The 71810-nt window shown below is 34.3% G+C and overlaps 5 protein-coding genes, 2 long non-coding RNA genes and 1 pseudogene across 10 annotated transcripts; 1 reads left to right on the forward strand and 7 right to left on the reverse strand.

The window, feature by feature from the left end:
* Positions 1-4442: 4442 nt before the first annotated feature.
* On the forward strand, positions 4443-8633 carry LOC102629299 (protein CLP1 homolog). The gene is made up of 11 exons (XM_006480384.4): positions 4443-4610; positions 4720-4952; positions 5082-5150; positions 5515-5610; positions 5711-5952; positions 6058-6196; positions 6306-6362; positions 6845-6979; positions 7622-7857; positions 8247-8291; positions 8398-8633. The coding sequence occupies exons 2-11, from the start codon at positions 4734-4736 to the stop codon at positions 8483-8485; spliced, it is 1326 nt and encodes a 441-aa protein (XP_006480447.1). The 5' UTR covers positions 4443-4610; positions 4720-4733; the 3' UTR covers positions 8486-8633.
* Positions 8634-21109: 12476 nt separating this feature from the next.
* LOC102626506 (uncharacterized) lies at positions 21110-28910 on the reverse strand (annotated as a pseudogene).
* A 315-nt stretch (positions 28911-29225) lies between these two features.
* LOC127898641 (uncharacterized) lies at positions 29226-30779 on the reverse strand. The gene is made up of 2 exons (XR_008055657.1): positions 30404-30779; positions 29226-29659 (listed from the first exon to the last, which is right to left on the reverse strand). It is a non-coding gene; the product is annotated as an uncharacterized LOC127898641 (long non-coding RNA).
* Positions 30780-32426: 1647 nt separating this feature from the next.
* On the reverse strand, positions 32427-36454 carry LOC102628343 (biotin carboxyl carrier protein of acetyl-CoA carboxylase, chloroplastic). 2 transcript variants are annotated; one of them, XM_006480382.3, is made up of 7 exons: positions 36064-36454; positions 34152-34229; positions 33913-34058; positions 33498-33825; positions 33320-33391; positions 32838-32903; positions 32427-32738 (listed from the first exon to the last, which is right to left on the reverse strand). In XM_006480382.3, the coding sequence occupies exons 1-7, from the start codon at positions 36205-36207 to the stop codon at positions 32715-32717; spliced, it is 858 nt and encodes a 285-aa protein (XP_006480445.1). In that variant the 5' UTR covers positions 36208-36454; the 3' UTR covers positions 32427-32714. The 2 variants fall into 2 exon arrangements, with proteins under 2 accessions (XP_006480445.1, XP_006480446.1); XM_006480383.3 differs by having other exon boundaries at positions 34152-34205; positions 36064-36452.
* Positions 36455-39000: 2546 nt separating this feature from the next.
* Positions 39001-51559, reverse strand: LOC107177318 (uncharacterized). Of its 3 annotated transcripts, none has more exons than XR_001508435.3 (3): positions 50634-51559; positions 41440-41623; positions 39001-39303 (listed from the first exon to the last, which is right to left on the reverse strand). It is a non-coding gene; the product is annotated as an uncharacterized LOC107177318 (long non-coding RNA). The 3 variants fall into 3 exon arrangements; XR_008055573.1 differs by lacking the exon at positions 39001-39303 and having other exon boundaries at positions 41220-41623; positions 50634-50761; positions 50853-51413; XR_008055572.1 differs by lacking the exon at positions 39001-39303 and having other exon boundaries at positions 41220-41623; positions 50634-51417.
* A 643-nt stretch (positions 51560-52202) lies between these two features.
* LOC102627852 (mediator of RNA polymerase II transcription subunit 20a) lies at positions 52203-54189 on the reverse strand. The gene is made up of 5 exons (XM_006480380.4): positions 53954-54189; positions 53724-53789; positions 53288-53609; positions 53105-53194; positions 52203-52630 (listed from the first exon to the last, which is right to left on the reverse strand). The coding sequence occupies exons 2-5, from the start codon at positions 53735-53737 to the stop codon at positions 52388-52390; spliced, it is 669 nt and encodes a 222-aa protein (XP_006480443.1). The 5' UTR covers positions 53738-53789; positions 53954-54189; the 3' UTR covers positions 52203-52387.
* Positions 54190-59017: 4828 nt separating this feature from the next.
* LOC102627563 (uncharacterized) lies at positions 59018-63150 on the reverse strand. Its single transcript, XM_052443230.1, has 3 exons — positions 62909-63150; positions 60404-62408; positions 59018-59414 (listed from the first exon to the last, which is right to left on the reverse strand). Exons 2-3 carry the CDS (start codon positions 62394-62396, stop codon positions 59404-59406), a joined length of 2004 nt encoding a protein of 667 aa, XP_052299190.1. The 5' UTR covers positions 62397-62408; positions 62909-63150; the 3' UTR covers positions 59018-59403.
* Positions 63151-67209: 4059 nt separating this feature from the next.
* On the reverse strand, positions 67210-68910 carry LOC107177327 (uncharacterized). The gene is made up of 4 exons (XM_015530988.1): positions 68774-68910; positions 67998-68665; positions 67793-67925; positions 67210-67666 (listed from the first exon to the last, which is right to left on the reverse strand). The coding sequence occupies exons 1-4, from the start codon at positions 68908-68910 to the stop codon at positions 67210-67212; spliced, it is 1395 nt and encodes a 464-aa protein (XP_015386474.1).
* Between the last annotated feature and the right edge of the window lie 2900 nt (positions 68911-71810).

Raw genomic sequence — 71810 nt, forward strand, 5'->3', positions numbered from 1 at the left:
GGATTTTAGCAGTTTAAGAAGCTAATCCATATGCTCTTTGTTGAAGGGACATGTCTCGACTTCATTTGCTGATGGAAATCCATGGTTGGATTTGTCACCCATTTTGCTGCCTTGCCAATTTGCTGGTTTACCATGAATCCTCCAGCATGTTTCTTAAGTATGGCGAGGTTTGTTACAATAGTCGCACCACACACGAGGTTTTTCATCAGTCTTCTTTTGATTTGTAGTGCCCCTACTAGCATTTACATCAGAAACAACTAGTGCTGAGTTCTCAATTGAATTTTTCTTTCCAATCATTACATTCCTACGACTTTCCTCTCTTCTAACCTCAAAGAAAGCTTCGCTTATCGAAGAAAGAGGTTTTTTGCCTAATATTCTCCCCTTCACTTCATCAAACGTTATATTGAGACCAACAAGAAATTTGTAGATGCAATCGTTATCTACAATTTTCTTATAGTGATTGAAATCCTCCGGAGATTTCCATTCATAATTGCTGAATAAATCCAGATCTTGCCACAACCGTTTTAGGGAATTGAAGTACTTGGTGACATTGTTTTCTCCCTGCCGTATCTCACTAATTTTCAGCATCAATTAATAAACTTTAGACTAATTTCCTAGTTCAGAGAACATTTCATTAACGTTGTCCCAAAGTTCTTCTCCATTGAGTAGCACAAATAGTTAGAACTTATATCCTCATTCATGGAGTTTACTAACCAAGTCATTACCATCGAATTTTTTGCATCCTAGGTCACATACGTCAGATTTGTGGGGTCTGGTGCCATTGAATCTCCAGTCAAGTAGCCAATCTTCCCACGTCCACGGATATACATCCGAACAAACTAAGACCAGTGCATAAAGTTACCATCATTTAAGCGAATAATGGTGATTTGAACATGATGCAATTCATGGTTGGAGGCTAGGGTTTTCAAAAAAAATTTCTAGGTGTTAGATGAGTTGGACTCATATGAAATATCAGACATGCTTGATCAAAAGTACTTTCTTTAGAGAAAATGCCAGAGATCGTATTTCTGCTATGATACCATATAGTCTTAGAAGAGAAGATGCAAAATAGACTCCTTGTTATTTTTATTCTCTCTTGATTGAATAACTTACACAACTTCCTACTTATAGAAGAATACACAAAATAAACATAGGAATTAATAATTACACCAGCTAGCCTAATATCTTACTTTCCTGATTTATATATATAAATAAACAGCTAGCAAGCCCCCAAAAATATCTCAACCAAATCTCCTAAAATAAGGTCATATCTCAGCCAAATCTTCCATTTTCCAACAGAAGAAATTACCTAAAATGATTGATCTTCCTCTTACAAAAATAGAGAATCCACCTTTTGAAAATAACTTGAAAGTCCAAAAGAGAACTTTGTGTTCATTAAACCATAGAAAACAAAAAATATCTTCTTCTCTTTCTTTCTTTGAAAGTACGATATATGAGTGTTGTTTTCTCTCTTATCAAGAAAAATAAATACCTTAATTAATAATATATAATATTAAAATATTTTAAAATATTAAAATCAAAACATTATCTAGGATATCATAGTTATCTAGATATTCTTAAAAAAAATCAAAACATTATCTCTTTCTTTTAAAACCACACATTTTATCAAGAAAAATCCATACCTTAAATAATAATAGAAACATACCAATGATAAATGATATATCAGAAGATTATTTTTAATGATGGTCATCATCAATTTCATGTCAAAAACAATTATTTTTTATGGAAGAACTGAACATTTGACTCATCCTTATTGCATATTTACTACATGCAACTGAGTCTTTACAAATGACACAATCATTAAATGCGTCATTTTAATAACAATTCATAGTAAGAACCGTCATTAAATGTTTAATACAACATTTAATAATGGTTCTCTTTAAGAATAATCATCTTTGTGGTTGAGCACTACATTTAATTACGGTTCTTTACAAATAACTATTATCTTTCTTGTTGATTATTAAAAAATAAATAATTGGCAAATTTTAAACCATTTCAAGCCCTTGTTTCAATTCCAATTTCAACATTAACTATGAGAATTTTAAACCTTGATTCCGGTCACTAATATATGCAAATGTACTATAACAAGGCACATTTTGGGAAAAATGTCATCACCTCTTCAAACTCCTTACACGATGCACAACACAAGTAAACTTATAATAAAAGGAGAAGTTAAAATCGAGAAACTACTAAGAGATTCTTAAGGAGTGCTCTCATCACAGCAGCAACGAGATTTTCTTCATTGCTCTTGAACATTGAATCTTGTTTGGGTTTGTGCATACAAACTTGGACTTATAAATCCTGAATATGTAGATATGGCCTGAATGTCTTCTATCTACACCAACTCCCCTGTTTCACTAGGGATGGCAAGATAACCCAAACCTAAACAAAATTGGATGATTCGGTCCGGGTTCAACCTACACCAAATGCATATATTATTGCAAAATTTAACATTGTCTTCCTAAACCCGACCTGGTTTAGGTTTGGTTTCAGGTTCATCTGAACTCTAATTTCCGGAACTTAGAATGGATTGTTTTATTTTAAATATTATTATTTAATTATTTAATTATTATTTATAAGTGTTAAAGCAAAAAAAATGAGAAAAACAAAACAAACCCCACATTTTAGTTTTTACACGTCGTTTCTTATAATCTTGTTCATTCCCTAGAATTAAATAAATGAATTCAACATCATCATCATTGCTTGATTCATCAATATCTATGAATCTTCAGCAACTCATCACACAACTGTGGCCGCACTTCTATGCACGTTCCACTTTCTTGCTTATGTGTTAAAATTAGATTTATACTAAGATTTGGGTTCATGGAATCATGGGACTTTATTTTTAGTTTATTTAATTTCTCATCTTACTCATCATCCACTATCAATTCAATATTTCAAGGGATCCCATGAATTTGTTCTATCTACTTCTGTAACAGTCAAAGAGCCAAAAGTGGCATGAGTCTTTTTTTTTTTTTTTAGTGTAATTTCATGTCTTCAATACATCTATCTAAGTTTAAAACCGCAATTTGGAAATTTAGATTTTTTAAAGTTGAACATGAAGCTAAAAACTTTGGTTATGATATATGTTAAATGGAAGCAGGTGCCCTCACTTGTCCCTTAGTTGATCCACCACTATTCATAAGGAACTTTTTCCACTGGATAAAATTAATTCAATCCATTCTAAGTTCAAATATTTTGGTCGTGCCATTATAGAGTCATCAAAATAAGATCTAAGTATTATGCGACTTATATAAGAATTTTAGGTCATGAAGTTCATCTTCAAATTGATTAGGGTAACTTCAACAATAGATGAAATTAATTATCTTCTAATTTGTACTATTACTCAGGAAGTTAAATTTAGTATTAATTCCATTAAAGTAAAAAATGTCGCAGGATGCGACTATACCAACACCAATATAGTGCATCATATTAAAAATTAAAATTGAAAATGATATAGTTAATTTTAAGACTTATGTATATGGGCTATGGATGTGTGGGAAAGAATGGAGATTCTAAGAATGCATTTGGTAGCATTTTCAATATATTGTTTTTCGTTTTGTGAAAAAGGAAAATGCAAAAAACTTCTTTGGTGAGCTTATTTTGGGGGAAAATTGTACAGTGATTAGAAACAAAAGTTTTCCATTTTCCTATGCTTACAAAGAAAATAAGAGAACACTATTTATTAGCGTCTTCCATTTTGTTTCACTTCTTGCTCTATGCTAAGGGTCCACTATCTTAACTTTATAATATAGTGTAATAAATCACCTGGACCCTATGAATAAAGAAATAATTTAGTAAATAAATTATGATAACAAATATTTAATAACAGTAGCAAGAATTTATTTCATACCATACAGCCTAATTACTTAATATATTACATAAATTGTTCTAATAGAAAGTAATATCACATAATTGTTATACTAAATTATTATATTGTTTGACCAATATGCAGGTATTTAAAAATGATCACAAACTTCATATATTGATGAAAATATATCAATAAAGAAGATACACTTCACAACTAATATAAACAAATATATGATAATTATTAAATAGTTATAGATTTTCTCAATTAATATTATCTTATAATTACAATCTGTTTACATAATTAAAGGTTTTTAAGAATATATTCATTGTATTATATTATTCTTTCATAATAGTTTCATTACATAATTTTTTACTTTCTTTTTTTGTCTTCATTTTTCTAGACAAACAATCAAATGCCTTTTTACTTTTTTTTTAAGTATTATTCTTAAAATAAGCTACTAAATACATTTTTATTTATAAAAAAAAAACTAATTATTCTTATTCTATAAAATAAATTTGAAAACACTATCTGAAAAACCATAACAAACGCACCATAAATTTACAATGCAAACCCTACGTGGAAGCCAATATAATTTGCAAATTCATGGACAAATTAGGAAAATGAAAAAAAAAACAAAAAAACAAACGCCCGTTATTTCAGAGACCCAAATATTAAACGACTGTTCGTTTCTTTTCTTCTTCCTCTCTCAATCTAAACCCTAAACCCCATTTAAACCCTAAATCTAATTAGTAACAAATTCAATTCCATCTTTATTCAGGTCAAAGTTTCAAATTTTTTAAATAAACCTCAATTTCAATAGCTGAGTTCTAATTATTTTTATCTGAGAATTTCAATTAACGGGTTTTTGAAAAAATGATAATTTTCAGTGAATTGGCTTGCCATGGCTTACGGCGGCGGCGTACCAGCGGCGATGAGTGGCTTGGCTTCGGCTTCGGCTTCAACAATAAAGCTAGTGAAATTGGAGAGAGAGAGTGAGCTGAGAATTGAAGTGGGTGAAATGCCATTGCGGCTTCGGCTTCTTAATGGTAATGCTGAAATTTATGGCACTGAATTGCCCCCTGAAATCTGGCTCACTTTTCCTCCTCGTCTCAAATTTGCTGTAAGTTGTTTTTTTTTTTAAATTTATTTTGTTTATTTAATGAAGAATTATTATTATTTTAATTGGTTTATTAAGTAGTGTGATTAGGTATTATAATGAAGATGATTAATTGTTGATTTTATGCACTAGGTATTTACTTGGTATGAAGCCACTATTGAAATGGATGGCACTCCTGAAACTGATTATACAGCTGATGAGGTCTGTGTCTGTTCATCTTTTACTCTTATTTTATTATTATTTTTCATGCAAAGTTGAATTGTTTGAAGATTTATTTTATTAATTGTAGTTTTTCGCTTATGGAAATGCTAGAATAGCGGTTGTATACGGCCTGTCAATTTTTAAATGATTAAAATATAATGCATAGTTGGGAAATTTAATGAAGAGTCGAGAAATGTAAAGAAAACTTGTTGTGTCATATGGATAAAAATGCTGTTCTTAAGACTATTCTGCTTGGTTTACTCTTCGTTTTTTTTTTTTTTTCCCTCATTTCTATTTTCAATATTGAACTATAGAAGATTTATTTGAATGATTGATAGTGGTTTTGTTGTTTCTTGATTTTCAGACGCCCATGGTTAGTTATGTAAACGTGAATGCAGTGCTAGAAGGAAGGAGGAACCATGCTAAAGCATCGCCATCGAAGGACTCTGATGCTTCTCAGGTATTTATTTGTTGTATTTAATGTCCATATTGAAAAGCATATTGGTTGCTCTTTTTGCAATTTTATTTACTATTCAGTGAAATACATACGGTTGGTTCAGGGTCCTCGAGTAATTGTTGTAGGACCTACAGATTCGGGTAAAAGCACACTGTCGAGGATGCTTCTTAGTTGGGCAGCAAAACTAGGTTGGAAACCTACTTTTGTTGACTTGGATATTGGCCAAGGAGCAATAACAATTCCTGGATGCATTGCTGCTACTCCAATTGAATTGCCCATTGATCCTGTGGAAGGAATCCCTCTTGAAATGCCTCTTGTTTACTTCTTTGGACACGCAACTCCTAGGTAGGCAATTTGTGCTCTTTCGCGTCAGTAAACCTTTTTGTGACCAAGTATTTTAAGTCAGTTGGCAGATACTTGATGTACTGGTAATTTCATGGTTCTTTGCAGCAACAATGTAGAGTTGTACAAAGTTCTTGTGAAGGAGCTTGCCCAAATGCTGGAAAGGCAGTTTAATGGTAATGCGGAATCTCGAGCAGCTGGCATGGTGATAAACACCATGGGGTGGATAGAAGGTGTAGGGTACGAGGTGACTATATTATGAAGCTTCGTTCGAATAAACTTCAAAATGCATGTGTGGATATCAAATGTTCAGATTATGTTGCCTTTTGGTCATGATGTTTTGTTTCATTTGGCAGTTGCTTCTCCATGCGATTGATACATTCAAAGCCAATGTTGTCTTGGTTTTGGGTCAGGTAAATCATAAAATCCATCACTTTTAACTCATATTTTTAAATACTCATTTCAAACTTGATTCAGGTGCAATCTACAAGAATTATACACGACATCTTCATTTTCAGTTAGCCAATTTCTTTTTATGTAGTGCTTTTGTGGACTTGAAAATCTTATGCTTGCCTGTTTAGATAATAATATCCCATGATTCAAAAGAAATTATTCTTTTTTTTTTTTACTTTTTTTTTCTTTTAACACTTTTGGTCTCAATAATATCTCTTGGTCTACATGTTGGAAGTTTGCTTTGTATTTTCATTTCTTCACATCTTAGTACTTTCTGATAATCAAATTATGTTGTATTGTCTTATGAACGTTGAAGCAGCTATATCATTGATGTTTTTGAATACTCATTCAAGGATTGCCTATGCTTGATTTCTTTATGTTATTTTCTTCATTTTCTAATACACGAGACCTGATTTGATGTGTGCCTTTGAAATCCATGCAGGAAAAACTTTTCAGCATGCTGAGGGATGTATTAAAGAACAGGCCTAATGTGGATGTTGTGAAACTTCAAAAGTCGGGTGGTGTTGTATCCCGAAATTCAAAAGTTCGTCAAAAGGCCAGAAGTTATAGGATAAGGGTAAAGACTTTTTTATTTTCTATTTTTAGTCTTGATTTATTTGTTAAGTTTAAGCCATATAGTACCCCATAACATTTCTGCTTTGTCCAAATTCATATTACAATATTCATGGTTTTGCTTCACTAAGGAATTCAGTTAGAATTAAGGAGAGGCTTTATTTTATAATGCTTTTACACCATGGCTTGTTCTTGAACCATAGCTTAGAATGTACTTGCTGCAGCAACAGTGTCCAAATACTGTATCTTGGATCATTAAAGTAGAATTAAAGATTTAAAATTGCTTAATTTTTTCTATTTGTCATTTCTTGATTTTCTAAGCATGCACTACTCTAATGTTATGACAGCCAAAGATTGCTGCCTATGTGCATGGTATTGTCTCTTTGAATCAGGGATTTCATGTATTGAAACCTGATGCGCATCTTTGTACGAGCACTCATTATCTGTTAATCTACTGGCCAAGTGGAATTTCATTATACTCTGTCTGTTGAATAACATGTTCTCACTGGAATCAATTGTATTCTTGTTTTGTTGACATGGTAATGTTATCATTGGAATCAATATATTTGTGTTTTCTTCCATCCTTAGTTCTTAGCCACATAGATATGTTTCCATTCGTAATGACACGTTAACATTTTTTCACCAGGAATATTTTTACGGCCTCACAAATGATCTTTCCCCGCATGCTAATGTTGCTAATTTCAGCGATTTCCTAGTCTATCGAATTGGAGGAGGACCACAGGCCCCAAGATCAGCTCTGCCAATTGGAGCTGATCCTGTTGCCAACCCTCTAAGAATAGTTCCAGTGAATGTTGACCAGGAGTTGCTCCATCTTGTTCTTGCTGTTTCATATGCAAAAGACGCTGATCAAATTATCTCAAGGTACGCATGACACTGTGCATTGAAATGTCACTCTCTGCTTCTAGGGTGAATTTTGTTTTTGAAAATAGTGTTTTTCAAAAGTAGTTTCTAAACTTAAAAATAGTGAAATTATGTTTGGTATTAGTTTTGAAAACAATGAAAAACAATAAATCTGTAGTTTAATGATGATCTTTTTTGTTTTCGGATGCAAGTTTTGGAGAAGATCTAATCAAACACATCTCCAACAGATTTTCACTCTGGAAAATGAAAACTATTTTGGGAAACATCTCAAATCAATTAGCAATTTAGCAACATACCTAATCTGGACATTGCAAAATGAAATGTTCCGCTACATATTGCCCCCTCATTCTATTTCGAAATTACTGGTGACAAATTCTCTTTTGTTGCAGCAACGTGGCTGGTTTTATATTTGTTACAAACGTCGACACACAAAGGTTTGGAGTTTGAATTTTCATCATCATAAGAATTTGTCATAGTGATGCTTAGTTCTGTTTTTTCGTTCAGTCATAATTAACATTTTCGAACTTCTTACACCTTCAGGAAGACGATTACATATCTCGCACCCTCACCTGGGATGCTCCCAAGCAAATATCTGATCGCAGGAACATTGACATGGCTTGAAACGTGAAGCATTTAGGAAAGAATCCAGTTATTAGTTTAGCATTTAAACTTCAGCATGTAATTGGGATGATTGAATTTTTATTTTTATTTTTATTTTGTATAGTTTTTACTAAATTATGATGCCAATACAAAGACAAAAATGCTTCTTCCTCGAATGGACACCCTTGATATTCAAATTGCTTAATGCTTTTGGCATCGGTAATTTTCTTAGCAAAGTTTAGGTGGTAAACAACAAAAAATTCTTAAAACAATTTTTCATTTACAAATCCAGAATCCAAAATTTTATTTATTTACAAATATATATATATATATAGAGAGAGAGAGAGAGAGAGAGAGAGAGAGAGAGAGAGAGAGAGAGAGAGAGAATAATTCTCTAATAAGGATAGTCTCATTTTAACAATGTGAGGATCCTACTAACAAACAAAAAATATGTTCTCTGATGTATTAAAATATGTGTTATTTGTACTTATGGTAATAAAGTGAGAATGCCCTTATCTAAATACTTTATATATATATCCCTGTTTCCTCTCACTTGTAAAAATTTTCTTTGGCATTATCATATTTTCTCGTGTGAAATCAAATTTGAGTTTTTTTTTCTTTTACAAATAATTTTGTTCAGAGAAAAGAAAGGAGCTAAAACTCTAATTAATTCTATTTAAAAAAAAAACTAAATGATTTTGAATGAATATCAATTAAGCCATATATATATATAGCTTTGCTTTATGTAGTAAGACCAAGAGTTTTATTATCATATTTGGAGAATTTTGATGATCTACTATGGACTGAATAATACTCCAAATATTCAATCTAAACTTAGCTGCAATTTCATGTGGATTTTTTTTATCTGAAAAGAATTCTATATGGATTGAACCAACAATTTTATTACAAACATATTGTTAATCTCATCAAGCTACATGTCATAAGGATTAGTTCCTTCTCGATTGAAATGAGGTTGGGCTTACTTGATAATTCAAGTATAATGGTCTACATATGCTTGATTCTATTGTGTGGTCTGAGAGTAAGACCCAAAAGCGCATTCAGACCAGTATATAGGAATATACGTGATATTACTTGAGAAAGGCAATCAAAAAGAATTATGATTATTTAACTGTCAACATAAATAATAAATTTTTGATAACATAAATGGAGGAATTAAGTTGGAATGCTTATGATGAATTCGATTGTCCTACTATCTTTAATTTCTTAATGATTTTTGTTACTATTTGCATCTTTATTTAATTGGAATTGTTTTATCATCTTTTGGTATAAGGTTAGAAATTCGTTAGCTAATAGAAAAAACAAGTTTTGTGGGACAATACTCTAAGCTACTTGTATTATTTGTGCCGACTATTACACTTATTAGTTCATAAAACATTTTGCATTGCAAATTCCATTACTAATTGACAACATTCATTACAAGAATAATCTATTTTAGATTTGAACAACGTAATCACTATTAAATTGTACTTTTGTGATCACTGTTAAACTATACTTGGTGGCTATAGTTTAACAATTTAAGATGTCAAATCTATTAAATAAATAGATATTTGTTCGGGAGCGAAACAAACACAATAAGATCGTTGAAGCGCGCATGAGTAGAGACCTTTGTTGGTTATGAGGATATATATTCTCTTAGAATGGGTACAATTACATTTCAAATTTTAGGGTGCGTATGAGATTGAAATTGGGCAACTGTAGCTTAAAAGCTAAAGTACTAAAGTGTTTAGTAAACACTAACTGCTATACCTTGGAATGTATATTGATATGATTTTTCACTTATATCATGGAAATCTATTATATTTTTAATAATTTTATATTTATTACATATTATTAACTTTTGTTTCATAGTTACAACTTTTTTTCACAGCAGCTGTAGGTTAAAAGTTGCAGCACCTCAATTTTAAACACGACCTTAATAAATCTGGCAGTTTAAGAAAGACTTAAAATATGTTTTAAAAATATATTAACAATATAATTATGTGGGTCACTTGACACTCATAATTTTTTATAAAAATCATTAAAAGATTCAATATGCCTCAAGCATAAAAACCAAATGATCATAGTTTGTATTTATTCAAGCTAGAAAATCCATGTATGGATTAAAATAAACTAGGTGCACATGGTACATCCATTTTAGTGATTTTTTTTAATAATCCATATGCCCATATCTATCTATTAAAAAGTTAAAATATAAATTTTCCATTGTAGTAGTATATGTAAATGATATATAAATGTATTAGAACTCCAGAAGAGCTTATTGAACTGATTCATTTTAAAGTGAATTTGAAATCAAAGATTTGAGGGAAAAACAAACAAAAAGAAAATTATATTGGCCTACACGTCTAGCAAAAAGGTAATAGGATATTTATCCATCAATACGCCTACATTAAACAAACTTGAATCATATTAACATGGAAAATATGTTCATCCATTCAGTATCACGTGTTTGTTTATTCTTTCGATCCTTAATAGAGTATGTTCTACCCTAAAGATAATACTAAAGAGATTCTTGGTTTAAATGTATCGCATCTAAATGCAGCACATCTCATATGAGATCTAGCAAAGCAAGCAAATTAATATTAAGCAAAGGCGCCCACTAATACCTTTGCAAATTTATTTATCATAGCTTTGACAACATCAATTTTTTGAAAAACTTTTACATAGCATCGGCATGCGTTGGCTCAATAGACTACTAGGTTGATTTTGTCATTTTGAGGGGAGCATTTTATTAAGGGGAGAATATTCATTGAAGTAAACAACTACAGATAGACCAAAGTACAATGTACTCTTTTTCGTTCAATGAAGTCTTTTTCCATTGAGTTTTACTGACGAGGTTTTAATGAAACAATAGTATGTACATTCACAACCATAGAGAAAAATTAAAGTGATTGGCCAAAGGGGAGTATTGCAAATAAATGGTCTCTCATCACTTTAGATATAGATTCTAGAATAGATTATTTCTATCTTCATGGTTAGATAATTAGTAGGTACCTATCAAGAAAAATAATAATAATAATAATTAGGAGGCAATTATCTTTTTTATCTTTATATTTATCTTTGCATTTGTCATAACTAAAGATGGCCAATGGGTCGAGCAGCACGCGGCACGGGACATGTCCGTACAACACGGCACGGCACGAGCACGTTTTGGTAGGGCACATGGCACGACACAACACGTGTGTGGGCTAGGCCGGGCCTAGAATTTTAGGCATGCAGCCCTTAAAAGCACTGCACGATTAGAGATTGGCCAAGGCACGGCACACGAAAAAGACATGTAATAAGCACACTTTATTGGTGGGCTAGCACGCAACCCGTGGGTCAAAATATATCAAAATAAAATTTTTTAATGAAAAGTAAATATAAAATGTTATAATTTTACAAATATGTTGAAATTAAATTTTTTAATATAATTTTTTAGCATAGGCTTTTAAAAATTAATTTAAATGTTAGTTTAAATAAATATTCTAATTATTTTATGTTTATAATTTATTAAATGAATAAATAAATATCCTGATTTTAATAAATAAAATTATAAATATCATGATTTTATGAATGATGAATAAAAAATTTTACGATATTAATATTTCATTTATGAAATCATAACTTAGTTAAAGGAGATATATTTCATTTGTGAATGAAATATTTTTCATATTTATACACAAAAAAATAAAATTACGAACGAACTATTTTTTATGATATTTTAATTTTAATTAATCATTAATATGATTTATGGAATTAAATTTATATATTGTTGTGTTATGATTGGTTGTTGTGAAATTAGATATATAGTTGTAAAATTATAATAAACTGATAATAAAATATTAATTGCTCTCTTAATAAAAATTATTATTGTTGTTGTTGTTATTAGGCTTGTTAGGCCAAAAATAAAATAGGCCTAATAAGGCCCAAATAAATTTAATCTCAATAAGGCTTATCTAATAAATTTCCTCTTAATTAAGCCCACGAAGTGGTGGACAAATCACCTAAAATGATCCTCCTAAGTAATAAGGTTTTCAAAACCCAAAAGGAGCCAAGGTATTAGATTATTATCCTAAGACAAACCACCTAGGATAAATCAACTAGGTGGCAAGGATTCAAAGGCCAAAACGTGCCGAGGTTCTAGGCTCTTATCCTATGATAAACATCCTAAGTTTGAAGGCTTCTATGATCCCAAGGTCTTATTAAAAATAACCTAAGAATAAAATGTTTCTTCTTTTAATATGTAGACAAGTTTGTATATCCATATGTCAATCAACATGGGCACTAAAAGACAAATGTCGCCAAATGTCACAAGAATAAGGACATTTGTCATCAAAATAACTAGGACTCAAGTCAAATCAGTTTAGCCGATAAATATGTCTTTCATTCTCACTAAAAGGTAAGAAAAAAAAGAGACTCAAAAGTAAAAAAAAAGGCTAACTTTCTCCCTCTAATATTTAACTTTCTCCCTCTAATATTTTTCTTTCTAAATTTATATTTCCGGAGCTGACTTAACCGTCGGAGAGTTTACGCCGGTAAAACTGGCCCTCTGATCTTTTTCTTGTGTTTGTAGACTATCACTAGACAAGAACATTCTGATTGTCTAATGAAGTGAACTCAGAAGAGGATATCCTTGTCTCATAACTTTGTTACTCTTCTCCTACCCATCTTAAGGCCAATAGACTAGTTGAAGCTACCAATCGAGTGATTAAGTAAATTCTTAAGGCTAAGTTAGAGAAAGCCAAAGGAGCATGGCCAGATGAATTGCCATTTGTCCTATGGTCTTATTGAACTACACCAAGGACTCCTACAGGAGAATCTCCTTTCTCCTTGGCATTTGGGGCAGAAGCTGTCATCCCTGCTGAAATAGGAACACCGACTTATCGAGTACAATACTTTGATCCTCTCATCAATGATGAACTACAACGCCAAAGTTTAGACCTCCTAGAAGAAAAGAGGAATTAGGGTATGATCAAGGTCGCTGCCTATCAGGGCAAAGTAGCTTGTTACTACAATGCTCGAGTTAAAATTCAGAGGTTCAGAATTGGAGATCTTGTTCTAAAAGGTCTTACTAATGCTCAGGAGCCAGGTGTTGGCACTTTAGGTCTTAATTGAGATGGACCTTACATAAGCAGAGAAGTAGTTAGGCCATGAACTTATGTTTTGTCTACCTTAGGTGGAAAGATCTTGAGGCATGCTTGGAATGCTGAGCATCTCAGGTTTACCATCAATAATATAATTTGTACTTATGATCATATAAGTTTGATCTTCCCTTAATGGTCAGACAAGTTTTGTAAAGACACAATGCGGATGAATAAAAGACTACTTCTCCCAGTCATATAAATTCTCCATCTTGGTTATCCATGAGATATTTTAAATAAACTAGTGACGATGATGAATGTCTTTGGATCAATTCTAAATTTTCATAAACTTAACATATGAAAATTTTGTATCTTTATTCAAGTTCAATAAAACAAAGGAACATGTCATTTCAGGGATAAAAACTTAAAGAAACACATAAAATAAAAATTCAAAGTTCATCTCCTAAGCAATCAACTTACATAAAATGTTCAAAACTCCTAAATTAAGAAAAAAAAACCCTCAGAAAATCCTAGTATGCTGAAAATCATCATTTCGCTGTTCAGGATGCCTCCCGAAGAGATCCTCAAACCCTTCTGGTATAACTGTGGATGTCACCTTGGTCAAATGAGTATCTCTTGTTCCATCCGTACCTCCCCCATCAATGCATGTCTTTGAGCCATTATCCTCATTCGGCTTATTATCATCAAATTTCACACCAAGCTCTTTCAAGTGTTGGTCAACCACTTCTATGTCAGTATCAGCATTGTAGCAAGCAAAGAACATACGACAATCGTTTAGTCCCTTCAGGTATTCTTTGTAGTCTTGGTCAAGTATACCTTCAATTTGCTCCTTAGCTGCAGAAAGTTCTTTCTCGAGCCCCTTTGTTTTTTCCATCTCAGTATTTGCTTTATCTAAAGCTGCTCTTTCCTTAGCCTTAGCATTATCTAATGAACGCTGCATCTCAGAGTTATACTCTATAGTCTTGAAAAGTTGGAGACTCAATTCTTGGACTTTTCTTTCAACCGTCTTAGCCCTCTCCTCAGATGTGGATAAAGAGACCAAGTTCTGTATAAGATAAACTTAAGTTAGCAAGCGAATGACCTTAAAAAATAAATAAATAATGAGGAAAGTTAAATAACTTTACCTTAGAAAGAAGGCTTGAGGCAAGCTTGAGGGATTCAACTGGATCAAGACTCTCAATGTCCTTCGTCAAGGTTGAGGGGTGAGGAGATAAAGATGACTGATGCACCAAAGGATTTTGTGGCGCGGGAATACAAACTCCCTTCTCAGATGGAAGAGGAGGAATAAATGATGTAATCTGCTAAGCTTGGGATACAGACTGAGAAGATGATCCACATTGTTTCTGTTGTTTCTTTTTAGCAACGTCCGGAATCATCAATCTCTTTCGTTTCTCACCTTTGAAAGTTGCATTAGGAGAATTATTTGAAGCCATCACTGAAGCTTCCTTCTCAGAAAATAAGATGCTTGGAATAATACCACGCTCAACTAAGGTTTTTTCAGAACAAGCAGCTGAGATGTTATGCTTACCCAAGCTTAGGCTTAAAGCTTTTGCTATATTTCTTTCCTCATCTGCTGAAAGGTCAGGGCAAGTCCACTCATTTGCAAAACCAAGGAAGAAACTTAGTTTCTGAGTTATAAAAAGAACTCATAATAAGATATAATAAATTATTATAAGAAAATGAGATTCTACTTGGTTGACAAAATTGCGTCTGGATTCTAGCCTCAGGATACTCTGTACTTGTCCCGAACTCCCAATCACCTCTAACAAAAAAAATGGTAAGGTTTCCAAGTCTTATCCTGGCGACTAGGTTCACCATAAAGAAGAATCTTGTCTGAATTAGGATAGGCAGATAAACACCAAAATCCTTCAGCCTTGGGACATCTCTGTGAATGAAAAAGACTTTAAAATTCAGCCACATAAGGATCATTGAATCCTAGGTAATGCCAAAGAGATCACATCCCAACAATACAACACCAAGCTTTAGGAGAAAGCTGAGCTGGAGCAAGTCCTAAGGCATGTAATATCCTTCGAACATAAGGATGAAATGGGAGTCGTACTCCAGAATTCAACATACACCTAGTAATCCCAACAAAGCCCTTAGGAGGGTTGGTAATGCTCCTTTTAAGTGAAGCACAACGAAGTGTTATTGATCTAGGAATGCTATATCTAATCATTAATATCTCAAGGGACATTTCACAAAATCCACATTTAATCATCTTCATTTGCCATGGATATGTATCTTCAACTACAGGCTCATCCTCATCCTTAGAATTTTCTAAGTTAATCACCTTCCTTCTTTTTATAATTTCATCTACATATCCACTGCTATCCTCGTCTATCTCCTCTTTTAACTCACAACTACCTACATCACTCGTAATAGTATGAATGGTAGTAAAGGGAATAGCATCCACCACAATATTTTTGGTCATTTTGATATTAGGTCTTGTTGAACTAAGAAAAACCTACAAAGTGAAAATGACTATGATTACTCTCCTAAGGATAGCAATAATAATAAAAAGTAATGAATAAATAAATACTCACAGAAAGTCGTTGGAAAGTCGCAGGAAAATCACCAGAGAGTCGACAAAAGGCCGCCGAAAATTCGTCACCAACCACTATGAACACCATCGTCGGGCACCTTGAGAACTTTTCTCTCTAACCTCTTCTCTTTTCTCTTGCAAACTATTGCATGAGATAGGATAATGGGAAATGAGGCATTATATAGGAGAGGAAGAGGATCTTAACCAATTAAAGAGGATTTGCAATTAAGACAATTAATGATAGGAATCAAACATTCTTAGGAAGGAATCAAATCCTCCTAAGATAGTTTAAATCTCCAAAAATCATCCTAGGATGGAAATAAAATTATCCAAAGATGGAAACAATAATCCCAGGATGGAAATTAAATCATCAAGGAATCATCCTAGGATGGAAATAAAATTATCATCCTAAGATGGAAATAAAATTATCCAATGATGGAAGGAATCACCCTATAATGGAAATAAAATTATCCAAAGATAGAAAGAATAATCCTAGGATGGAAATTGAATCATCAAGGAATCATCCTAGGATGGAAATAAAATTATCCAAGAATGGAAGGAATCATCCTAGGATGGAAATAAAATTATCCAAAGATGGAAAGAATAATCTTAGGATGGAAATTGAATCAACAAGGAATGATACTAGGATGGAAATAAAATGAAAAATAAAAATAAAAAAATCCTTGGAAAAATCCTCCTAAAGATGAAATTTAAGGAAACATTCCTTAGAGAAAAATCATCCTAGAATCAAATTCTCCTAAGGATAAAATTTAAGGAAAATTCCTTAGAGAAAAATTATCCTAGAATGAAATCCTTCTAAGGATAAAATTTAAGGAAAATTCCTCCTAAGGATGACATCTAAGGAAAATTTCCTTAAAGAAAATCATCTTAGGATGAAATCCTCATAATAATAAAATTTAAGGAAAATTCCTCCTAAGAATGAAATTTAAGGAAATTTTCCTTAAAGAAAATCATCCTAGAATGAAATCCTCCTAAGGATAAAATTTAAGAAAATTTTCCTTAAAGAAATCATCCTATGATGAAATCCTCCTAAGGATTTAAATTTAAGGAAAAATTTCTTAGAGGAAAATCATCCTAGAATCAAATCCTCCTAAAGATGAAATTTAAGAAAAATTCCTTAGAGAAAAATCATCCTAGGATATAATCCTTCTAAGGATAAGATTTAAGGAAAATTCCTCCTAAGGATGAAATTTAAGGAAAATTTCCTTAAAGAAAATCATCCTAGGATAAAATCCTCCTAAGGATAAAATATGAGGAAAATTCCTCCTAAGGATGAAATCTAAGAAAATTTTCCTTAAAGAAAATAATCCTATGATGAAATCCTCCTAAAGATGAAATTTAAGGAAATATTCCTTAGAGAAAAATCATTCTAGGATCAAATCCTCCTAAGGATAAAATTTAAGGAAATTCCTCCTAAGAATGAAATTTAAGGAAAATTTCCTTAAAGAAAATCATCCTAGGATGAAATTATCCTAAGGATTAAATTTAAGGAAAATTCCTTAGAGGAAAATCATCCTAGGATATAATCCTTCTAAGGATAAGATTTAAGGAAAATTCCTTCTAAGGATGAAATTTAAAGAAAATTTCCTTAAAGAAAATCATCCTAGGATAAAATCCTCCTAAAGATAAAATTTGAGGAAAATTCCTCCTAAGGATGAAATCTAAGAAAAATTTCTTTAAAGAAAATTATCCTAGGATGAAATCCTCCTAAGGATGAAATTTAAGGAAATATTTCTTAGAGAAAAATTATCCTAGGATCAAATCCTCCTAAGGATAAAATTTAAGGAAATTCCTCCTAAGAATGAAATTTAAGGTAAATTTCCTTTAAAAAAATCATCCTATGATGAAATCCTCCTAAGGATTAAATTTAAGGAAAATTCCTTAGAGAAAAATTATCCTAGGATAAAATCCTCCTAAGGATAAAATTTAAGGAAAATTCCTTCTAAGGATGACATGTAAGGAAAATTTCCTTAAAGAAAATCATCTTAAGATGAAATTCTCCTAAGGATAAAATTTAAGAAAATTTTCCTTAAAGAAAATCATCCTAGGATGAAATCCTCCTAAGGATAAAATTTAAGGAAAATTCCTCCTAAGGATGAAATTTAAGGAAAATTTCCTTAAAGAAAATCATTCTAGGATGAAATCCTCCTAATGATGAAATTTAAGAAAAATTCCTTAGAGAAAAATCATCCTAGAATATAATCCTTCTAAGGATAAGATTTAAGGAAAATTCCTCTTAAGGATGAAATTTAAGGAAATTTCCTTCAAGAAAATCATCCTAGGATAAAATCCTCCTAAGGATAAAATCTGAGGAAAATTCCTCCTAAGGATGAAATCTAAGAAAAATTTCCTTAAAGAAAATTATCCTAGGATGAAATCCTCCTAATTATGAAATTTAAGGAAATATTCCTTAGAGAAAAATCATCCTAAGATCAAATCCTCCTAAGGATAAAATTTAAGGAAATTCCTCCTAAGAATGAAATCTAAGGAAAATTTCCTTAAAGAAAATCATCTTAGGATGAAATCCTCCTAAGGATTAAATTTAAGGAAAATTCCTTAAAAAAAAATCATCCTAGGATAAAATCCTCCTAAGGATAAAATTTAAGGAAAATTCCTCCTAAGGATGACATGTAAGGAAAATTTTCTTAAAGAAAATCATCTTAGGATGAAATCCTCCTAAGGATAAAATTTAAGGAAAATTCCTCCTAAGGATGAAATTTAAGGAAATTTTCCTTAAAGAAAATCATCTTAGGATGAAATCATTCTAAGGAAAAAATTTAGGAAAAAATTCCTTAAATAAAATCGTCCTAGGATATTAAGAAAATCTTCTTAAGGATGAAATTCTTGGAGAAAATCCTCCTAAAGATATTAAAATAAATAAATAAATAAAAAGTGTAAATTTTTTATTTTAAAAATTTTAGACTTGGGGGGCAACTGTTGAACCAAAAATAAAATAGGCCTAATAAGGCCTAAATAAATTTAATCTCAATAAGGCCCATCTAATAACTTTTCTCCTAATTAAGCCCACGAAGTGGTGGACAAATCACCTAAAATGATCCTCCTAAGTAAAAATATTTCAAAACCCAAAAGGAGACAAGATCTTATATTCTTATCCTAAGACAAACCGCCTAAAATAAATCAACTAGGTGGTAAGAATTCAAAGCCCAAAACATGCCAGTTCTAGGCTCTTATCCTAGGACAAACCTCCTAAGTTTGAAGGCTCCTATGATCCCAATGTCTTATTAAAAATAACCTAAGGATAAAACGTTTCTTCCTTTAATTTGTACACAAGTTTATATATCCACGTGTCAATCAACATGGGCACTAAAAGACAAATGTTGTCAAATGTCACAAGAATAAGGACATTTGTCACCAAAATAATTAAGGACTCAAGTAAAATCAGTTTGGTCGAATAAATATGTCTTTCATTATCACTGGAAGATAAGAAAAAAAGAGACTCAAAAGTAGAAAATGCGAACTTTCTCCCTCTAATTTTTCTCTTTCTAAATTTATATTTTCGGTGACTGACTTGACTGTTGGAGGGTTTACGCCAGTAAAGTCGGCCCTCTGATCTTTTTCTTATGTTTGTAGACTATCACTAGATAAGAACATTCTGATTGCCTAAGAAAGTGAACTCAGAAGAGGATATATAAAGACCCACTAAGATCAGCCCAAATGATAAACCCACCATGATCAAATCCAATAAAGAGGAACCCAAGTTCTAAGGGGGTCGTCTTAAGTTGAAATTTACACATCATAAGTTAGGACAAAATTTGCACCAACAAGGCTGATGGGTTTAAAAAAGCACAGCAGACACATGAGTTTTTTTAAGCACGCTGGACATATGGGTTTGAGGGGAAAAAAAAAGTTGATGAGCCTTTTTTTTAGCGCAGCCCACGGCATGGCTCGAGCATGGCGTGAGTGGGCTTGTGTCGTGGGCCATGGCGGACTCTTATAAAAAAACTTGAGCACGTTGGTGGGCCATGCCATGCCGGCCCATGGGCCCTAGTGGGCTGAGGTTTGACGGCCATCACTGCCTGTTGGCCATCTCTAGTCATAACCCTAATCCCTTCCAACAAATTAAGGAGGCCTCTTGTAGTAATTTCAATTTAATAACAAATTAATAATAATGCATGAAGCCTACATGTTATCACGAGCCGCTCAAATTTGACACCAACAGAGGCTAACTTTACGCGCGCAGGTATGTTTAGTAAAAGTCCGCCTAACAACGAGATGCGTTTAAAGTGAGGTGCATTCCGCTTAACAACGAGATATACTTAGCAACATGATGCGTTCAGCACTAGGCCACCTCATAAAACTAACCAGACATGGTGCACTTAACAACCAACCTAGCCCGGCCGAATTCTCTACAATTTGTAAATAGTTAGAAGTTTCTACAAGATTGCATTCTAGTCCTAGGAAGATATTTAGGCAAGTTGCCAACTTGCATGGTGAGCTCTAGAACTAGCATCCAACACTATAAATACCCCATCACTCTTGCCATTTTTGTTCACCACACTAACACACACCAACACACAACGCACCACGCACACAAGCTCTCAAGCTCTTGTAAAAAACTCTCTTATATTTTCTCTTTGTTAATAATAAAATTATATTTGGCCATATTAGTCTCTTTTCTCTCTAACATTGTCGCAAGCATCCTTACTTGGCTAGTTTGAGAAGATCATTAGACTTATTTAGCAACTTTTGTGCTAGAAATTGCCTAAATACCGCATGAGTTTGTTGTGTGCAATTCTCATCCCATGACAATGTATTTTCGCAAGCACTTTGTTTATTGTTCAAAATATATTTCTTCTTTTACTAATTTCTCTTTATTTCCCGTTTATTTTGGACAATAAATTTATATTAATGCTACGTCATTTGGTTGAGTATATCCTATGGGAACCCATGAAATAGTTACAATTCGATTATTTTACATAAATAGTTTGAAATACTTCTATAATCAGCTAACAATATTAGTATTCAATTGACAGTAAAAAGGTTTATATTTATTAATTTGCGAGGCAATGTTAGTATATGATGAGTAGCCAAAAATTCTCAATCTCGTCAAGAAGGATTGAGAAACCTAAAAGTTTAGAGTATCAATGTATTATATCATTGAAGTAAATGACAGTCACATTCTGGCTTGCAGGTTGAATTACGAAAAACACACCAATACTCTTTGAATGGGATGAACATCCAAGGCATTGTCGAAGGAAGCTTGGTCCCGAAAGTAGATGAAATTCTGAGATTGGGATTGACCAAAGAGACACACACGAGAGAGATTCAATTGAATATCCCAGTTCGAAAGATCCACACTCGCACATACTAATGCACAAATCAGTAAAACATAAAACGTTGAGTACTCGTACTGGGTATGGAAGAAAATTCACCTTTTTCCCGGTAAGAACTCCATAAGCTGACTTGAGTGAAATATGATCTTGAAACCCTAGTAAAAACCTTTATGTAGTGAGGTATGACTATTTGTCCTGCACGATATTTTCTTGATCAAGTTAGGACAAAGTAAAAAAGAAATACATTCCCATAAATGATAAACTGGAACAGCTAACCCTTCTTATGCCCAAGAGTAATCAACACTTTCAGATGTTACTGCAGTGTGTATTTGGAAGAAATCGGATATTTGCACAAGGCCCTCACCTACAGTCAAAAAGTTGCTGTGCAGAATTGCAACCAGAACGTGAGATCTTCCACTTATATTTTCTAGGTGCAGTGAATTTTTAGAAGGTGAACTGATTGTATCAAGGCTAACAATCTCTGGAGGATTATCACTACTACCATGACAAGATACAATTTCAAACCATATTCCAGGTGGAAATCTTCTTCGTCTCACCAACCGAAGTTCAATATTAATATAAGGTGTGGCATGCATGATGGATATAACGACTTCAATTAGCATGCAAACAAGGCTGATGCTTGAGTTCATCATAGTGAAGAAAATATAGAAAACAGAAGTTGGTAACAGAAGAAGCAGCGGCGTAAAAATAAGAGATCCGACAATATGTTGCTTGAGGGTGTACTCATAGCTATCTAGCCTTTGTCGAAGAGGATTCCACTTACGACCCCTGCCAAAATGATTCAGCAACTGTATGAACAACTTGAAATAAATAAACATCAAAATCAAACACATAAGATATTTTCCTGTTTTCTAGCAAAAAATAAATAAATAAATCAATAAATCACTCATTAATCATAACAAGGGCCTAGTCTTAAAAGTAGGTTTCATTTGTAATTGAAACGAATGATGCAGTAAAGTTGAAATATGCCCATCCCCCAATCGCAACCAATCACCAGCCAACCTCTTCCAATATAATACTGGCCTCCGTATATAACAAAAATTAATGAGATCAACATATATCAAGCACCCATGAGATTATGTCAAAAGAAAGGCCTAGTCTTCAAAGTAGGTTTCATTTGTAATTGCAAGTGAGATTCTTAATGGTTTTAATTACAAAAAGTTTTGGTTCAGGCTAACCTGAACAAGCACCATAAAGCTGCTAATGCTTGTTATCTGCTGAGAATACAAAAGTGACATCACCCAATGGAGAGTTGACACATGCAATGTCACTAGCACAATCATGTCTCTAATGAAGGCAGCAGGTACGGTCATCCCAAAAAGAATTCCTAGCATAGCAAGTCCTTTCACCAAATAAAGCAAGAGGGCATCCATAAAGAACCAGAGGGCAGACCATATTTGGATGGCATGAAGGGAAATCATGCCAAGAACTCCAGCCAACTCAGTATTCAACTTGAAACCTGCATGCACTCCCTTCAACTATACACAACAGCTCCTTTGTAGCGTCATTGGCAAAGTTCCGAAACCCATAAGCAGTCTGATTCTGCATAAAACAACAGTGAGAAACCAATCAAGTTTACCAAAAGCACATCGACAGCTAGGCTTGACCACATGGAGTGCTTATGTAATGCAGCTTTCTCAGCATATTCAACACGACTGAGACCTTACAAAACAAAATATTTAAATTATGACACGAAATAGTAAGGGCCTGTTACAAAAAATGAAGAGAACAATATATCAAATGTAATACACTTTTTTTTTTTTGGGGATAAAAATTAATTACCCTTCAGATCACAGTATCATGTCCATCTAGGTTGGACCAAATAGTCTAAAAAATCAACTGGTTAACCATGAGCTTTTCGAATATTTTCTTTTTCTTGGTAGGAGATACAAACTCCTTAGAATAGAGAAAATAAACACATTCTAAATGATTTTAAACTAAATAATCAAATATAATTTCAATTATCACCACAAAGTAAAACCTTATAAATCAAAAACCCCAATATATGTTACACAGAGCCTCTTGTCACCTGAGGTCATTGACCTGAAGAAGGATAGGCCAAAACAAGATCTGACCACAGCAAATTTGGATATTTATCCAAGCAGTATCGAATAAACTTTTGATGTAGTGCATATCCACGATTGTGATCCAAAACTCAGAAAGGTACGAATAAACTGAAGGAAAATATAGAATATCATGGACAACGAAGCCATAGACACAGCCAATAATTACCACACCAAGGCAAAGAGCCTGAAAACCATAACACGTGCTGTTAGAAAGTGCATATGAAACTAGGATTGTGTAAGCACCAAAGTCTAGAATAATACATGCAAATGATAGAAAACTTAGTGAAGGCCACTTGAAGCTGACATGTCTCTCAAAGACCATTTTGGAAGCAGTGGCACTGTTCATTGCCAGAATGACTGCATCCTGAATTGAGGAAATCAAAATGCAAATTCAGTCACAATTTGTTTTTTGAAAAGTGGTATATAGCACAAAGAGAAATCTTGCAAACCGCTTTACCAACTCACTGAGAGGTTGTTTCTGGTGAAGTTCATCAATCCACTTGTGTTTCTTGAGAAAAATTTTCACTGTTTCAGAAGAATTCCAAAAACTCAAGGAGAAATGGTGTGCACCATATCTGGGAGTTTCATAAAGTATCACCTGAAATTTTCAAACAAAAGGGAAAGTTACTACAACAGAGAAAAAAAACTTAAACATATATAATGTAGTACAGGAATTATGACTTACATACATGGACATCGCAATGCAACACCGATCGCCCATTCCAATGTATGTGATGCGATTTAGGAATACAGTGAATATTTCTACCACGAATTTTGTAAAGATCATATACGATCTGGATCCAGTGATTGCTTCCAATAGCAGCTTGCCTATTTTTCTCTACTAAGCCATCAAGTTTGTTCTATTTCTCTTTCTAAGCATACCCTCCCTGTTCAGTTCACAAGCAGTACCACAAGTGTAGTACTTTCTTTGATCACTATCTCCCACTCCACTCCTGAACAACTGATCATTATCACTGGGATACACAGCACACTGACCAACCAAAGAAAACATTGACTTACCCTGTAAAGTTACAGCCATGCTCCCATTTGTATCACAGAGGATCTCCTGATAACAAGAAATAGCATACAATGTAAGATATAGTCTCCAATTAAAATCCTTCACATACCCACTTCAAATGCAAGAAAATATGCTTCATAAACTCCATAAAGCTTTTAACACACACAATTATCAGAGCAACCTCCATTGCAGATTCATCATCCACCCAATCAGACCAACATCTGCAAAATGAGTTAGTGTAATCAAACGTCATCACAACATCTCCCCCAACTCAATAACGTGTTACTAAGAAAACTGTATGAAAGTAACACAGCGAGAAACAAGAAGATGAGAAAATAATCTAAAAATTTTCATAGCTCTAACCCATTTAAATGTTTATGATTCAGGTCTCCTAATTTCTAACTGAACATAGTATACTCACCAATGTATCCAAGTTTCTAAGTGAACATAGTAGACTCATCATTAATGTTTCATAATATCACAGTTATAGCATTGTCCTGTTGTTCAAAAACCACAGAAATTATCTAAACTAGATATGAACAGTGACAGTAAAACAATCAAAAGAAATGCAACTAAAATACTGAGTGTTTTGAGAACTACATGTTCTTCTCAAACTTCTATCTGCATGATAACAATTATTATTGATACCTTAAGACTGGATTGGCAGCCAGACAAAGAGGAGTCATCACGAGCCAAAGCCACAACAATGTCGAGAGAAGCCGGTGTGCAGGAGACAAACCAGCCAAACAAGAAGGTGTATGATGAAGAAGGCTCAGTTGATGACAGGTGTTTCAGCCACCAAATCCTACATTGTTTTCTCATTTTTCACCTCGTAATCATCTCATATAATTAATTATTCAATCATCAATCTCTCTCATATTCACAAAAGCCAGCACATTAGATTGAATTAAATTATCTTTTATTTAAAATAATATGCAACGTACGATAATAGATCCAAAGCTTAAAACTTTTCTCCTCCACTCTCCCAAACTTTCTCGAGAAACAAACACAGGATTATGATTAAACTCGTTAACTCTAGTTAATTAGATAATTAAAGTTCATTGTTAGAAATAAAGGGAGAATAAATAAGCATATAAAGAGTTGCCAATCATAAGATTTGGACACATGTAAACAGATAGAGAAAGAGAGCTTACAAGCTGAAGAAATTGGTGTCATTACTTCAAGATTATTCAGCCAGAGAAAGCAAAAGGAAAAATCTGAGACAAAATGATGAGTGTTGTACCTATGTATGTCTATGGCTGCCAAATCTCAAAAATAAAATTAATAAATTACAAGCTGCTGCAAATATTCTGCTTTTAGAAAGATGCTTTCAGTTTTGTTGCATATTTGGTACCCTGTCAGAAGGTTACACACGGACTTCATCGGTTCCCGGTATCAAAAACAAAGAATGAATATCATCAAATTTTCATGGCTCTAACATTCAATTATTACCCCAATCTTGTTCTTTCCAAATGATCAAACGGAGTAAAACTCAAGTCTTTTACGAGTATTAGATGTCCAATACAAACGAAAAAGCAATGCTTGAGATGTAACACTTTTTACGTTGACAAAAATAATTCCCCAACTACATGCTCCTTCCATGGCCACACAACTGATACAATATTTCTTACTCTCTAATAGCATTAGCACCCACATGCCAAATTTTTGATGTTTTCTTTCTGTATTTCGCTTGAAAGATTATCTTTGAAATAATTGTGTTCTATTAATTAATGTTTTGATTGCTGGGGAGAAAAGGTTGTTTTCTATGGCGCACCACACCAAAGGATTGACGGAAAGTGGATCGATCGCTCTAGGGTGATGGTTTATAAGTGAAATGAAAAGGATGATAGGGCAGACACCATAAGTGATAACCGGAAGAAAAGATGGAGCTGCTGTGCTGAGTATGATGAAAATTGTTCCTTATGATAATGGCTTCTGATGCAAATGGAAGCAAGAACAAAGAGAAAACACAAATTCCCAATGGAAATTTTATAAAACTAATCACCAGTCTTACAAATTAGGTTTTTCCCCTTTTATAATAAAACCCTAACACATGAAATTACAAAAGGGGAAAAACCGAAAGATTACAAATAAAATAAAATCCTAACCACTGAAAATAAGAAAATAACAAAAAGAAAGAGCACTTAGTTCTTACATTGGGATAAAAAGATAAAAATTTAAAAAGAAACACGAAAAGTTGGCAAAAGTCTTCGTCTCGCGATTCAGGGCCTAAAGAAATGGAATTTCCTGTCGATCAATTGGGCCAATTAGCCTCGACGGCAAATTCCAAGAATGTTGATTGGAGTGAAATAACAAAGAGAAAAAACACCCATTAAGCAATCAATGAAGTCCAGTGAATAATATAAAAGTTAATGCTTAAACTCAAACGTAAAGTTTCATAAAGGCGTCTAGTTGTGCTAGTAATGCCCTATGATGATCTAGGAACCAGCACCACTTGTGATACCAGTGATTTAACACTAGAAAGTGTACATTTAATAAAGGTTAAAATTATCATTTTTCACTTGTAGTGTTGATTGATGTGATCATAACTTACAAATTATTTTAATGCTTTCCTACCTTAATTTTATGTTAAATTTAATTTTATTATGTTAATTTTAATTTTTATTTTTATCTTTTGTTATTGCAGGTATATTTTGAAAATAAAGAGGAAATCAAAAGGAGTAGGATATAAAGGAAGGTGGACAGCTTGCATTATTATAAAGAAAAAAAAAAGTGAGCTGCTGGGAGAAAAAAAAAAAAAGAGAAGTGGGCTGCTGAAAAGAAAGAAAAAAGGACATAAGTGGGGCAGCTGGCTGGCATTTCATAAAGAAGGGGAGAGGAAGAAATTGCAGGGGAGAAAAAGGCGAGAAGGAGGGTGGAGCAAGAGGGAGAGGAGGGCAAGAAAGAGGAGTAAAGGAAGAAAAAAAGGAAGAAGAAGAAGGAAAAAAGAAGAAGGAAAAAAAAAAAGGAGAAAGAAAAGAGGAGATTTTCCCCTAAAATTCCCTCTACCTTCTTTCTCTTTCTTTTTTTTCCTTTTTTTCCTCTGTCTTTCTCCTCCCCAAATTCTTCCTCTCCCCTTCTTTATATAATGTCAGCCCCACTTGTGTCGTTTTTTTTTTTTTTCTCCCTCTTTTCAGCCGCTCACTTCTCCCCCGCCCCCAAACCCGCCCACTTACCTTGCATTATTATTCTTTATAATAATGCAAGTCACCCACCTTCCTTTGTCTCCCACTCCTTTTGATTTCCTCTTTATTCCCAAAATATACCTACAATAACAAAATATAAAAATTAATATAATAAAATATAATTTAACATAAAATTAAGTTAGGGAAGCATTAAATAATATAAATTATGAGTACATCAATAAATACTATAAGTAAAAAATGATAATTTTAACCTTTATTAAATATACAATTTCAAGTGTTATTCAATGAGAACCAAACATAAATCATTTGTCTAACTTTATGATTTAAACATCCAATTTAAAGTAGCACTGTTGCCTACGATGAAAGCAAAAGCAGCATCCTAACAGCAAACTTATCACCACAGGAAACAACAGAACCATAGCCTAAACATAAACAGATCTGTATTTTTCATACGGTAAAACCTCATGATTGTCATCTAAACATAACAAAAACTTGAGAACCTAAGAATTTGTAACCAAAAAAAAACTAAATGTAGCACTTAGTATATTTGATTATTCACACTAACAATCACTTACGAATACTTGTTCAAATATTAGGTAAAAGTAGATTTAGACAAGCACACAACTAATTAACTAACAATTTTAAAGACATTGCCAGCCTAGAGGATCTATGACAAATAAAAAGAAAAAAAAATGAAACATATAAAACACAAAGTGACAAAAATAATAAAAATCGTACAAGTAGATACAAGAAACAAAAATAGATCTATTTAATCTAAATGACTAATAATAGATTTGAACAAGCTTAAAAATAAAAATTACGTTCAACTAAAAATCAACAAAGCAATAGATCTGACACATTATTAGGCATTTCGTTCAACTAAATTTCAGCAAAGCAATAGATCTAACAATTACTAAGCAGCTCATTCACAAATGTTTCAGAGAAGCCGCAAAATAAACAACAGTTACAGATCTGAAGCAAAAAATGAGCCGACGAATAAGTTAAAAAACAGATCTTACAGAATGAGATCAGATGTTGAAGAGTGATTAATGTGTTTACCACTAAAAGGAAAGGCATGAGAAAAGCGAGAGAGAGAGAGAGAGAGAGAGAAATATTTGCTCTTTGTGGTTGGAGGCCAGCATGCTTTGAAATGAGCAATACTTGATTTTTATTGGCGCTACATGTGCGTTTTTCGCATGCTTTCATGCGTGTGAGCTGGGGGTTTTATTCGTTGTATACAGCGGCTTACATGCAGGGATGCAGGAGCGTTGAATTTGAATATTAGATGCACCTATTACCATTGATCTTGCTGTTCACATCTATAGACCAGACCTAGTGAAAATTTAAAAATTTAACTTATTCATAAAATAGCATGCAATTTTACTTCTGATCATTTGTGCAGTGGCTGGGCTAATACTTGGTTGTTGTTTGATATGTCTAAAAAGGAGAAAAAAAGAAACAATTTTTTTTCAAGAACCAGGCTAAGTGAGAGGAGCACATACTCTTCAGCCTCGTTTGGTTATCGATTTAATATTTTTTAATTACACAACAAATCTACTAATATCTTATAACAAAAAAATCAATTAAAACCATTTAAATTAGCTTCTTCTTTTTTTCCCTTTCTTTCATAGAAGCTCTAAGAAAATAAACATTCATTTGCACTGAGAAGACTCGAAACTTCCACCTCAGAAGTAAGTAGAGAAGGTGCAGCCATTCCAACCAAGAGGTTGTTTGTAAATTAGTTGTATTACACTTGATTCTTACCCAGGGTGAATATTTGACTCTTACTCGCATGGATGGAAAAGAAAGTAGTTTACTATTAAGCTTCCGGTGGTTACAATGTTTAAATTGTATCCCGAACCCTAAAATTATATTATAATTTAAAATTCTGATATTGGAACATACAACAAAGACACGTTATAAGTGCAAAAAAACAATCCTATATTTTAGAAGTATGTTTGAAATTGAGATTTTGTGAGTTCAAATCCGCATCTGTTATAAAAAAGAATTAAACATGTTAAAAGACAATGGAAAAAAGTTAAAATATTATTTAAGAGTTAAAAAAGAATAAATAAAGAATTAAGACAGATGCTGACTAACGATATTTACATTTGTACCAAGGAAAAACCAAAACAATTCATTCTACCAAATGAACTTCAAATTACAAAGAACTCTTCATTTGCACTAATATATTTACATCTGCTCCAACGGCTATAAATTTTCTGACATTAAAACAATTCATTTCATATTCATCACTAACTGTAAGTGTATTAAAAGTTCAACTGTTAAGTATTGGAACTTCTTTTAAACATTCAACTAATTCACTAAAAATAATCCAAAGACATCAAAACTCCATCAAAATTTTTTTTTAAAAAAAAAAAACTAATGCCAAAACCAAATGCACCGCAGTAGCTTATCCACAAAATAAACATAATCGGAACAAATAATTTATGTACATGGAAATTCGATTTTTCTATTTATTTCTTTAATATTCATATGATATGCCTCTTTTCTTCTCTAATTTATCTCAATTCTAAGTTTCTAATTCCTACCAAACAAGATGACTACAAAATTCAAATAAAAAAACCAAAAAAAAAGTGAGAAGAAGATTAAACTTTTAACACCTAAAGGCTTAAACAAGGGAGTTAATTCTCCGGGGCTTTTAACCAATATATATGGCATGAAAAAGTAAAAAATGAGTTATTTAATTAAAAGAACAAAAATACAAAATTGAACCTTGAGATGGCTGGGGTTGTCTTTGATGATGGAGACGAACAAATTGAGAGTGGGCGCCGATGGCTGCAGCTGGTGGCGATCGGCGCGGCGGGTTGACTCGTCTGTGGTGGATAGGGTACGAAATTAGGGATTTGATTTCCCCCCCAAAACAATGTATTCACGGTATGTTATTAAACAATTTGCATCGAAATAAAAAATAAAACTACTGGGTATTGGGTATTGGGCGTTGGGCGTTGGGCGTTGGGCGTTGGGCGTTTACTCCTTTAAACGATTAGTTGCTGAAACTTACCGGTTCAAAAGACTGAGAGCCGGTTTAATGAAATTGGGTTAAAATTAAGAGTTATTCTCTATTTACTATTTATTGTTAATAAATAGGTCCAACAAGTATTGTATTTTAACATTTTACTATTGAAAAATTATAAAATCTTACATTTTACTACATTTTTTATTTGTGTTAGTTGATATAAAATGTCAATTTTACCCTTACTTTAAGGAAAAAATAATTAATTATAAATAAAAATTAATTTTAATTAACTATTAATCATTATATTAAATAATTTTTCATTCAATTAAATGTCAATTTAATTTTAATTATATCGATAAAAATTAAAAAAATTTCAAATTTTTATGTTATCAATTAAATATAAATTTTATTTTTTGATATTTGAAATGTTTGCGATTGTTTGTATGTATCAATGTATGTATGCATATATGTGTATATGTATGCATGCATGTGTGTTATATGTATTTATTTATTAATTGTCTTGGTTTGTTAACTTTAATCGATAAATAAAAATTGAAATAAAATGATATCTAATTGAATGAAAAATTATTGTAATAAATGCATTACAGAAGCCTTAGATTACAGGATTCTTATATAAATGTAAACTTTTAATTAATTTTTTGGGCTCTTGATACAATATTGAAAATTGTTAAGCTTTAATAGAATTTATTTGTTTTTTTCCCGCTTAAAGTAAGGCAAAATTGATATTTTATAGGTGAACTAATGGAAAATATAATATAATATAATATAATATTTTATAATTCTTTAATAGTAAAATGTTACGGTGCAATACTTATTATACCAAATTGTTATTTCACAATAATTTAAGTAGTAAAAAGAAAATAATCCTAAAATAAAAAGTTTTTCAAAATATCTATTAATATGATTTGTGCCTAAAAAAAATACTTTTTTGAACTATTGTTTTCTCAATTTAGGGTTTGGAATTGCATTACATTCTTACATAATCACTTCTATAATAGATTCATAATAATCAATTTTTTAAAATAATTTCATAAGATGTTTGATAAATTTAGATTATGAGAAAATCACTTTCAAAAAAATTTGTTATTCATGTTTCTTTATTGTTAAATGATTATTCGAGAGTAGGCATAGCAAGAATACTCAGCTCGCCTGAGATCCGACCCAGGCCGGGCAATGCACAATTAAGTATATTTGAGATACTGGAGCAAACCCTACATATAATTTTTAAAAAAAAATTCACACCTATACTTATTGGGTTGGTAAATTCACTAGTTTGTCATTATTTTGGGTGGTTATTGGATTGAAAGTAATGTAATCCAATGATTGTAATTGAAAAGGGTGGATAGAATTAGCTGTGAGCTATCGGCTTATTCGGTCTCTTGATGATGAGTCAAGTTTTCTACTTGATTAAATGAAATAAGGAAGTTTTCTGCTGGGCAGCAAAAGAGAACAGTTATATTAGTTGTGAGTTCAAGTCAATTCCCGAAGCAATACACCGTTTGCTCCAACAATGTAAGCAAAACCATAACACAAAAATCTCAAATAAGAAGCCGACCTAAAAAATAAATTTAGAGAGAAAAATTGTGTCTTGCACGGTATTGAACTCGGCCTTTTTTCTTTTTTTTCCTCCGTTGAGGTTGTTTTTTAATACATACCAATCCAATATCGACTTTTAGAATCCATGGCCAACAATTAGCATTAACACCACCACTTTGATTCAAATTCAAGATGGAATGAAAGATGATGTAAGTACTTCAGTTTTGAAGAGGAAGATATCAGGTTAGAAATAAGTTGAACTAAGTTCATTAAACAAGTATGAGAGTAACCAAAATTAATACGAAAAAAGAAAAAGAAAAAAGTCAGTTGTTCTCGGATGATGTAACAGAGGATCAAACAAAGTTCATTTCATATCTATATCTACCAACTCATTCCAATTTAAAAAATAAAAATTACCACAACCAGACAAAGCCGCAATCTTGGAAGCATAAAGAAGAAGTGCACCTACTAGCCTTTAGTTACTCCATTTACTCGGACGACTTGATAACTCTAGGGTTCAATCACAAATAAAGGCTGTGAAGAGAGCAAATAATCAAGTCATTACTGCTTACAAAGAATTTATATCATATATCCATGACTTAATCATCAAGTGAGGCAGGTAAGGAAACTTACAGTATCAACGCTAACAGGCTTTCTGTCTTCTGCAATGATCTCAACTATGGTTCCCGATCTGTCAGCCTGAAGAGAATAATGCATTTAGATGAGATACTTGAAGGAAAAACTTCTTAAACTCGATCATCGAAATAGATATGCCACATTCAAATTTTAACTTTGTGCTAGTGTATGGTTTGGCATGTAAAATTAACAAGCTGAATGTATTCATTAAGTTTCTAAAAAGTATTTTATCTTAATCTTATTACATACACAATAGGGGTTCATACTACAGATTTTATGGATTGATCAAACAGAAGACATGGAACTATTACTGCATCACTAGTGACAAATGTAAATAATAAACCATGCAAGGATTGAAAATTCAAGATCAATGCCAGATATTAAGATAGAAAAAGTTAAAAAGGATAAGAAAAGGTTAAAATAGTATTTTAAAAAATAAATAAAGCAAAGTTTAAATGTGGAAGAGACATGATACTTACTTCTATTTCATTCATCAACTTCATGGCCTCAATGATGCATAAGACCTGTCCCTTCTGTACTCTGTCTCCAACCTATAAAAAGCCACTCATGTGAGTAAACATTTGTGGGAACAAATGTGACGTAACATTTACAAGGGTCTATAGAATGCAAGATAATCATTAAGCAGAAATGATTCACCTTTACAAATGGTGGTTCACCAGGTGCTGGACTCCGGTAAAATGTACCTGCCATGGGACATTTAAGAGGTGGAAGCGATGACTTAACCGATTTGCCAGCCGTAGAAGAAGGAGGTGATGCCGGTGGAGCTGGAGAAGCAGAAGGTGCAGAAGATGTAGGCGCAGGTGCAGGTTGGGTCGGTGGCATTACAGGTGGTGGAGAAGGTGAATGCATCATAGCCATTGAAGCAGGAGCTGGTGGTTGAGGCAAGGCCTCTTTTTTCCGGATTATTAGTTCACAGTCTAGCTGCTTTAACTGCAACTCCACAATATCCCTAGAATCAACAAGCCTGAAAACACAGATAAAATATAAAGTTTTGAATCACTCTCTTATGTATTTAATGATTTGATGTACAAGTATGACTTAACTTGCTTACTTAATAAGACTTGAAACTTGGGATATGAACTCTGATATTGATTCCTCCGAAGCCAAAATTGAAGGTGAAGGCTCATTTGGTTGCTTAGCATCCTTTGTTTCTGCTGCTGGTGTAGCCGAAGCATTTGATGATCCATCGAAAGCAACCTTGAATTCAACAGGTGTTCCCAGAAGAGAGTCGAGGAAGGAACGAAAATTTGAAAATATATCCTCGAATGAAAACCATTGGAAGAAGCTTACCTCATTCAATTGGGATTTCACCACAGTGGCGCATTTCCAACTAGGCTGTGAGCCCTGAATACGGAGAACAGTTTCAGTCTTCCATCACAACATGTTAAAAAAGGATTTCAATATCATTTATTAAACTATCAAGTACAGTTGACATAAAAAATTTCCATAGGATGATCCTGTTAATTCAAATTACTAGAACTAGATAATAGAGAATTGTGACCTGAGTTTCATTTAGAGAGACAGACGTAGAGACAGCAAGCCAAGAGAACCTCATCTCTTAAAGCTTAAGTAACCATTTGTTTTCTTCATAAGTAAACCTGAGCAACTATCTAGTTAACATTCTAATTTTTAGTGCAGTTAACTGGGAGTGAACCACATTGTCAGGATGAAAACTCTCTACTAATCAATTCAAGATCCAATTGTCGTGCAGCATTTGTAGCAAAATTTGTGCAGCAGACCCATTCTTATAGTATTTTCTTCGAAAACATTCCTTTCAGATTCAAACTTCACCTGATAACATAGGAATTATATAACTAAAAATAAATAAATTTAAGCAGAAAAGAGAAAAAAAAGAAAGACCTAAGCACAGTATTGGGATAATCGGCATATATAGGATTATTAGGGCACTAGAACAAATTCAAAACTGTGACACATGTAACATCCCTATTCCCACAACTTACAGGCTCAGTACAGATTTTCAAAAGAAGTGACCAGCTCTACAATCTCCAACCAACACCAAATGAGTCAAGTTCTTCAGATTGACATTCAAGCACAATGTGAAGGACTAAACATTTCTTGTTCTTAACAAAATGAAAACTAGCTGCATAAATTGATTCAATGAAGGGAAATTGACAAAAAAATCCCTTTGCAAATTCTTGCCCCCAAAGAACCTAAAGAAGTCAAACACGAAGGCCGATTTCTGAACAATGTGAAACTTCAACAATGCAATTCATAAAGGAGACATCTATCAAATTGGCTCTAAAGTTAGCATCAGAACTGCAACAGCCACCTCTGTCTCCTACTCCCAAAAAAGAATATTGTAGCGTTGTATTTGGCTAGGAAATATAATATCCCAGACATAATCTATCTATAAGGCTCAACTATCTATGATTTATTGTTATTGTAAAGGGAATGATCATGCCAAACATTGCAAATTTGCAAGGTTTCATACTCTAGAAGGGTTTCTCTAGGAACTCATTTAAGCATTACTTGTAAATATTTATACAGCATATCAATGTAAGGAAATATTAACATCATTTTCTAATGATCACAAGAACTTTTGAGTCTATATTAACCAAAAGTACTTTTTGGTTGAAGTGCTTTCGGAAAAGTAATCATATTTGTCCTTACTCAGTGTCTACTTTTGCACCAGTAGGCTAAATTCGGAATCAGAAAAATGTTCTGCAGCAGCAGAAGAGCTATCTAGAGAAGCACTAGATAGTAGATAGATACTGCTTTCCGATAAGAGAAGCAATTCATAAGTGCTTTTTCAAAAAGTGGATTTAGCTGTTTTCACAAAATAAACAAATTAAAAGGTTATACGACCAGAAAGTGCTTTCAACAAAAACACTCCCAAACGCAGCCTAGAATTAATTAATTCAATTTTCGCGCACCTAATATTATCTCAGCTAAAATCTCGAAAAATAAAATACTTTCGAATTAATATTAGTTAATTAATCTTTTGAAAAAAAAAACTACAATTTTTTTTTAGTAAAGAAAAGAAAAATGAATAAATCATAATAAGAAACCAATTCCACTAACGGAAGTGTAAGTGAAGTTTCAATTATTACTCGAACTAAATTATAATATATAACACATGTATTATAAACGACAAAAAAAAATCTAAATTGAGCTTCATTTCAGTGAAATTAACAAAATTTTTAGTAAAAAAATAAAAACAATTACAGAAAGAATTAGTTACCTTGGCGAAGAATCTGAGCTTGGGCTTGGAAGAAGAGAGGCGAAAAAAGACAGTGCCATTACGGTAATAATGGACCAAACTGGAGGAGTTTTTGGAGAAAGCTGAAGCTGATGGAGTGCCGGTGGAAAGAGAGGAGGAAGCCATTACAATTTTTTTTTTCTTTTTCGATTTGATTGGGAAGCAAAATGAGTTCGAATTTAGAGAGAGACGGAGGAAATTGGAGAATCCGTCAAAAGCTGAGAGCACAACAACGGCAGCAGCAAAGGTCGTTTTGTATTGAACTTGGGTCGATAAAACCAAAGAACTCAAGTACTCAACCCAGGGGTGGGCTGGCTACTCCAACATTTTAGGGAAATTTTCATCGGTGTCTCATTAATTTTGTTATTATTATTATTTTTTTTTTGTCACCTGATATATTTTTCGACAAATATTGATAGATTTTAAAAAAATAAGTAGTGCGATGATAAATAGTTAATTTTTAGTGTTGTCTTTTGATAAAATTACGCTTCTGTCTATGACTTTCTTTTAATATTACGATGATATCCTTAGTTACTTATTTATTTATAAATATATCCCATACGAACGAGAAAAAAAAGAGAATGAAATTCAACTCATACAAAAATAATAATATTAAAATAAATTTAACAATATATATATTTTAAAAATAATTTTTATATTTAAAAAATATTTTAATACTTTACAATATTATATCATATTAAAATAAATTTTATAATAAAATAGAAATATAATCTAAAATAAATATGTAAAAAATTTAAATTATTTTCAAAATTATATAAAATAATTTTAATATTATTAATATATGATAAATTATTTTAATATGTTTAAAAATATGGAAATTATTTTAAAATGTATATATTATTAAATTTATTTTAAGAGGGATTGTCACTTTCCCCCTACAGTAATTAACATATACTATTTACCCTCCTCCTGTTTTTATAATGGCCAAAAACCCCCCTCTGACAGCGTAAGTTTATAATATTACCCTTATTTTTAACTATTCTTTTATTTATATTTATTATAAATTAAATAAATTACCTGAATAAAAACTAAATAAAAAAATTAAGTATTAAAAACAAGAAATATATGTTTAGATATGAGAAAAAAATTAATAATAAATTTTTTTCTTGTAATTATTTATTTTATGAACATTTTCTTATAATAAACATTTTGTAATATTTTAAAATTAAATGTAAAAAGTATAGGCAAAATATTTTATTATTTATCTTATAATAAATTTTTTTATCATTTTACTAATAATTTTCTTATATATTTATTATAAGAAAAGTTTCACAAAATAAAATAAGTATAAGAAAAAAAATTATTATTAAATTTTTTTCTCATATCAAAACATATATTTCTTGTTTTAATGCTTAATTTTTTATTTAGTTTCTATTCACGTGATTTATTTAATTTATAATAAATATAAATAAAAGAGCAGTTGAAAATAAGGGTAATATTGTAAACTTATACTATTAGGGAATTTTTTGGCTATTATAAAAACAGCAGGGGAAATAATATATGTTGATTACTGTAAGGAAGAAATTAGCAATCTCCCTTTATTTTAATATTATTATTTTGGTATGAACTTAATTTTGTTCTATTTTTTTGGGTATGGAATGTAAATAAATAAGCAATCAAGGACATCATCTTAATATTTCAAAAGTCATGAGGCAAAAACATAAATTCATCAAAAGACAACTAATTGTTAAAATTAACAAAAAAAGTTAATGATTTGTCACCTCACTACCTATTTTTGAAAATTCTATCACCTTTTTTTATATTTGTTGAAAAATGTGTCACTCAAGTGACATTAACACCCTTTTTTTTAAACATTTATGATCAAATTTTTTAACTTTACTAAATATATATATATATATATATATATATATATATATATATCCATGTAATAGGGTATCTTTTTCATTTTTGTTTTTTACATTACACTTTCTTTACCAATTATGAGGTTGAATTTGAAACTGTATATTAAAAAATAGTAATAGTATAAATTCATAATTTTTTCTCTTGTACAAATAATCAACTATATGATACTTTAATTATAAAATTGATAAAACTTATTTTCAAAACTTCACTTTTGGTGGTATAACCAAGAGCATAAAAGTATGATGAAGGGTAATGATATACTTACAAAGTGCACCCACAAACTTTATATCTTAACTTTATAAACATGTTATAAATTAAGCCTGTGATTAAAAAAAATGGAGCAAGCTGCAATAGTAGGAAAATATATTGCAAAGAACTTCTTAATTATTTTGTCCTGCTACTTGTCCTAAAATGGCTATATTACATCAACTTCACTAGACCTAATATCAATTTCATTGTTGGAAATTGGGAATTCCTAGTTGTCCTATTACATTGATATTGTTTTCTCTCCTTTAATGGAAAATAGAAGAAAACAATGTAGTGTTTTTCTTCAATTCTCTCTTCATCTATATATATGTTCATCAACAAAAAGACATTATAATAACACCCAATTGTCCCATTTTACTAATAGTAGCTTTTAGGAGAGAAATGTTTCAAGAAGAATTTACATGTGCAACGAGAAATGCTTTTAACCAACTTCTAAGCTGTAATCAAGAATTTAAAATCCAAAAATTTTAGATGGTGATGATGTTGGGGCACATTCAAATCTTGGAATGGAAACATCTTTTCCAGAAGGGCATATTCAAGGACTTTCTTTTATGTAGTTGCATGAATCCTTTGGAGCCCAAAGCTCTCTTGAAGAAATATGGGATGGTGAGATGAGATGACTGTAATGAAAACTGATCACCACCATCATCATCTCTGTGATCCTCTTCACGACTTTATGCCCACTTGACAACGATCACAAGATTTTTGTTTATTCTTAGTAGCTTCTTCTTTTTCTAATTCAGTGTTATACTGTTTAGTAGGCTGCAATATAAACTCCATCAAATTTTAAGCCATCAGAAAAATGAAATGTTATATCAATATGTAGGACACAGATTAAAACAAGAAATCTAATACTTCATCTCATAGCCACATGCCCGTAAACTCATTTCTAATACTTCAAGAGCTAATTTTTTGACATTTGATAATCCTTCAGTTGCTAAACTTTCATCCATTTCTGAATCTTGCTTGAATTCTGCACGTTGTTCTTTGGTAAAGGTTCACAGGTGTACTCTCAGTTTCTGTTTTGATATCCATTTGCTTGCCTTCAGCACCAGATATGGAAACTTCAGTCTGCAAAAACCTAGCCACATATTACCTCTTAAGCAATCTAAATGATTTAACAGTAGAATAAGCCCAACATCTTACGTTAAGAGAGTAGAAAACCAAGAACCTAGGGCATCTCTTGTTGTGAAAAATTATTGTGATAATAGGGCATTATGTCATTACATTTTACTCTTTCTCAACAAATACATAATAGAATTCAATTGAAATGTCATAATGACAACACACAAAACAAGCAGCATATGTTATATATTTCATCTTTTGAAACTTAAAACAAAATCAATTGTGTAAACTTCAAAACTTATCAGATAATCATAAAAACATCACCCTTAGGGTCTCTAAAATTCTAGATACATTGTACGAAGACCATCTTTTTTCACATATCTTGTATATGAATGAATATAGCGGAGACAAATATACTAGCCTGTTAACTTCAAAAATCTTCAATTGCCCGAGTCACAATCCACGTGTATAAAAGGTTGGTTCAAAATGTAGTAAGGCTTAATAAACCTCATAAATATTTATTTGATTCCACGCACTCAACAATTTGGAGTGCAAGAAATCACACAAGATCAGGTAAAAACCTATCATTTCACTAACAAAAACAGTAGCCTTAAAGTTGTGAAACTAATTTATAATAACCCATGAAGCCCAAAATTAGATATAGATGTTTATCACCAAAACCACACTACAAACACATATTATGGCATTCCAACTCCATCCCAGCAATTCAAACTAAAATAGGAAAATTATAAGAGAAGAAACTGACCAAAATTTTCATTTGCTACAAGCCCAACATCACTTACTTGAACTTCCCATTCTTGGTGAGTCGTCTATCCCCAATTAATTCATCATCAAATGCTTCAATTGTGGATATTAGTATTGAGCGAAAGGTTATAGTAATGCGTTCGTTTTGTATTGCGAGTCAACCCTACTACACGTAAAAATTCAGGAGCATCCAAATATTTACTCTATTGATTTGTTCCATCAATGGATTAAGCTAAACTTGTAGTTAATTTATCAACTCTAAAGAATGATACACTGAGCTTTGTAAAAAATGTCAATAAGCAACAATATTTGCATCACCATAAAGCTAAAGTTGGCCTAATCAAATGGCCAGTCAAATATATATATATGGATATATGAGAAATGATCCAATTTAAAATTTTAAAAGTGAGAAAAAATTTGGGAAAATACATAAACCGTGCGGTTTAAACGCTTTAAAACTGAAGCAGTCCATTTACAACTAAAAAATTCTATAGAACCAAAAACATAAAAAAAAAACACAATACAAAATAAATTAATTTGCATTCTAGAAAAATTTGGAGTCAAATTTCAGTTGCAGGAAATTATATATATATTCTGCAAAGAGGGGTGCAGTGGTGTGTTCATGTCACTCAAAACTTGCATGCACTTGAGTATACATATTTTGCAAAGAGGGTGCAGTAGTGCATTCATCGCACTCAAAAACTTGCATGTGCTTGAGTTTGGTGGCAGAACACACCACCACACTCCAAACCATCTGATTTCGTCTTCATCTCTTTTTTAGATTCACAATGCAAGTATGTAAGCCCAACAACACAAAATTGTTCAAGGAAAAGCATGTTAGAGCAAATCAAGAATCCATGTCACAACTACAGTTCTTTTATCTCTTTTTCTACAAAAATTATGGGGCCAACGACTTTCCGAACTCCCTTATCTCACAAGGACTAAATGACGTTCAAGAGAACCTGTAAACAACTTATGAGAAAGTCCTTAAAAAAATCACTGCACAATTCCTAAACTACCAAAATCTTGTAATTTTTCACCCAATATTGCATGGCCGCCAATCATCTAGTACATTGCATCATGTTCGTAGTGAAAACGGCCCAAAAATATAGCCAAAAAGTAGTTAACCACATAGCATAGAAATATTCGCTATACACTTGTTCAAAGCTCAACCCCTTATCAAAATCCACAAACATAATGTGTATGATGTACAGCTATGTTGTATCCAGGGGAAAAATTGGTATTGAAAAATATTCTAAAAAATGAATAAAACTCAACTATTCAATTGAAGGAAATAATAATTTATGTACCATACTAAATTCAAATACATATCCAAGACCAAAAGGTACCAAGACAGCAAATAAACAAAAGATTAACCTCCAGTTTTTGAAGCAAGTCCTCAGTTTTTCACATTGTCGTCCCCCTGCAATCTGCATTGTTATCTCCGTCTCCTCATTGACCTGCTGACTTGTCACCCTCTGCCACAACTTCTCCATTGCAATTTTTGCAGTCAAAACAATCACCTTCTCGAGAAACCAACCTCAATTTTTCTAGATTATGCCTACAGGAATTCCTCAATCTTTTAGGAATAAAAAACTTATTTACATGTAAGAACATATAAAGTAACTTAAAATAAAATAATAAAAAGAGTAAAAAGTACATTTGCGCACAATTAGTGCAAATGTACTAATGACCTATATTTTTGTTTTCCAGTTCATCCTTTAGACTTTTCTTCATATGGTGTATTATGTACCTAACAACATCATAGATCTACAGAATATTCCACACTGGGTCTTTAGCTAATTCAAAAGAAAGATTGATTAATATAAGATAAGATAAAATGAACAATAAAGGCCAAACATGAAAGTAAATGGTTCTTTTGACTTCACGATACAAATAAACCAATAACATCCAATATCATGTTTTGTTATGAAAAGATAACCTATGCATATTCTAGACAATAGAAAATGTCAGTGTCTCTCTTGCATTCCTGAGTAACTAGTTTTTCTTCCTCCAAAAATCGTAAAGTGCAACATAGTTGCTTTCATGGCAATTTCAATTCCCTTGCTAAATCTTCTTCGCTAATTCATTGTTATTTAAATGGAAAACAAAACATTAGCAAATAGTAATAGTTTTAGGGCTTGCCCTAAAACTGAATGTTAGCTTATAAAATAATGGAAATAAACATTCACATTATTGTTCATAAGTCGAATATTTAGCAAGAATATTATCTAAGTAACCAATATAAGATATTATATTAATTCACATGATTTACACTTGATCGCAAGGCTAAATGATAGCCAAGCTCAAGACCAAGCTTAACTCTCCAATAAGCATTATCAAATATTAAAAAAGACACATAATTGCATTATAAAAAGGAGCTAGCATGAGGTAAAGAACACGACAATAGTAGAAGAAGTAAAGCAGTTTTCATGCCTAAGCAAAGTAGCCAAGCCATGAGAGGCCAGAGCCAAGAGGCAAGAAAGTTTTTAGCATCAAGTTCCAAGCAGTAATCCAACTTTAATTAGCAATTTATTTCGCCAATTTCTCTAAGAAGCTCTTTTAACAGCAACACAAAGACATTGATTAAGCAATTGAGATTATGTTCTTCAAGCAACATACTTGTAGATAAGCATAACAAGCACATTGTCATTGGATGAGTGTAATGCGCAGTAATCCCGTGCAGCATTTAAACGACTTCTAGCACGCAAGTCGCTAAGTAAGCCTAATGATCTTTTCAAATTAGCCAAGCAAGGATGCTTATAACAATACTAGAGAGAAGAGAGCAATATGGCCAAATATAATTTTATTATTCACAAATGAGAAAATTACAAGAGAGTTTTTTACAAGAGCCAGAGAGCTTGCGTGTATTATGTGTGTGCTAGTGTTGTGCGTGTGTGGTCTGATGTTGAGCAAAAATGGCAAATGCCATAGGATATTTATAGTCTTGGATGCCAAGCTCTTGAAACTTCCTAGCAACTTGCATAAATATCTCCTAAGACTTGAATGCACAATTTTAGAAAACTCTAGGTTATTTAAAATTGTAAAAAAGTCTAGAATTCGGGTCGGGCTTGGTTGATCACTAAGCGTATCACGGTTGGCTAGTTGTGTTGGGCGACCCATTGCTAAGCGCATCCCACTTCTAAGTACATCCCACCTTTTATGCTGAGTGCACTCCACTTCTAGGCGGACTTTTACAAAGTGTAATTGCATACGCAAAGTTAACATTTGTTTGCAGGAGATTTAAGCGGCCTGTGACAATCCTCCCCCACCTATACTCGCAGCGTCCTCGTCACGTTCTCGTGCTTTGTAGTTTTGCATGTGTTCCGCAAATTGCCATAGGTCTTCTTTGCGTTCCCACGTTGCTTCGCTCTCAAAAAGGTTTTTCCACTTGTGACACATGCAGTCATTTGCTTCCCTTGCATGGTGTAACGACGTTTTAAGTTGTTGAGCTTCAAACTCTTGAAAGCTATAGGATGGCCTTTTTGGATGAGGACTCCACCAATGGCGAGTCGGAAGCATTTGGTTGAACTTCGAATGACTTTGTGTGGTCTAGAAGAATAAGGACGAGTTCCTCGAAGATAGTCTTCTTCAAGTTTTCGAATGCATGTTGGCACTCTTCGGACCAATGCCATGTTTGGTTCTTCTTGAGTAGATCGATCAAGGGTGCCGCCTTGGTCGAGTATTCCTTGATGAAGCGGGCAGTAATGGTTTACCAATCTGAGAAAAGACCGAAGTTCGGGTACTTTGGTGGGAGGCTCCCACTTGAGGATGACCTTCACCTTCGATTTCTTCATCATTAACTTCTTGTCTGCTATCTTGTGGCTAAGGAACTTCACCTCTCGTTGAGTAAACAAATATTTATCCAACTTAAGGTAAAGTTCGTTCCGCATAGTGCTTGGAGAATCTACCGCAAGTGTTGCACATGTTTCTCCTTTGGCGATTCGCACTTGATAGTACCCGGACCACAAGTTAAGCTTGATAAAGTACCTGCTTTGCCAAGTTGATCGAAGAGATCTGCTATCAAAGGGATTAGATACTTGTTCTTGATCGTGATTTTTTTGAGAGTGCTGTCATGGGCCGCTCAAATTTACCACCAACAGAAGGTAATTCCGCACGCACAGGTATGTTTAGTAAAAGTCCGACCAAGTTGATCGAAGAGATCCGCTATCAAAGGGATTAGATACTTGTTCTTGATCGTGATTTTGTTGAGCGTGCTGTCACGGGCTGCTCAAATTTTCCACCAACAGAGGCTAATTCGGCACGCACGGGTACGTTTAGTAAATGTCCAACTAGAAGCGTAGTGCACTCAGCAATAAAGGCAGGATACACTCAACAATAAAGGCAGAATGCACTTAGAAATGGACCGCCTAACACAAGTAGCCAACCGTGGTGCGCTTAGCGATCATCCAAGCCCGGCTCGAATTTTAGATTTCTCTACAATTGTAAATAACCTAAAATTTTCTACTTTTGTGCATTTAAGTCTCTAAAGATATTTATGCAAGTTGCTAGGAATATTCATGTGCTAGCACCCAACACCTATAAATAAGGGCAAGCCTTCTTCATTTACTCACCACCACACCACACACATACAAGCTCTCAAGGGCTCATGTATGTGAGTGCGTCCATCAACGGCCATGCCATACGTATATTGCTAAACACCGAAACCACACACAACTTTATTTCCAAAGATGAGGCCAAGCGCCAAAGCCTTAAGGTGACGAAAGAAGAGTGCACCATGAAGACAGTAAACTCACCTACCAAGCTCATCACAAGCACCGCACAAGGAGTGCGTGTAACACTCGGAATATGAAATGAAAAGCTCAACTTCTCTATCGTGCCTATGAGGCACCATGAAGGCAATAAACTCACCTAACAAGCCCATCACGAGCACCGCACAAGGAGTACATGTAACACTCGGGACATGAAGTGGAAAGCTTGACTTCTCTATCTTAAAGTGGACGACTTAAAGATAGTCATTGGCATGGAGTTTTTTGACCAAGTCCATGTCTTCCTATTATCGACCATGAACTCCTTAAGCATCATTGACGGGAGTATGACATCCATGGTTCCTGCCAAGCGCTCCAAGACAGCAGACAAGACGCTCTCAGCCATGCAATTTAAGAAAGCTTTCTAGAAAGACCCAAGCTTCTTGGTCTCTATTTGGGAGTTGAATAATAGAGAAGATCGCGGAGACTCACCGAGCCAAGTACCTCCACTCATCCAAGGAGTCATCGACGAGTTTAAAGATGTCATACTTCCAGAGCTACCGAAGAAGCTCCCACCTAGACAAGAGGTGGACCGTGAGATTAAATTATAGCAAGGCGCAAAACCACTAACCTTGGCGCCCTATCGCATGATGCCATCCAAACTTGAGGAGTTGATAAGAAAACTCAAAAACTTGGTAGATGCAGGCTGCATCCGTCGACCGACGACTTCATTCAATGCACCCATGAACTTTCAAAAAAAGAAAGATAAATCGTTGCGGATGTACATCAACTATTGCGCACTTAATAATATTACAATCAAGAACAAGTATCTAATTCATTTGAGCGCAGATTTGTTCGACCAACTTGGCAAAGCTCAGTACTTCACCAAGCTTGACTTGCGGTTTGAGTACTAGCAAGTGCGCATCGCTAAAGAAGATGAGCCAAAGACGGTATGTATGATCATGTGCGAATCTTTCGAATTCCTTGTTATGTCGTTTCGTCTCACCAATAAACCTGCCGTCTTTTGCACTCTTATAAATAAGTTCCTTAAGTCATTCCTCGACCACTTCATTGTTGTATACTTGAACAACATCGTGGTGTATAACACCACGCTCGAGGAACATGCGCAATACTTGCAACAAGTTCTCCAAGTACTACGCGAGAACAAGCTCTATCTCAAGATGGAAAAATACTCGTTTGCTCAACAGAGGTAGAGTTCCTCAGCCATAAGATAGCGGACAAAAGAAAAACTAATAAAGGAGAACTCTAAGGTGAAGGCCATCATCGAGTAAGAACCTCCCAACAAAGTACCCGAACTTTGATCCTTCCTCCGACTGGTGAATTACTACTGCCGCTTCATCAAGGGCTATTCGGCTAAAGTGGCACCCTTGACTGACTTTACTCAAGAAGAACCAGACAAGGCAATGGTCCAAAGAATGCCAGCGTGCATTCGAAGAGTTGAAGAAGACAATTTGTATGGAACTCATCATCGTTCTTTCGGACCACACAAAACCTTTCGAAGTACAAACAGATATCTCAGACTTCGCCATTGGTGGAGTCCTCATGCAAAAAGGCCACCTAATAGCTTTTGAGAGTCTGAAGCTCAACGACACGAGATGGCGCTACACCGTGCAAGAAAGGTAAACGATCGCATGCATAACGAGTGGAGGAACCTTCTCGAGAGTTAAACTACGTGGGAACACGAAGATGACCTATGGCAATTCGCAGAAAATGTCGAAAACTACAAGCACTAGAACGCGATGAGTACGCCACATGCATAGGTAGGGGAAGATTGTCACAAGCCGCTCAAATTTGCCACCAACGAAGACTAATTCCGTGTGCACGAGTACGCTTAGTAAAAGTCCGAATAGAAGCGGAGTGCACTTAGCAGATAGGGTGCGTTCAGCACTAAAGGCATAATGCACTTAAAAGTGTGATGCGCTTAGTAATAGACCGCCTAACACAAGTAGCCAACCATGGTGCGCCTAGCAATCATCCAAGCCTAATCAAAATTCTAAATTTCTTTACAATTATAAATAACCTAGAATTTTCTAGTCTTGTGTATTTAAGTCCCTAGAAATATTTATGCAAGTTGCTAGAAAGATTCACATGCTAGCACTCAACACCTATAAATAAAGGCGAGCCCTCCTCATTTGCTCACCACCACACCACACATACAACCACCAGTGCACACACAAGCTCTCAAGCACTTTTATAAAAGCTTTCTTGTAAATTCTTTTTAGCGTGTTACAAAATTATATTTGACCATATTGCTCATGCTTATGTTTAGCATTGTTGCAAGCATATTCGCTTAGTTAGTTTGAGAAGTATTCTAGGCTTACTTAGTGACTTGTGTGTTAAAAGTTGTCTAAATGCCGCACAAATTTGCTGCGTAAAACACTCATCCTGTGACAACACAATAGTTGATGCACATATGTAAAGAGCCATCTTTTTTCTTTTCGAAGAGCACGGGTACACCAATTAGAGCCTTGAATGGGCAAATGTAGCCCACATCCAACAAGTCTTTGAATTGTCTCCGCAACTCCTCAAGCTCAAGTGGTGCCATGCGATAAGACACCAAAGTCAGTGGCTTTGCGCCTTGTTCTAACTCTATCTCGTGATCCACCTCATGTCTAGATGAGAGCTTCTTCGATAGCTTCGGAGACATGACATCCTTGAACTCTTCGAGGACTTCTTGAATGAGCAAAGGGACTTGACTCGACGAGTCTCTACGATTTTCCCTATCATTCAATTCCTAGATGGAGACCAAGAATCTTGGGTCTTTCTAAAAAACTTTCTTGAATTGCATGGCCAAGAGCGTCTTGTATGCAATCTTGGGGCGTTTGGTGGGAACCATGCATGGCATACTCCTGTTGATGATGCTTAAAGAGTTCGTGGCCGGTGGCGGAAAAGCATGGATTTAGTCGAAAAATTCCATACCAAGGACCATTTTGAAGTCATCCATGGACATGATGGAGAAATTAAGTTTTTCGCTCTATGTCCTAAGAGTTACACGCACACCTTGTGTGGAGCCCGTAATGGGCTTAGCATGTGAGTTCACCGCCTTTATGGTGCCTCATTCCTTCATCACTTTGAGGCCCTCCTTTCTGAAATAAAGTTGTACGTCGTTCCGGTGTCTAGCAATGCACACATGACATGGTTGTTGATGGACGCACTTACATACGTAAACCTTTTTTTCGTAGGTGTAGTGAAGTGCACCGAGGCATTAGAGAGTACCCATTGTCACGAGCCGCCCAAATTTGCCACCAACGGGGAGGCTGATTTCGTGTGCATGGGCATGTTTAGTAAAAGTTCGCCTAACAACGGAATGCGCTTAGAAGTGAGATGTGGTTAGCAATGGACCGCCTAACACAACTGGCTAATCGTGGTGCACTTAACAATCAAACAAGCCCAACCCGAATTCTAAACTTTTTACAATTATAAATATTCTAGAGTTTTCTAGAGTTGTGCATTCATGTCCAAAAGATATTTAAAAAAGCTGTTACGAAATTTCAAGAGTTTGACGTCCAAACCTATAAATGCCCCATAGTACTTGCCATTTGCTCACCACCACATCACACACACACACACACAAGTCACACAAGCTCTAAAGTTTTTGTAAAAAGCTCTTTTGTAATTTACTTTTTAGTCAGTAATAAAATTATATTTGATCATATTGCTATTGCTTTTCTCTAGTATTGTCGCAAGCATCCTTACTTGATTAGTTTGAGAAGTATTCTAGGCTTACTAATGGACCTGTATAATAGAAGTTGTCTAAGTGCTACACAAGTTTATTGCGCATTACACTCATCTAGTGATACCATGCTGTGTTGGGGTTCCTCTGTTGACGGTGTGGAGTGGCCCTTGAGTTGAGTAACGACAGCATTGAGCAACTTTTTCTCCGGACAATCGCGTACCCAACGAGAGCCATTACATATGAAGCATGGGCTTCGACGCTTAGGCGGCTACTATTTTTTCGATTTATTTTGCTTGTGCGGCGCCTCGAAAGAACGTAGGCGTGCCTACTTTTGATGTCTTATCACGAACACTCATGGTATTGAAGTATTACTCTAGCCCAAATAGGAAGTTATCCACGACAGTGGTGTTACGTGCACCATCGTAGTTGTCGGGCTTTGGCATATCAATGCGGCGCACATCACTCGAACTTGTAGAAGTCAGGCTAGCGGAGTGTGCAAACTTGTGTCAAGCCTAATCCGAGCAAACTTCGTCAACCTCGGTACAGATACCTCGTAGCTCACTTTGTACGAAGCTACGCAAGTTCATCAACTCTTCATGTAGTGCTCAAAACTCCCCTCGGAGAGAGTGGACTTGGTCTTGCATGAGCATCTTAGTGGTTACCGTGAACTTATCATACTCACCCTCGAAATCGTCGACCCTCACCTTCAAAGTGTGGAAGGTGTCTTGGACAACGGATATCAAAGTTTCGAGCGTGGCGATACGAGACTACAAGGTGTCTACAGAAGCAGCCTTGGACTAGCCACGGGACTAAGCATGTGTGCATCCCTCCTCGCAGTCACGAGTTGGCTCAAGTGGCTCCACACGACCAGGCCCTCTTGTAATGTGCTAGGATGGTTGGTCATTGCTCATGAGCTAATTTGCGTGAATGCAAACATGGCTCTGATACCACTTGTCACGAGATGAGTATAATGCGCAGCAAACCCTTGCTTAAACAACTTCTAACACGCAAGTCGCTAAATAAACATAATGATCTTCTCAAACTAACCAAGTAAGGATACTTGCGACAATGTTAGAGAGAAAAGAGAGCAATATGACCAAATATAATTTTATTACTCACGAATGAGAAAATTACAAGAGATCTTTTTATAAGAGTTAGAGAATTTGTGTGTTGTATATGCTGGTGGTTATGTGTATGGTGTGGTGTTGAGCAAAAATGACAAGTGTCATAGGGTATTTATAGGCTTAAATGTCAAGCTCTTGAAACTTCCTAACAATTTGCATAAATATCTCCTAGAACTTGAATGGACAATTCTAGAAAACTCTAGGTTATTTACAATTGTAAAAAAGTGTAGAATTCGAGCCGGACTTAGTTGATCGCTAAGTGCATCACAGTTGACTAGTTGTTTTAGGCGGCTCATTGCTAAGTGCATTATACTTCTAAGCGCATCCCGCCTTTAGTGTTGAGTGCATCCCGCTTTTAATTGCACTCCGCTCCTAAGCGGACTTTTACTAAGTGCAACTGTACGAGCAAAATTAACCTCCGTTTGCGGGATGAACGGCCCGTGACAATGTGCTCATTTAGAAAGATGAGAAAGAGAAAGCCTTCAACAGACACATTATCAAAAAAGCAGAAGAATCTTGATAAAATTAAAAAGCAGACGTGCTACAAAGGTAGAAGACCAATACAATTCCAAATCCTACAGTATCAGTTTAAATGGACAAAGTCAGTCCCTTATTGCAATAAGAAATGAAATTGACAAATAATTTTCAAAGAAGGATGCATAAATAACTTGAAGAATACAATGGCACAAAGGTGATGTTCCCCTCAATGAAAAATCCATCAATATTTATTAGAAGAAAACTATTAAAAGTTTGAATATAATTGTTTGCAGGCGCAGATTTGATCGACTCAGTAACAAAATTTCTTCTTTATCAATCTGGACCTAACATGTTTGATGAAAAGCCTGAAAGAACTCCTAAGATCAAAGTTAAGCAGAGTCTCCAACAAATTCACAAGACCAGAGTTAATTGCTTGAAATTGTTAGTCAAAGTTAAAATCCCTACATCAATCAAAAGTAACCAAATCAAACACAACTTGTAGAAGCGAAAAACATAGTTTTTATTCCAAAATTGAATATAATAAAATAATTTATAGTACAGTACCTCGTGAGCGCATCAAGCACCACAATAGCTATCCCTCTCTTGTCACTCGGTAACAAAATTTTATTGAGTTCTGAGTCACTCCGCGTCTATTAAGTTCCGTCGTCGCCGTGCCGGCAGCTTCACAATCTCTGCGCCGTAGACATCTGCTGTTAGGAAGCTATATGGTGGTTCTGTTTCTAAGGTTCACTGAAAATTGGGGTTCTAGGGTTCAGAGATTACTCTGTGTGATGCAACCAAATTTCAGATCATCTTTTAATACTATCAGATATTTTGGCGGCAAAATGTATTCGACCATCTTGCTTACTGGCCTGCAAATCTCAGGAGGCGCAAAAACTTGGACCAATTCCAGTCCGCTTCAGCTAGTTACATGGCTCTGCAGAAATTTTACAGTAACATTTGATATTGTAAAATCACTGACTAATAATATTTGAACATATGACAATAACTTTTAAAACTTAAAAATTAATTTATTAAAAGCCAAATAAGTTTTTTCTTTGCTTTTCTCTCTCTTTTCCCTACTTGAAAAATTCATTTTCCCTCTTGCAAGTTTCAAAAATAGAAAGCTAAAACGTTAATATATTAAAAGTCATAAAAATAATTAATTGGGTAAAGAGAGATTTTTTGACTGCTTCTTATCTTCCCTGCAAACTCCTCCATTTTTCTCTCTCCAGCCATCGTGAGCTTGTCATCATCTTCTTCGTCGTTCCAACCACCTCATCAGATTCAGCACCTTTCTATTAGCATCATTGAAATTTATTGGTTCTCATCGCCCTTTTAGTGACCTACCTCAATTTGTTTTGCCATTCATTAGGTAATTGTTAATTTTTATTTTGTTTTCTATTAATGCAAAATTAATTCTACTATGCCATGGTTCTCTAATCTTTTCATTCAAATTAATTATAGTATTCATAATAATATCAGGTTGATCATACAAATGGATCATTCTAATGATAAAGAAGAGGAAGAACTAGTTCCGAATATTTAGGACAAGATGAAGATAAAATTAGGACACTTTGTTGTCCCGATTTACTGTTTAGGATGGGATAAAAGCCAATTTTCCTCTTGATTTACTATTCAAAACATGATTGAGATTGGCAAATCCCGCTCATAATCTCGATTGGGCGTCCCGATTACCAACTCTAGTTAAAACATGTACAGGGCCTTCTCATAATATGCTAAATCTAAACTTTTGATTCATCCATGTCACAGGCAGAATTAATGATATTTTAAACAATCACTTTGAGATGCTGCTGGATAGATATCGAAATTGAAATTAGTTTCCATCAATTAAATCCTTCATAAAATTTTTGATAGATGAGTTAGTTTCAAGCTTGATCGTTTTGTCTAAGGTCTGTTATCTTTTTTATGCAAAGATTTAAAGTAATGGAGACCAGAAAAAATACTTGTAATAATATTTGTATTAGTAAGCAGATAAAATTGGAGTATTTTGTTTGACAGTTTCAAATATGAACATACATGATGAATAAATAATCAATACCAAAAGCAACAATCATTTATGGATCAGTCAATAAATTTATGGGGTTTCAAATTATATCAGCAAAGATAGAATTAATGATAAAAAATCATTGAATTCACCATTAATGATGAACAGATAGACATGAGGACGATATTTGTGGAATTAAGATGATTTTACAAAAGCACCCAATCTAATATTAGTATATGAAGTTATCAAAACCCTTGTAACACCCCATTCATCCATCCAATACACAATTACCAATACTCTTCTTCACTTGCTAGTTTCTCATAGATTGCACACTTTGCACAGATGCAATTAGTTGAGCCATTACATTAGCATACTGAACAGCCGTGTGCTGTGAACTATAGTGATCTGAGAGGCCATACTCAGTAAAATTAGGTTCCATATGCATGAAGCGACCCGGCAATGTTCTCTTTGACAGGGCTTCTTGCCATATCTCTAAAAATTCTTCCATTATTTGCCTGGATTTCTCAATTGACGAGATGGGAAGGTACTCCACCTACAAAGAAACAAAGAGCATCAATTAGATGAATCAGTATCGTCAGTTCAAGAATCCATAAAATTGCTGGAACTTGTGTTTTTTATCTTTTTTCCTCCCCTTTTTCAGATGATATAAGGGTTTTTCAGTGAAGCAGAAAACACTACTAATCGTTTAATCACCCTCGTACAATGAGCAATAGCTCGAAATCCACTTAGTAGTCAGGATTCTTTACATGAATTATTTTCAGGTTACAAAAATGTATTACCGCTCAATCAAATTGGACAGGCAAATCGTTAAAAGAGTTTAATATCAACTTCTACTGCCAATCCAAATTATTAGACGATAACAACAATAACACGCTGCATAAAGTGCACTAGCTCACTTTACAATATAAACACAGTAAAGATCATAGCAGAAACAGAATTTTACTTATGTGGTATTTGCCAATTAAAAGAATCAAATAACATAAAAAAGTTGAAGAAAGTAAAATACCTCCATGACTATTCCTCTCAAATTTTCAGAATGAGTCGGCACAACTTTGCCCACTCTCAATTGGAAGTCGCCCAGTTGGTATTGAAAACCCTGCATAAAGCAACCACCATTCTAGTTCAAAACAAACTTTCTAATGATTAAACTTATAATTTTTTTCTTTTTTCCAAAGAATATTAATGAAACCTCAAAATTAAGGGCGACTCTCATTTTGTAAGACTGCAACTTCTCCATAATGGTCTGAATGGTGGAATCTGCTTCGAGAACAATCCGCTGAGCCCGTATTACAAAAAAATACTTATTAGGGCACTCTGGAACCATTATCCCTAGAAAATCCCGTGGGAACTCCGACGCTAGTGACTGGTCTCGGAGCATCGGTTTGTAGAATGTCAAAGTAGCTTTCCACCGTCCTTCTTTGACACCGTTAATGCTCTCAACACACTGTGAGACTTCATTTAGGATTTGACTGTTTACACTCGTTCCCACATTTGGTTGCCAATGCAGAACCCTAAAAACAGAACGTAAACAAAACATTTACATTTCTATTTAATCAACAATTTATGTCCTTTTGTTGCCAAAATAAAATTGCGAAATCAAAAACTAAAAAAAATAGTCTCATTACCATTTAATGGTCATCCTTTTAGTGGTGGCTGTGTGACACTGCGACCGTGGTGAGCTGCAAATGCCGCTACATAAGAGCAGGTGAAATTTGAAAGATCAAAACCAATATTCAAAAATTAATATGAAATTATTAATTATTTCCAAAATCATAATTACCATTACAAAATGCAAAGACATTGACAAATTAATTTAATTAATATTTCCATTCAACTTCCAATTTCAAACCCTAACCTTAACACTGAACAGAACCGCTATAGCTTCCTGGCAGCAGCAAGACACGGCGAAGAGACGGTTTAGCTGACGGTGCCGCGAAGGCGGAACTGAAACGTCGCGGATTCGGCGACGAGTCGTCGTGGCGCCGGCGATTGCGTGACTGCCAGTGATGGTCGGACAGCGCCAGCGGTGCGAACCGAGAGCGTAAAGGGATAATTTAGGCTAGGCTTTATTTTAAAAAAGAGTAATGATAAGATTAGTTATAAATTTTTGTATAAATTTATTTTGTATAAATTGACGTGGCGTAATAAGATTAGTTGAATTAAATATTACTTGACCCACATGATTTATTTTTATTAATTTATATTTTCATTCAATCGATAAATTAATGACACGTTAGTTTATACAAAATAAATTTATACAAAAGTTTGTGGCTGTATTATTACTCTTTTAAAAATTTTTGAATCAAAGCTAAGGACTTGTTGTGGACATTAATCGGGAATAAGCCGACGTGTCGTACCACTCTATCGTATATACGACTTGTCTTATCGATGACAACAAACATGTCGTCGAAATATTGTCGTCGTTATATATTTCTCATTTTCCGACTTTGTTCTTTGAGCCGACGTGAAAAGAAATTAAAGAAATATTCATACTTTATTAGTGCTTTTACATATATACCTCTGACTATAAAACTTAATTATGACTGACATAATTATTATTCAGTAAACTTTTAATAAAATTATGCAATCTAATAATTATATAGAATTTTTTATGTAATTCGCTTAATAAAATTATTTTTAATTGCACTTTAGATTAATTCTATTTTAAATGATTCCATATTTAATTTTACACTGCAAAATATATCGAATAAATAAAATAAGTCTACTAAATTGATAAATAAAACAATATGATAAATTATTAATTAACAATATATAGATAGACTGACATTCCAAAAAAAATCCACAAAACAATTAAAGAGAATTTTGGAAGAAGAAAAAAATTGTATTATTTATAATATAAAAAGATGAATTTACCCCTATGTCGTGAACAGAAGTGTTGTTGATTTTTTATTGCAAATGAGTAGCAAATTGGATAAGTGTGTTTATTTTAGTCCATTAGAATTGTTTGTATAGTCAAATTAAAGCCATTGTTGATCCCAACAACTAAAAACTTTTGTGCTTCTTTTTTTTTCTTTTTTTTTTTTCCATTTTAAAATGATAAATCTCATTTTAGGTAATTTGATTGTCAAGGGTACTTAGCATTTGAGTGGAAATGTGATATAAATTAAAAATAATTGGTGAAAAAAAATATAAGAAATGTAAAATTGTGAATCTTTGTGCGGACTATTAATAATTTCCCTTCATATATTTTCCATACCCTTCATCAATTATACCATTTGATTTGAAAGTACATAGCTCAACTCTTAACTTATCTCCGATTACTCAAAGTAATTCCTTAATTTGATTTAGATTTTATATGTTATAACCTATTGTTAAAAATTAATTTTTTTATCCAATTGATCAATAGATTTTTTTTTTCACTGAAAAAGATAAAAAAATGCATTTATACATATTAATCATATATTTATACTTTAACAACTATATAATAAACCTAAAACATTATAAAATTATGACACGATACTTTATATGTATTAGTTATGTTTACCATTATACACCAACGAAATAAAATTGCTTGAAAACTATTCACCCAAATTTTTAGAGCTACTACACTCTAATTCAAAATACAAAAGGAACTTCCTTTAGCTTTATGCACATTGAAACTAGTTAAGTAAAAACACATTCAAACAAGTTTTAAGTGAAACATTGAAAATACATGGTAGGTTAGCACCAAATTGATCATATTCCATAGCTGAGTGTCATACTGCTCCTTATCCATAAATACCTGTAGAGCTGGTTTAAGTTCCGGCCTCGGCCACCACAATACAAATTTGCGGAAGGACTTTGTATGCCATAGCACTTTAGGAAGCTTTCTTATGTGAGCAGAAGGATTGATGACTAACTGTTGCAGTTTAGGCATAGCTCCTGTCTCCATTGTCATAGCATTGATTTCATATGCAAAATGTTGAGCTGAGGGAAACCACGTGAACGGCACCCGAGCTTTCTTCCAAAATAGGAGTTGAGCTTCAGTTTCGGGACTTCGAGATGTGGAAGTGTTTCGAATGTTGGCATGGGATTATCTTTTTGTTCTGTATTTGACAAGTTCAGTTGAGTCAGGCTTGGAGGAAATTGGTATTCACCAACGACTATTGATGGTAGCTGCGACAACTTGCTTTTATTTACCAGCTTCAAAGATTGAAGGCAGGTGGGTCTTCAAGGGCTTTTTGACAACCTACATTGATAAGAGCTTAAATCTCCATATATTTGGGGACTTTGAAGATTAGGCAATCTGGCAAATACATCAACTGATCATCCAAAGAGACGCAGTATTTTCCTGGATCTGCAGGCAGAGTGATATAACCAAAATTTAGACGCATCAGTTTGTGCATCTTCCAAAATTCACAAGGCACACAATCTACGTAGCTGGATGTCATGTCTAGAGTAAAAAGATTCAGAAGGTTGCTTAGTGACGAAGGAACTCTTAAGGGACGGGATATTCAGCTTCAGATACCTCAAAAGACACAAAATCTCTATCCCTGCAGGAAATTGGTCGAGGACTAGTGTTCCCAAGAAATGTAATCGCATTCTGTTGGGGCAAGATAGCCTCTATTCGATGTGAGACACAGAAAAGAACTTAGGTGTGAAGCGGGAATGCCTTGAAGAAAATAACTTATCAGAATAACGAACTGAGAGACGTCCGCATTTTTCGAATGATCAATGATGGATCTTGTTGATATTTATCCACATTGATGAATTCCGCAGTTTCAGCCTTTCAAATGGATATCTGCTGCGAAATACCATGAATACAGCACGTTTTGATTCTGCCTGCCAACTGAAGTTGTCCTCATTGCTTGAATGAAGCCTCTATCTACTAGTTCTACCAAGTAGCATTCAGCTGTTGCTTCACTGTTTTCATGAATGAAACCTTCAGCTATCCACAACTGATGCAATTGTCTGGTTGATATCTTAAAGCCTTCAGGAAAAACAGCAAAATAAAGAAAGCAGGGTTTCAAGTGAAAAGGCAAATTGTAACAAGAGTAGGGCAGTATTCTGGAGGGAAAAGGCAAACAGTAGTTGGTATTGTGCTCCAACTTTGACAACACATCCTGCTTATCTTTCTCCAACAACAAACCACCAAAGAATAAGATGGCAAAAGGCCAGCCTTGACAGTTGACACGACTTCCAACGATCTCTTAACAGGCTCCAACTCATGCGGATAACTGTCCTTGCCAAGAACTCGGCTAACATCTCCCTAGTCTGGCTCCAGTGGTGAATCAAATCTTCAAAGCAGGTTGTTGTCGGAACTCTACTACCAATATGATCATCAGTAAGAGCACCTCTGAGATAATCCCATACACGAGAATGCCATACATCGTCAGGCACAATCAAATATTTCTCGTCCCTCGGCTAGTCACAGATAGTAGCTTTCTTCCGTTCATAATCTTTTTTCCGGAATTTCACTCAAATGAGAAGAAGGCAGCACAGACCTCAATATGTCTTCTAATATCTGGTTTGGATTGTAGTGCCAAGACACCACAACCCAAACAAAAATCGAAATAGCTCTTCACATAAATGCTGTCGCATGACTCTGCAGCAAGTGTAGTCTTTCCTCAACCGCTCACCTCCAAATTGAAATTGCAGAAAGAAAAGGCTGTCCTTCTATTAGGAGATCCAACAGCTTCTCCATCTCATCCCCTCGACCCACCATACGGCGTTTCTCGTTGATAAAAGACCTCACCCTCGTCTTCACCGACACAGAAGATGAAGAAGAGTTGTTGGCTTGAGTTTCAGTTGATTTGGTATCCTCTTTGTAGGTTTGGCTGACTTGAACCTGCTGCATACCTGCCTTGACATCAATGATATCTTTTTGAAACCTTTGAATTCAATCATGTAGCTCAGAATTGCTTTCACTGTTCTGTTGCATAATGTTCATAATGAATGTGTCTATGGCCGCCTCAGATTCATGGGCAAAATGAATCATCTTCTTGCTGCTGTTATAACCCCTTAAGCAAGGCAACAATTTTAACATTATTGCCCTACTTTTTCTTAATTCTAATATTGTACGTATACTATTACATACCCTCCCCTCACTGTGTGGCATATCATTTCATTTACGTACCTGGGGCTTTTTTTTTTTCTTTATTCTTCTTCTCCTTTTTTTTTTTTCAAATTTTCTTTTTCAATTATTATAAAAATCTGTCGGCACCAGTCTTGTAGTACCCAAAAAAATCTTCTTAACTCCCATCTCTCGGCGTCTGCATCAAAAATCTTATCTCTGCAGAAACGTTAGCATTCAATTCGGTAACATTTGAGAAGAAGATTTTTGGGGCCCTACAAGGCTGGTGCCGACAGATTTTTTTAATATTTGAAAAAGAAAATTTGAAAAATAAAAAAGGAGAGGAAGAATAAGGGAAAAGAACAGGGCACCTAATGATTGCATGTTTTGCTGTTGTCTTACTCATAGATATGGGGTCGGTGCAACTGTATTATCGTACCACAGTTGCATCCAATTGTTGGATTTACTTAAATAAGTAGAGTCCATTAAAATTTAACGATTGCACCTAAATCCACTTAGATAGGTAGAGTCTATTAAAATTTAACGATTTGGTACAATTATAGCACGGTACCATAATTACACCACAGTTTTCCCCTAGATATGAAGAAATATACTAAACCCTTTACTTTCACGGTTCTATCATAAATGCTACTGCAAATTGGTAAACAATTCAATCCTTCACCTTTCTTTATTTTTATTTTTTTTCAATTTTCCTATTTTCATCATAATAAGTGATGAGACTTGTGAATCCAGGATTTATCCCAAGCACAATCACTAAGAGAGCGGCAAGCAATAACATGGAGCTCATCAATCTGCTCTGTATTGTATAAATAAATAACTCAAATCATATTACCATATTAAATGTCATGTCCAGAATTATATAACAGGATTTGATAGCAAACAACAGAATGAATACACAAATATATTCAACTTGTTAATTCAAGACTAGAAAGCAGTACAATTGTTATTTTATAACACAATAAACCAACGCAGTGGCACCACGCAATCAGCCCTTTGCTGAAATAAAATCAAACATCTGCCAAAATTGAAATCAACAACGATCAGAATAGCACCACTCCTGCTGAAATAAATCAAAATTTTCATTCAGCTAAAGTTGGGACCTAAGTGATCAGAGTTACAAAAAGGTTTGGTTTCACAAATGGGATAAACAAAATGCTTCAGAAAATTCCAAGATACACTTGATCCTCTACTCATCCAAAAATTCCCAACACATTCCTCGATCGGCCTCATGGCTCTTTTGCACATTTGCCGTCCCCCAAATTCAATAACTATTAAGTATAACCTGTCGAATTCAAAATGAGAAATATCAGCCAATTATCTATAATATTATACATGACATTAAAGCATACAAAAACTAGTGCAGGTAAAAACAATGTCAAGAACAGATATGACTATATGCAACCCCAGAAATTTGTAAAGCACCTCTTACTTTTTTGTTTTTTATTTCGTTTTCCTTGTGAAGAGGGATAAGACTTAATAATATACGACTTGAGGGGTATATAATAATTCTGAAGGAAAAAAAAAAGTAATGAAACTCAAAAGGATAGTGCGAGCTTTCAAAGTTGCATTACCAAAAATCTGTAAGAAACATCTGGAAACACAATGAATTTAATAAGAAATGCATCTTCACTTATGTGAAGAATTTCTGATATACTGTTAGAGAAAATAAAGTTTGAACTTTGAAGCAATAGATGGGAGCAGAAGTTATATCTTTGGCATTCTCTCAGTAAATAATAGTATTGTAAACAACCTGAGAAAAATTGCACGTTTTACAAGTCTTCCATACACATTATAATCTCGAGGAAATAAAGCAAGTCTATCAAACAACCTGATAAACAACAGTCACAAAGCCTTGAAAAGATTTCTTCACAAACTACAATTGCATTTTTGATAACCAAGCAATTTCTAAGAGATACAGAATTTATCAAAGAGTACTCCCGCAAAAACCTCGATCCAAAGAAATCCCATAAACAAAGTGATTAATTGCATGTGAAGCTTGGCTTATAACTTTTGACTCAAGATATGCAAGAATGAAGAATTGAAAAAGAAACAGGGGAAAAAAAGAAAGTTAAACAATGTAAACCACAGCACCAGATTCTAACTCCCTATCAAAGTACGAAGTTATCTTTCTATTGTTTCCAGATGTATCACAACAAATGCAAGCCACAAAGCATAGAACAGTCAATGTTAGCGACTAAATTTTATATTCAGTTTATGTGACTACCTCCTCCGATGTGTCTGCTTAGATCAATGCTGCTGTTTAGTGCTTACTCTTTGGTTTAGAAGTGATCTTCCCATACGCAATGAGCCTAGAGTGAGAGAGCTTAAGTTTCGCCTGTCGCCGCCTTGTCTTGGCTCGTTTAGATAAATTACCCACATCACCATTTGGTCCTTCCTGGTGTGCCTTCTCATTCCTCTTGGCAACTACCTCTGAAGCTGTTGTTTCAGCATCAACCTTTAACCTCTTCTTCTTACCAACCTTCCAATCATCAGATTTTTGTCCATGAATAGCATCCTTATTCTGCAATTTTAGCTGATACCTCTTAATATCAGGAACCTTCCATTCTTTCTCCCGATAAGGAGCAAGCTTCTTCACAGAAACATATTGATTCAAATCCCTGTCATTCATCGTTAATATTTCTCCAGTCTTCAATCCATATCTATTAGGTTTTACCTTTGCATACTTAAACCTTGTTTTCAAGTCTCCAATTGTATCTTCATAATCCAACTTATAAAATTCCTCCAACATTTCCTCTTTCGCTTTCTTGACAAGTGACATTTTGCGCTTCTTCTTCCTCTTACTCTCCTCAAAAACCTCTCCTTGCTCCTCTCCTCTCTCACTTTCTGCTTCATCATTATCATCATTGCCACCTCCCTCACTTTCTCCTTCACTATCATCATCATTAACAGCCTTCTCTAACTTATGCTTTAGACTCCTCTCCCTAGCAGCCTTAAAACCATCACCAGACTCAATCACATCCCAACCCTTGGGAAGTCCCAGCAGTTCATCCTCTTTATCAAAATCTGGTTTCTCAATATCACCCTCATCTTCTTCCCTATCCTGACCAAACTGTGGGTTCACATCCTCAGCATCATAATACTTTGCATCAAACACTGCCTTCATCATCCTATCATACTCCTCAGGATCAAATTCATCATCCAAATCTTTTAAGCTCATCGGCAGATCTTCTTCCTCCTCAAACCCAGCAATTGCCATAACCTTTTTCATCCTTTCTTTCATCTCCTTCTTCTTCAAGTTCTTCAAATGTTTTAACTCTTCCTTTCTCTCCATCTCTGCAATTTTCATTCTCTCCTCTTTACTCTTCCGTTGCTCTTTCCTTGCATTCTCCTTCTTCCTCACTGACCCTTCCACTTTCCTCGAATGACCCATTACTCTATCTTCCACCTCCTCCTCATGCCTAAAAGTTGTCTCGTATAGCTCTTGCCTCTCAAGCTCCTCATCTTCTTTCAACAAATCTTCCACCTCCTCATCAATATCCACATTTTTATTATTATCTTCCTTATCAATCCACATTTTATTCTTGAAGAAATCTTTTAAAAACATCTTGTTCTCATCCAATTCACCATCCCCACCAAAATATTCATCTAATTTCTTAACAAACTCATCATTATCATCGTCTTCAACATCTTCACCGTCATCTCCCTTGTTTTTCTCTTTCAAGAAACCATCCGCTTCCTCCTCATTTCCCTCAGCTTCATTGACTGCATCCAGGAATGCTTTCCTTATCTCCTCTTGTTCTTCATAGTAACTCTGTTTTTTCTTTTTTTCACCCAAATCTTCTTCATTCTCTTCTTGAAACTCAGGCCCCTCTTCAATCAAATGCCTTGCCATAACATCTTTCAAATACATTGCTTTATTTGTTTCTCTCTTCTTTTTTCCCATCTTTTCACTTTCTTCTGTTTCCCCTTCTCCTTCACTCCCATCAGATTCAGAATCAAAAAGCTTAACATCTTTCTCTTTAAGACTCGGGTCTTGCTTCTTGATTAACAAGAGTGCTTTTATGAAATCCAAATCTTTCTTGCTATTCCCTATTATATCATTGTTATCTTCATCCGACTCAGATGACTCATCCTCCGATTCCTCATCAGATTCCTTGATCAGTCCTTTCTTTTTCATCTCCTCATACCTTTGAAGTTCTTCACGTTTCTTGTTGTGCTCCAATCGTTTTGCATATTCTTTGTTTATCTCAATCTTTGATACATCATCATTGTCATCCTCGTCAAATAGTTTCAATTGTCCCATTGTCTCTTGTAACTGCATAGAAGAATAGTTCAGGGATTCGTCAACAATTTAATAAGACAAGGTGAAAAAGAAAATATAAAACGCGCACACACAGAGATAGCCAATTTTCGGGTTCAAAAACAAAGTTCAGTTATTCGGTTCTGAGCATTTTTGAGTTATCAATTAGTCTAAAATTCGCACGACTAACCAGCTAAGATTTTATCCTTAGTTTGTACCACAAATTAACTTGAAACTACAATCACTCAAAGCATCACGATTGTACAAAGCACATTACTATTGATCATTTACGTTCTTATCATGGGCTAGCCAAACGAAATCATATTTAACATTACAAAATGCAAAGATATTAACAAATTAATTTAACTAAAACCCCGTTTCCATTCAATTTGCAATTCCAAAGCATAAATTAGTAAAACCAAACAAACAAACTCTAAAAAGATAATTTTGTTGTGCGAGCTCTTACAGAACAAAGATGAAAGTAAAATAAAAAAAAATAACACCAGAAACTTAACCTTAACCAAAACAGAACCACTATTGCTTTCAGACAGCAGCGTGGCAACGGTGGAGCTGAATAGGCGCCGAGACGGCGGCCAGTTGTCCTGGCGCCGGCGATTGCGAGACTGTAGGTGATGGTTTGATAGCGCCGGTGGCGAGTACCGACAGTGAATGAGTGATTTAGGTTAGGGTTTTGTATGTGAGAAGAGTTTGGGAGTGATTTTGAGGGGAAGATGAATATATGCTTGTTATTATGTGCGTACATTTATGATAATCAAAGGAATCTTTCCTATCAAAGTAGGGAAATTTGCGGCAATAACCATAAAATTTTATGTTTTTTCATCTTAATCCCTTAAATTAATTTCTATCAACATTAGCCATAACAAAATTTTTCTTACCAAAATACCCCTTTCACATCTCTCCCCCAACAATCTTTATTTCACTCATCTCTTCCAATCCGAAGAAACACCCATAGTCAGCGGCAACATCAACCCTCGTCGAAGGCGGCTCCATCCATCATCGGCGTCCAATCTACCATCTACGACCTTCAACAAAACCTAGATTAACCATTTTATTTATATTTCATTAATTTAAAATGAAATTTTAGAATAATAGTGGTTGTAGTTTGAGAATAATGATGGTAGTGTTTGTGGTGGTGGTTGTTGTTTTGGGAGTGATTTGTGATTGTATTGTTTTGGGTTGAATGGTGCTGCCCACCGAGGGAACCGTTGTCCAGCGAAGGGCGCTAGAGCGCGCGCGCCGCTCGCGCTCGTCACTGGGCAACAGCACGCGTGCGCGCTTGTTGTGCTGTCTGTCGCACCAAATTACAGTGGGTTTAATTTTTTTTTCTGTCAAGTCAATTTCTTTTATTTTTATTATAAATGCAATGTAATAATGTTATAAATATTACAGATACATGGCGAAATCAGAATTATCAGAAATCGAACTAGGCAGGATGTATTTTTGTTATGCCGATCACTTTCCGGGTCGAATTTCAAGCATGTGTAATTTATCTTCGGTCGTAAAAGCTATCGAGCAAAAATTAATAAAGCGGCAGTTGAATCTGTTCAAGAAGGACATATTTGGGCATTTCTTGGAGTGTCGAAGCTTTCCATTTAATGGGGTAATTTTGCACAATCTTTTACTGAGGCAAGTGGCCCATGAAGAAGACAGCCGTGAGGATAAGTTATGGTTTCAAATTAGTGAACATTTGATTCACTTGTTAATTGTAGAATGCCTGGTTACTAGACTTTCCTATGGTGTAGATACCGAACTAAGAAATAACAAAACGGTGCATAAGCTACGGAATACGTATTTTGGTGGTGTGCATCGCAAGATCAATCTTAAGGAATTCGATATATTATTTGAGAAGTTGAAATTCGAGGCAATGGACGATATTGACGCATTAAAGATTGCGTTCTTTTATTTTGTGGACAAAGTTCTAAATGCAAGAAAAAATCACTGTCAAATAAATTTCTCATGGCTTAGCGAAGTAGATGATATAGAGTACTTCTGAAAGCATCAATGGGGTCTTTTGTCGTGGGAAATGATATACGAGAGTCTTGACAATGCACTGTACGAGAAAGACGAGAAATTTAAGACGACTCGGTTGAAAAACCCATATCATAACATTGAAAGGTACAATCTTTACGGCTTTACGTCCGGGGTTCAGGTGCGTTGTTTTTTTGTTTATTAATAAGTTTTATAGTATTAAATATTTGATAGTTGTTTTAATAGGTTTTTCACTTTGGTTGTTGCAGGCTTGAATTTATGAAGCGATCGGAGGTTTGCCGTCAGCATGGGTCTTGAAAACGAAGAAGAAGATTCCCGCATCGTGCAATGGAAGTCCATGGCGTCTTCGAGAATCAACTTTGCTGAGGTTTATTCGTTCTTCAACGACGAATCTCGTCTTGTAAGTAATATGTATTAGTTATTTTTTTAACGTTACTAAATTCAAGTTATATATACTTACTTAAAATTTTGGATTGAATTTATGGCAGGGGGACGTTTTACAAACCCTTGAGCCGAATGCAAATGAGACTAGTAGAAAATATTGGCTCACTGTGAAGGATTACATGCCACACATTTCAAACTGGGTTCATAAGGTCGGTATCCTATAAGTACTATTATTTATTTAATCGAAATTTTTGACTTTTCATTTACTAATTTTAAATGCTACTTTATACAGCACCAACCCTCAATCAATGCACTGCCGTCCGTTACAAGGCAATCAGACGAGCATGACGACATACCAAACCCAACACCAGAGCAACGTCATGACACTTCTGAGGATGAGGTGGCTATTGATGACCACCAGGAGCAGACATACAACTCTGATGATGCACATGATTCCGAGGTTATAAATAATTTATTTTCTTCATTTATAAATCATTATTTTTTTACTGTTATTCTAAAGTTTTACTTATTTTCTTTTGTAATAGTCGAGGACAAAGCAGTTTAATGATTATATTCGATGACGGCTGGACAAGATTGATCGTAACGTTTATGAAATGAAGTCAGAATTAAAAGATTTTAAAGAAACTGTGCTTGGATTTATCGATTCAATGTCTAAACGTCTAAATAAGGATTCTCCCACTGGACGCTCGTATGCGGTGAGCAAATTTAAATTTAATAATTGTGTTCGTTTAGCTTTTAATTTGATAGCTTTTTAATATATTCATCTTCCCGAATGGGCCCCAGATGACTATGAAATGTATACTGATGTGGGCAATCAAAGTTTTTCTACTCCCACATCATTATATAGTTTCTACGGGGATGTTAGTGGGGAGAGCGTGCAAGTTTTCACTGAGGCGCCTCCGGGGATTAGTAAGTTCGGCCAAGCATACAGACCGTCATATGTTTTTGACAATCCTCATATGATTCCTCTATTTAGGCGAGGAAAGAACGTCCGACGTTTACCTCCACCGCAAATCATGGCCCATGCAATTGACATGAGTACAAGTTTGGATATAAATCCACTAAGAGAATTGGAGGATTCTAGTCTGTATGCTGAGTTTGATCGATGGTTCGCTGGTGATATGACAGTGGATCGGAGAGTCCAGCACCCGCGGTCATTCTTTAAAATAATTTTGGGTTTAGCTTCGATGGGATGGCTAGGCGATGAGGTAATTATATTTTCAAAGTTCTTTGAGTGTTGTGGATTTGTGTATAAATTTTTCCTTTTAAATTGAAATGTTTATGTTCCTCTACAGCATATTCACGAGTATTTTCGCTTGATTAGCGAGAAACAACGGCAGTATCCGAATGCATTAGTTCAACGTGTCACACATACTGACACATTGTTTTGGGTAACGTGCCAATATCACTTATAAATATCATTTCTATTTGTTTATTATCGCCTTTAAGTTTTGTTAATTTATGCATTTCTTGGTTATCTATGTACTAGGTGTTCTTAAATCAGTTATGGAATAACGGGGATTGTGCGGTCGATTCATTAGTATTCGACGACCGCTTCAATAGCTATATTTGTGGGCGATAGCACAGTATGTCCAAACCAATGACGGATGTCGATATGGTATGTATTTTATTGCATTTCATAGCCATAATCAAAATATACAAGTTGTCGCTTTTTGTTTGTTGTTTTTCAATTTCATATATAACGAACATGATTATTTAACGATAAATTTTTATATACAGTTACTCATCCCTGTTAACTTGGACGGCGAGCATTGGGTATTAGCCCGAGTAGACTTTCGTAAAAACAAAGTCTGGATTTATGACTCATTACTGACATTTCGCGACGACAAAAAATACAAGTTGAAATTCAAGCCGTTTGAAGTTATCTTCCCTTGATGGTTGGAATATGTTGGCTTTTATAATATCCGACCTGAGTTGCGGAGTGCCAACCCCTGGAAAGTTATCGCAGTTAAGAGCGTGCCACAACAAGAGCCCTAAACTGGCAATTGTGGTGTTGTTTTATTGATGTTTACGATGTATTTAATGTTCAGGCTTAAATTAGAGTTTAACAGTAGTCATGGGGAGTACTTTAGAAAGAAGATTGCAGTTGACATATTTAATGACGATATTGTATTGTAAGCCGTTGTAGTAATTCGAATGTTGAAACATGAATTTTTATTCTAATTTGCGCACTTAAGTTTATATAATTTTAATGCTCACATTTAATATTAAAAATAAAATAAAATTTCATGACATATAAGTCTACAATACACAAAAAAACAATATCAGCTTTAACCAAGGAATCGTTAAAACAATACAACTAATTTCGAGTCGACGCAATGAGATTCTTACATCACTTACGGTTATGCCCCAGTTCATGACACCGCCCGCATCTAACAGTTCACCGGTTAACGTCATCGCCGGCCGATGGTATTCTGAGATCTTTACGATGACCAGGTGGTGGTGCCTCAACTGGTGGGTATACTTGCATCTCCTGAATTTCATCTTGAACTTCCCAATCAGCCACGTTGCCAATTGGCTCCACTGGTTGTGCATAAGCCATCGCCAACGATTCTGTAATGTAAAAGTCCGAACAAAGGTTAATAAAATCCACTCGGACAGTTAGACACGCTGCAATTGCATGAACACATACAAGCTGATCAAGCTGAAACACTATGCAGGAGCAAGTTTTCTTTTGCAAGTCAACCAAACCTTCCTTAATCCCACCATCTACAACTTGAAATCGATGCGGAGACACCGGCCGAACTATCATTCTTTCAGCTATAGTTCTCCTCTCAGTGACTATTTCATTTGCCCATGTTGTTAGCCGAGTGTTCGTTGATTCAGCCACAATTTTTCTATCATAAAATCATTGCTGCAATATTTTCCTAAAGTAATCAACAAGATGAGTAATGGAAAATTTTTGCGGTTCCCTCATGAAAGAATTAACACTCTCCGCAATGTTGGTGGTAAGTATGCTGTACCTCCTACCTTCAAACTGAGACATTGCCCAATTACACGTACCGACATTATTTTCTAAGTAATCAGCTGCACCCGAGTGGATCATCCACAACCTTTCAAGTTGTCTTTTAAATTCCTCGTGGCCATATGCTTTTGCTGCATTAATAAAGGCAGGCTCAAATTCATCTCAAAGAGCTTTGGACATCCTAAACTGTGACTTAATGTTACCTTTCACATGGTAAAAACAAACGCCATGAGTTGCATTGTGAAATACTTTAAGAACGACTCTCCTTATGGCAATGCATCGATAAGAGATAATTACAAACTCAGGTCTATCGTCAATCATTCCGTGTAACTTCATCATAAACCATTCCAAAGCATTATTGTTTTCTGATTCCATGACCCCAATGGCTAACGGATACAATTGATTGTTACCATCAAGACATGTTGCTACAAACATGCTTCCACAATATAGCCCCTTGATATGAGTACCATCTACAACAATGACAGGCTGAATGTACTGCATAAAATCTTTGATGGAAGATCCAAGTGCTACAAAGTAGTACAAGAAATTACCATCTCCATCCCGCTCGAGGTGAGTGACTGTACCCTCATTCGTTTTAGTTAGTACGTGAGAGTATTTAGGGAGCAAGTTGTATGACTCTGTAGGGTTGCCTCGAACTATTTCAATACCAACTTCTCTGGCCCGATATGTCTGCTGGTATGTTAACTGAACACCGTATTCCTGTTGCATATCTGCTCTTACGTCATTCGGAGTATAAATCCTATTGTCTTGAATATATTTATCTGTGATAATATGATCGACAACCCGGCTCCTTACTTGATGACGTCCATAAACCAATACCTCATTATAACAAGTGTGTACATTGTCAATTCTACGCACCACCCAAGAAACATTTTACTCGTTCGAACTTTTAGTTGCTCAAATACGGCATTTACATGATTCCGAACAACAGTGAGCCTCGAAACATGTCGTTGTAGACCGTGCAATCTTGAAATCAAACTTATCCCTAAAGGCAACCTTGCGTAGTTGTAATATAAACTCATTCTTCTCAGCAAATAGCTTACCCACACTGATATCATCTGAGTCACAACTGCTAAGAAAGCTTGGAGCAACCATGTTCGAAGGTAAAATTGGAACAAGACTTGTGAGGGGTTCAATCCTCCTTCTCGATCGAACCATTGGAGGAATAGGTCAATTGCCTTTTTTATTCACAAGAGTATTGTCTTCACACTCATCCTCATGCTTAAACAACGAAATATTCGAAGGACCGGCTATTCCATCATCACCAACATTATCGAAATGAGTGACTCTCATACTATTAGAAGGTTCTACACAAATATTATCCCCCTCTGTCTCATCATTGTCTCGGAAATCATTGTTGTGATACGGAGAATATCGTTACTCCAACGACGTCGTTATTGGAAATACCTCTTCTCCAACATCTTGTAACGTAATGTTGTTGTCATCAATGTTGTCATAATTGTCGTGGATTGGATAGTGATATTGCTGCAGCAACATTGTCCTTGGCAACACCTCTTCTTCATTATCGGGGTCAGACATATTTGCTCTAAATGAAGTTTCTGTATCGACATGTAACTCAATATCTTCGCTCAGAACTCGAGGTGATGTGGTAACGAATATAGGAATGCATCCAAAATTGGCTACACTAGATGTAATATGCAACACAACCCTCACCATTTCATCATCAAATATATCAATGGACAGTGCACATATACGATATAATGTGTTACTTGACCTCAAAGTTGTCTTCATTGTGATACTATTTTCATTAGGATTTATTTGTAACACCTCGTATACTCTTGCCAAAAACTGATCGAACAGACAATTTTTCCCAACAAAAAAAGCTCTATTTTTACCATTCACATACTTCATACGACCATCCTCTAACGTCTCCCACCAACCATCATAACACAATTCAAGTATAACTGAATCCATTAAGCTTGAAATTATAAAAAAAATAAATTATTTGAGCACTATCAAATTAATAGTCAGTTGCAATGAATCTGCCTCTTGGTGCGACATGGTGCCTGTTGCACGCTTTTAGTGCGACAGGTAAAAGGCAGAGTCGGTGAATCTGCCTCTTGGTGCGACAGGGTGCCTGTCGCACCAAGGTACGAGCGACAGGGTGCCTGTCGCACCAAGGTACGAGCAACACGCGCCTGTTGCACGAAGTTTGGTGCGACAGGCAGCCTGTCGCACCAAAAGGCAGATTCACCCACGACTCGCAGCAAGCAACCGTACTGAAACTCTCAAGCAAGTTCAGAATATAACTCATACCACTAAGTGATGCCGATTAGTATTGGATCCAGATAAATTATGATCGGATTTCACTTTTACTGTTCGCCGTCGGCGTTTATCGTTGCATTTTGCCGTCGCCGGTGATGATTCAAGAGTGGAAAGCTGCGGTTGGTTTGACGAAAGGGGAGAAAGAAAGTTGTTTTTGGTTTGTAAACAAGGGTAATTTGGGGAGAAAAGTGTGTGTTTGGCTAATGTTGATAGAAAAAAGTTTAGAGGGTTAATTGTGAAAATAGTAAAAATTTTATGGTTATTTTTGTAAATTTCCCATCAAAGTATGCCTCATTAGTGATTTGAACCATCATTTGTTTTTCCAATCTAGAAGAGTTGGAAACTTGGCATTAATATATGCGACATTAGTGATATGAAATTATTGGCATATTTAGTTTTGGCTATTAAGATGTTATAATTTTGAGTTGTTGTAAAAGAAAAATTATAATTATAAAAGAAATATTGACGATATATAATAAATATGAATTTTAAATTAAAATTATTATAAAAATAATAAAAAAATATTAATATATTTTTTGTCATATAAGTGATGGATTAAATTAAATTAACTTTTTGAGCGAACTAAGTTCAATAATGAATTCTCACCAAACAATTTAGTGTTATAATTTTTAAATTATAATTGCTCAATCTTATTATCAAACATAGCCTACATTATGGATTTTAGTCATGAATTTTCCCATTTGAGTTTTTTCTTTTTTAATGTATGTGCAAAAGCTTTATTAATCAATAAAATAAAATAATTTCAAGAGAGTATCCTATATAGCTAGTGATATCGGTTAAAAGTGAAGAATGCAAATATATGCATAAAAGGATGGAGCAAGAAGCATGAAAAGAAAGCATGGAAGCATGGAAGCATGGAGAAGGGAAGTATGAAAAATAAAATAATTAATTAAAGTGGAGCATGGAAGCATGAAAAGTCAAATAAAAAAATAAAGTGGAAGCATGGAATGAAAAGTCAAATAGTTAATTAAAGTGGAAGCGTGGAAGCATGGAGAATACAAGCATGAAAAGTCTAATAGTTAATTAAAGTGGAAGCATAAAAAATCTAATAATTAATTAGAGTGGAAGCATGTAAGTATGGAGCACGGAAGCATAAAAAGTCAAATAGTTAATTAAAGTGGAAGCATGGAATGAAAAATCAAATAGTTAATTAAAGTGGAAGTATGGAAGCATGGAGCATGGAAGCATGAAAAGTCAAATAGTTAATTAAAGTGGAAGCATGGAAGCTTAGAGTATGGAAGCATGAAAAGTCCAATAATTAATTAAAGTGGAAGTATGGAAGCATGAAAAGTTAAATAATTAATTAAAGTAGAAGTATGGAGCATGAAAGCATGAAGTGACAGTAAGAGAAAAAGAAAGGAAAAATGAAAAAATATAGAGGTTTCAGAAACCATCTTTGAAAAGGAAATAAACATAGACCCCAAATCATACTCTAATGAAGTGGTCGAAGTAGATCGGGATAAAGACATATCAACAACTTATATTATCAAAAAAATTGTATTATAAATAGGAAGCCCTTGATGCATGGGAGGCAAGCAAAAAATAAATAAATAAATAGAGGCGAATAACTTAAAAAAATTCCTTATAATCATATTGAATAGAAAAGTGGGCTCTTTTGATTCCTGTGGACATAGGTTAAGTGCTGAATCACGCAAATTCTTTGTGTTTTGCTTTGTATATCTTTTCGT

This window comes from Citrus sinensis, chromosome 6 (assembly GCF_022201045.2).
Source record: "Citrus sinensis cultivar Valencia sweet orange chromosome 6, DVS_A1.0, whole genome shotgun sequence".
Taxonomy (NCBI): Eukaryota; Viridiplantae; Streptophyta; class Magnoliopsida; order Sapindales; family Rutaceae; genus Citrus; species Citrus sinensis.

Excerpts from the sequence above, each read along its gene's own strand:
- LOC102628343 (XM_006480382.3), bottom strand. The coding sequence starts at position 36,207 with ATGGCTTCCTCCTCTCTTTCCACCGGCACTCCATCAGCTTCAGCTTTC. Across the intron at positions 34,059-34,151 it reads TGAAATCCCAATTGAATGAG|GTTGCTTTCGATGGATCATC; the intron begins GTAAGCTTCTTC and ends GTTGAATTCAAG. Across the intron at positions 32,739-32,837 it reads AGCCTGTTAGCGTTGATACT|CCTTTATTTGTGATTGAACC; the intron begins GTAAGTTTCCTT and ends CTCTCTTCACAG.
- LOC102627852 (XM_006480380.4), bottom strand. Across the intron at positions 53,195-53,287 it reads GAGTCGCCCTTAATTTTGAG|GGTTTTCAATACCAACTGGG; the intron begins GTTTCATTAATA and ends TGCTTTATGCAG. Across the intron at positions 52,631-53,104 it reads TGAGAGGAATAGTCATGGAG|GTGGAGTACCTTCCCATCTC; the intron begins GTATTTTACTTT and ends GTTTCTTTGTAG.
- LOC102629299 (XM_006480384.4), top strand. The coding sequence starts at position 4,734 with ATGGCTTACGGCGGCGGCGTACCAGCGGCGATGAGTGGCTTGGCTTCG. Across the intron at positions 6,197-6,305 it reads TAGAAGGTGTAGGGTACGAG|TTGCTTCTCCATGCGATTGA; the intron begins GTGACTATATTA and ends TTCATTTGGCAG. Across the intron at positions 8,292-8,397 it reads ACAAACGTCGACACACAAAG|GAAGACGATTACATATCTCG; the intron begins GTTTGGAGTTTG and ends TTACACCTTCAG.
- LOC107177327 (XM_015530988.1), bottom strand. The coding sequence starts at position 68,910 with ATGGTTGCTCCAAGCTTTCTTAGCAGTTGTGACTCAGATGATATCAGT. Across the intron at positions 68,666-68,773 it reads TTTGATTTCAAGATTGCACG|AATTGACAATGTACACACTT; the intron begins GTCTACAACGAC and ends GGTGGTGCGTAG. Across the intron at positions 67,667-67,792 it reads TCTCAGTTTGAAGGTAGGAG|AAAAATTGTGGCTGAATCAA; the intron begins GTACAGCATACT and ends ATTTTATGATAG.
- LOC102627563 (XM_052443230.1), bottom strand. The coding sequence starts at position 62,396 with ATGGGACAATTGAAACTATTTGACGAGGATGACAATGATGATGTATCA.